At 39.3% G+C, this 70,238-nt stretch overlaps 4 protein-coding genes across 6 annotated transcripts; 2 read left to right on the plus strand and 2 right to left on the minus strand.

The window, feature by feature from the left end:
• The first annotated feature begins 11 nt into the window (after positions 1 to 11).
• Positions 12 to 10,061, plus strand: LOC144513666 (CKLF-like MARVEL transmembrane domain-containing protein 3). 2 transcript variants are annotated; one of them, XM_078244842.1, is made up of 6 exons: positions 2,186 to 2,277; positions 3,325 to 3,443; positions 6,566 to 6,721; positions 6,860 to 6,955; positions 7,119 to 7,239; positions 8,892 to 10,061. In XM_078244842.1, exons 2-6 carry the CDS (start codon positions 3,327 to 3,329, stop codon positions 8,918 to 8,920), a joined length of 519 nt encoding a protein of 172 aa, XP_078100968.1. In that variant the 5' UTR covers positions 2,186 to 2,277; positions 3,325 to 3,326; the 3' UTR covers positions 8,921 to 10,061. The 2 variants fall into 2 exon arrangements, with proteins under 2 accessions (XP_078100969.1, XP_078100968.1); XM_078244843.1 differs by lacking the exons at positions 3,325 to 3,443; positions 6,566 to 6,721; positions 6,860 to 6,955; positions 7,119 to 7,239; positions 8,892 to 10,061 and adding exons at positions 12 to 1,458; positions 1,930 to 2,085; positions 2,681 to 3,058 and having other exon boundaries at positions 2,182 to 2,277.
• Positions 10,062 to 10,876: 815 nt separating this feature from the next.
• On the minus strand, positions 10,877 to 32,572 carry cmtm4 (CKLF-like MARVEL transmembrane domain containing 4). The gene is made up of 4 exons (XM_078244841.1): positions 31,620 to 32,572; positions 24,454 to 24,630; positions 13,874 to 13,972; positions 10,877 to 13,286 (listed from the first exon to the last, which is right to left on the minus strand). Exons 1-4 carry the CDS (start codon positions 31,803 to 31,805, stop codon positions 13,122 to 13,124), a joined length of 627 nt encoding a protein of 208 aa, XP_078100967.1. The 5' UTR covers positions 31,806 to 32,572; the 3' UTR covers positions 10,877 to 13,121.
• A 4,020-nt stretch (positions 32,573 to 36,592) lies between these two features.
• dync1li2 (dynein, cytoplasmic 1, light intermediate chain 2) lies at positions 36,593 to 48,764 on the minus strand. Of its 2 annotated transcripts, none has more exons than XM_078244834.1 (13): positions 48,628 to 48,764; positions 47,524 to 47,597; positions 46,882 to 46,998; positions 46,555 to 46,785; positions 42,323 to 42,486; positions 41,220 to 41,313; positions 40,892 to 41,027; positions 40,568 to 40,679; positions 40,402 to 40,461; positions 39,144 to 39,188; positions 38,874 to 38,991; positions 37,938 to 38,075; positions 36,593 to 37,184 (listed from the first exon to the last, which is right to left on the minus strand). In XM_078244834.1, exons 1-13 carry the CDS (start codon positions 48,711 to 48,713, stop codon positions 37,072 to 37,074), a joined length of 1,488 nt encoding a protein of 495 aa, XP_078100960.1. In that variant the 5' UTR covers positions 48,714 to 48,764; the 3' UTR covers positions 36,593 to 37,071. The 2 variants fall into 2 exon arrangements, with proteins under 2 accessions (XP_078100960.1, XP_078100961.1); XM_078244835.1 differs by having other exon boundaries at positions 37,074 to 37,179.
• Positions 48,765 to 53,378: 4,614 nt separating this feature from the next.
• On the plus strand, positions 53,379 to 58,162 carry LOC144513662 (uncharacterized). Its single transcript, XM_078244838.1, has 2 exons — positions 53,379 to 53,570; positions 55,746 to 58,162. The coding sequence occupies exon 2, from the start codon at positions 55,754 to 55,756 to the stop codon at positions 57,848 to 57,850; it is 2,097 nt and encodes a 698-aa protein (XP_078100964.1). The 5' UTR covers positions 53,379 to 53,570; positions 55,746 to 55,753; the 3' UTR covers positions 57,851 to 58,162.
• Positions 58,163 to 70,238: the final 12,076 nt, after the last annotated feature.

Below are 70,238 nucleotides of genomic sequence, written 5' to 3' on the forward strand. Positions count from 1 at the left end.
GCCATGATATGTCTCTCTCATGGGTGGGCTAAGATGTGTGTGCCAGATTCCAGATCGGCCCATCTGAGCTTTCATTTTCTCAAAGGCGGATCCGTTCACTTTATTGGTTATCTACATAAAGTGAAATTTTCATGCCATGGGACCTTTAAGATATTTTTCTGACTAAAGTTCATACTGGAAAGAATTGTGCAGTGTGAAACCTAGTCTGTAATATCCCCACTCAATGATGAACTGATGGTTTTATAAATAAATTCTGCTAAATATGATACAATTACATGAACTAGCAATACATAACACTTTAACTAATGTATCCCTACATTATTGTTCCAATAAGTTAACCTTGTCTTGTGCTAAATCTTAAACATAGTGGGACAATATGTATTTAATGACACAGGATACATGTTAGTGCTAAGCTTGGATAAGAATCATAAAGAACACAGGACAGTAAACTGTGGCCACCTCATAGCCCAATACCCTTATGTCACAGGACAGGACATAGAACAGTAATACATCTTCCTGTAAATAACTAATATCTCTGATAACATCATATTCTTGTGCATACTGTTATGGCCGCTCTCTGTTACAGAATTGGGCCCCTGCAGGCTGTGAGAAGTTAGGAAAGTGTCTCAAAGTGCCCAAGTCTGAGCCCTGGAAGTGTGACTGGCCACACTGAGACGATGAGGAAGCAAAACCTGAAGATGTGCCTTTCTACAGAACAACAGACAGACAACCCTATTATTTAAAAGGATATGTTTCTGATTTCTTTGTAAAATGGTTGATGTACAATGTTAAAGAGAAGGTCATGGGGTAAACCAAGGGAATAATGTTGATATAACAACATTACATTGATTATGCAAATAGCTCTTTACAGCTGTGATTTTAATGAGCCAACACAAGTTCTACCTGTTCTGAAAAAACGCTGCATTAAGAGCCACTGGTTTACGTCAGGACTCCTTAATGTGGAGCAGATAGGGAAATGTATTTATTTTTTAATCTAAGGTAATAAATAATGTGATATCATGCTGGATTATTGGATTAATACTGTATCCTTTTTACGTGCATACTGCAAAACGTGGGTTTTAATAAAAAATATTTGTATTACTTTGTATCATAACTATTTTTGGGACTGTTAACCAAACTGTTTCTATTCAGTTGGACAGATTACTGGCAGGCCCTGACAGAGCACACATTACATAGTGTTAAGTCATGTTTAGCTTTTTCAGTAGTAGTGCCAAATAGCTGCTGGTGTGAAAATATTGCGCATATTCTTACTAACAGTCATTTCCTAAACAGTACAGCTGAAAGGAAATCGCTTGTTTCAGGAAACAGACAGAGTGAGCTGTCTTTCGCAAATGAACTCGTACCATCATGTCAGAGGACCATAATAGAACAACAACCATGGAGGTGGACACTGCTTTTATCAAATCCAAGAGGGGGATCCTGAAAGTAGCAGAGCTGGTGAGACAATCTGCACATCACCAAAAGTCTGAACATTTTTTAGCAATAGAAGTACTTAAAGAGCAAGGATGTGTCCTGTACGTATAACAAAGGGTGTAACCCTTTAGAAGAGGCAATAACAGTCACAAAGTTGCATATCACAAATTTGCTTCATATGTTAGTTAATGTAGAACTAGTTTGTTGATAGAAGTGACCCAGATTAACAAACCAAGAACATTTTAGAGGCTGAAAGAGCAACAGGATCAGTTTGCATTAAGAAATGTGATGTGAAAACATTAGCGGAGACTCAGTTCCTTTTTCTACATAAACTGCGATGTGCAACATGTTGTATGAAGGATGGCAATGAGTGAATCAGAAGAACTGATGTGCTGGTCTCTGCCCAAAGTTTAAATGCACAAGGTTTTAGAATTAGAATGTTCTATTCTTGCATTAACTATGTTTCTGTCTGTTGTATCTCTTTCTCTGCTTTAGGTGACTCTGTTTGTGGCATTTGTATGTTTCGCTGTAGCAGCCACACCAAAGTACATTGCAGCCACAGTGTTGGAGTTTCTGATCACTTCCCTCCTGTTGGTGCTGTACATGTTCAAAATCAACAAGAGGCTGACTTTCTTCTTTTGGCCTCTCATTGTGGGTGATGTTTTACAGCACATGCATGTTTTAGCCAATACTATACATGTGCATTTTTTAAAGTTTGTAAGTTCTCTGTTCTTTTCTTCACTTCAGGATGTTTTTAATTCAGTGTTTGCAGCGGTCTATTTTATTGTCTTGAGCCTGGTGGCATTGACTACATACACTGTCACAGGCACACTGGTTGGAGGGGTGAGACACATTTCTTTTTCTTTAATCTATAATGGCAATCTCAGTTATGTGGGCCCATGTTCATATGTGGATTTTAGTTTAACCCTATACTGTGCTTTAGCTCAACAATATGAAGTGTGAAGATTTAGCTTCTCTTTCTCTATCCTTTTTTTTCTCTCTCTCTCACTCACTCACTCACTCACTCACTCACACACACACACACACACACACACACACCTACCCTAACCACAACCACAAGTGCCTAACCCTAACCCTAACCCTAACCTTCACCACTGGCCCAAAAACCAACTTTTCCCCAATTGCACACATACATAGTCCTCAATTAACTGATCTTTAATCTGACCCTGGATGTGTTGACATGTATAGTGATGCATTTATTTTGAAACCTGCTCTTCATTTGCAGATAGTTGGTTTAATGTCAACTGGGCTGCTGTGTGTGGACAGCTACATGCTTTTCAAAAACATCACATTCAACAATCGAAGAAGTGAAACCCAGGATCAAGACAACCAATGACTAAATCAATTACATGAAATGAATACAGTATACTGTATGAGCATTAACAGGTTCAAATCCATACCACTGATTCATTTCCTTTAAATGTATTGTTAGGCTGTACTCTACAATAATTCAGAGTTCCAGTGTTCAGCATATTTTAGATTCCAACTGTATTCAAATTGGTGCTGCGACTTATTTTTGAAAGATGTTTTTTGATATTTTAAATTGACAGAAATCTAATGTACACAACAAATATCAATAAAGATTTTTTTCTTTGCCTTGTGACATCATGAGTTGGATCGGTCTTTCCACTGAGTGGCTCAGGATTGTGTTGTATGCAGCTGGGGGGCATCGCATTTCACATCTGGAGAAAGCAGATGTTGCGCTTTTGGGAAGCTCGCGCTGCGTTTCCGCGTTGTCATTGTTTCCGTTTCCACCTCCGAGAAGCCTCACGCCTCCACATATCTCTTTTTGTTTTGCCTTGAATCCGTTACGTGGTAGTTTGAGCTATCTGAAGTTTGAGAAGAGTTGACATCTTTTTTTTTCTCCAGCCATGGGGGACATCGAGGCTCCCAACTCGAATCGGCCGCACCAGAATGTCCTCCTTTCTGTTCTTCCGAGCAAAGAGTTCGCCTCCTCAAGGAAAGGAATGCTGCTTATTGCCGAAGTGGTAAGAAACGACCAGAGGTATCACTTCTGAAACAAATAAAACTCTTACTGTAACATTGTTTTCGTCAAATGCGTACAAAAGTCAAAGTGCGCTGCGTTTTTGATACTTTTACTTTCCAGTGTTCTAACAGTTATGGCAGCTGTAGGCAGCAATGTGCAGCTTTAATGCACATTTAGAAATAACTCTTTAACTGTTGAATATGGGTCAGTCAGTTTCCGTCACAAGGTTTCCATCTGTAAAGGGAGGAGCAGTGAGGATTTATAGAAACTAGCCTACTATGAGGTAAACATCTGAAACTTGGAGTAAACATTTTTCGGGATTATGGACACACTGCACAAAGACCACTCTAACCATTTTGTTCATTGCAAAGAGTCATCTGTGCTGTCATGTGATCAAGCTAAATAACGGTCTGAGCTTCTTTCAGTCTCCCAATAATCAATTTAATCAGCCAATGTTAAAGTTTGTAGAGGAGTAGTTACTTTTTTATTGACTGTTCAAGTGGATTTTAACAAAGCAGGACCTGAACAACTGTGTGTGTGTGTGTGTGTGTGTGTGTGTGTGTGTGTGTGTGTGTGTGTGTGGTGTGGTCTGTGTGTGGGGTGTGCATGTCTGTGAGGTGGGGGGAGCAGTATCATGCATCTTTTACAGGAAGGGTCTTCTTGCAGTATATATCTGCTATATAAACCCTCACATTTGTGTCATGTGAAAAAGCAGTCTTCTTCCTCACAGTCACATCCTTCACTCTGTTGCCATAACATGTTGCCTGGAGCACAGTCCTGATTGTGTGTGAATGTAGAGCTCAGCAGCCCCCTACACACACGCACACACACACACACACAATACAACCTCTTTACAGCTACTCAACAATGTGACTGTGATCTTCACCCCGAGGCTAAAATGCTTCTGCATAATTAAACTAAAAAGCCCATTGGCCTCTATTGACACTAGACAGCAGAAGTGTGTCCTGCTTTGTGCATGTAGGTGAGAGTGCACCTCTGGTTTAAACTTGGTATTAAGTGGTAAGACAGGGGTACACTGTGCAGGGTGTCGGACCAAACCTCTGCAATGTATTACTAAGTTACTAAGTATTATTAAGTTATGGTTTGTATGGTTGAACTTCCTCCATCTTTGACATTTAAAGGGTCAGTTTAAATACAAAATGAGGAAACAAGTCTTGCTTATTTACCTATTATAGTATCTAGCCATGCAAATTTTGGGTTGAGTATGGTAAAGTCTGACGGTTGACAAATGTCTCATGTCTCATGGCAGTGTTCAATGAGCCCACAGTCACTGAACTCAACAGTCTGTAAGATAGAGTGAACGCAGCCCGTAGCTTTTCCATTCATGGGAGTATTAGTCAGACACAGATCCTGCTGAGCATGCATTATTATACACAGTGTGTGGTAGAGCACTGTGTATCAGTCTCAGCCAGCAACAGGCCCTATAAGGAACATGAAATCACAGGGTGTAAACTGTGCTAGAAAAAAAAGATTTTTGTAGCGTTTGAAATATTTTCTAAATGCAAACAAGCTGTTAATAAAGGGTACATGGTGTGATAAATGTGTGCAAAGTGTGCCTCCTCTCTAGGTGGTATAGAATGATTGGATTGTAAGAATTCTTAACTCAGTATGTATTGTGTTTGTGGCCTCAGGATTTGTGATGTTTTCAAAGTTTAAAAGCCCACAGAGATGCTCAGTAGATTCATCACACACCCTTTGGGCAATGCTTTGAAAATATGCTCTCTCCAGTCTGAACCCACTTCAAAATACAGTGTATCTTTACTACAGAGTTTGCAAAACAAACAATTAGGCATTTAACCGATTAGTCATTCGATAGACAATTACCAACTATTTTAACACTTAATCGTTTAATTATCATCAATTATTAAGGAAAAATGCCATACAATCTGTATAGCTTTCTCATTGTGCGGGTTTGCTGCTTTTCTCTGCTATGTCATAAAATAAATAGAATATCTCTGGCTGATGGTCGGACTAAACAAGATATTTGAAGATGTCACCTTGGTGGGGGAAGTTGTAATGGATGATTTGCACTATATTTACTATTTTTATCGACCAAACGATTAATCGACTAACAAAAGAACAAACAAAAAATGTGTTGGTTGCAGCCCTAGAGCAGTCTCACTCTCCAGACATGAAACAACATGAGAACTAATTTAGCTTTCTGATGTGGTGTGTGATTTTGTAGACTATGCAAGCTGATCCTGTCCTGTTGTTCAGTGCAACATTATCATCCCAACATCCCAGACTTTATTCTCCAAAAGCAAACATGCCTGAGGATCTATTGAGGAACTCGTAGGAGAGCTTCTATAATTAACCTGGAGCTGTTTTATGTCCTATTACAGAGACATGTTAAAGATCCCTGACAGGATGCTGCTCAGTAGCAGCATTTGTACAGCAGCTGCAGCAGTTTGGGTTCAGTCAGGGGGAGTTCTTAACCTCAGGCCAGTGCACTGTAAGATGACTGACTGAGACAAAGACAAGATGGCCGGGCCTGTCTGAGATTACAGTGTCTGGACATGCTTTCATTTGTACTGATATAACCTGTCCGGCACTTCTAATGGAGAGCGTCAAACACACGGCAGGCTCATGTACTTGCAGTGTAACTATACTTGGTGCAAACACAGTGCGCATTAACGGCCTCTTTCATTTTAACAGCTTTGTATTTGTGGGTGCACTTGCACAAGCATGTTTGTGTGTGTGAGAAAGAACGAGAGGGATTCAGTGTAACAGTGTACAGGCCTGTGTGAATAAACATTGTCATTTAACTAGCTGTATCTCCTTACAGGAAGTGGGCCCAATGCTGTAATTCACACAGATTTACAGCTTCGGAACAGTGCAACTTTATCTCAAAGGGAGAAGATCAAAGAAGATTCAGTTTCATTTTATTTATCAGTTGGGTTTAAAATGTGAATTTGCCTTTGGGTTCAAGCAGCTCACTTATAAATAGATAATACATACATACATGCATTCAAGACAGGAGAAACTGATATGTGCTTGTTCAATGTCTTAGTTTACCTTTTGCTCGAGGATTCAGTCTTAAACTTTTCATTGATCTAAACATGTCACTTGTTTTTCTCTCTCTATTTTTAATCGTCTCTTTAGGCACTGTCCTTTATATCATTTGTGTGTTTCGCGGCATCCACAGCAGCAGCCTTTGTGACAGTTCCCCTGCTGGAGTTCCTGGCGGCTCTCTTCTTGTTGTTCGCTTACTCCACCAAATTCAATGAGAGGTTTAAAGGCTTCCTCTGGCCTCTTATGGTGAGAGCAATTGTAAAACTCTACAGTGGCATGCTGTTGTACTCGAGAGTGTTCCAGTGCTAAAAGTAGAGAATAGTGCAGTAATACAAAGTTTCATCAAGGTTTTTCCCTCTGAATCATCCTTCTTTTCTCTCAAAGGATTTCATGAGATGTGTGACCGCCTCCATTATCTTCTTCATCATCTCAATAATTGCAGTGTCCAAATATGTGGACAGTTCCTCTAAGGCTGCTGGGGTAAAGTCGACGTTTGCTATCTACTATCTCATCATAGCCTACACCACCATTATTTATGCATCACAAGTACATGCAGCACACTTCACCTTTGTCCAATAATCTCAGTTCATATTTCACCTGTAGTTTTTCACTGTGTTGATATCAAATGTCTTTCTTTTCACAGATATTTGGGTTCATTGCCACCATCGTTTTCGCTTTAGACTTTTACCTAATTTTTAATGAGCTGGCCACTTTCCTGAAGCAAGGTGGAGGGGAGTCCCATGAGGAGCCATCAAGACAGCAAGGTAATACCCCAAATGAAAATCTGATATAAGACCATATATAACATATATGTATATTACTGTAAATAAAATATGATGTATGTTTTTATATATGGACTTTATTTATTAAAACATATGGCTATACATTACATACATACTTTATATAGCCATGTACGATATGATTTACTACATGGTCCAGTTTGTTTTGCACATGGAATGCACATACCAGAAAATTCTATATTTTTGGGATATTTGTATTCTTTTATTTTAACTTTTAACATTGCCATTGCCCAGATTGACAGATTTTTTTACTAGTTATTTAAGGAACAATATTTCAAAACCTCATATATGAGCCTTTTTGTTATTAAACTATAGTATATAAGTATTATTGGTAAAAGTATGTTGGACGTGGAACTGGAAACGTCATTTTTAGATATATGTATATATGATTTTTTTTATTGTACATGCCAATATTGTAAGAGTCCTCTGCTATTTTCTGGGATTAAAGTGTTGGTTCGTCCAAATTGCAAAAAAAACCACCTTTTTTTATTTACCTCTAGCTGTATGTAGCCTTGAGATAGTTTTGGTTTTGTTGCCCATGTTTAGAAATATCTGTGTCTGAGATGGGATTCCATTTCCGTTTCTAAAAATCCAAAAAACACAGTACCTTTTATTGCAAACAGAAGTGCACAACTTACAGCATACATAGACAAACCGCTTAAATATTATAGAAACCGCTGTTATGCATGCTACGTTTTGCCTTTTTCACTTTGATTTTAAGATAGATAGATAAATAGACAGATAGATAGATAGATAGATAGATAGATAGATAGATAGATAGATACTTTATTAATCCCCAGGGGGAAATTTACAGTTTGCACTGTTTGTACACAATTTATCTCTGGGCAGTTTCTTTATTTTTTAATTATTTTCTGTGCTATTAGATGTCACAAATGAGATACGTTGACCTCTTTTACATTGCGGTGGTGGCACAAGTTTCAGAGAAGAATATTTTAAGACCTTAGTGAATAAAACTGAAACTATCTGCACTATTTGATACCGCTAGAGGGAAGTGAGTATGCTTTATGTGATGTGGGTGAACCAACACTTTGAACAACAAAGATTTACTGAATGTGTCAAAGTTTGCACTTTGTGTAGTTTCAAAGAAAAATAGATACAGAGATCGATAGATAATGCCATTTGCACAGGTACAGTTGTAACTCTTAGTAAAGAAATACAATAGAAAAATATAATGAAAATATAAAAGCTATATAAATATATATTAAAATATATATAAAGTATAAGAACAATATGAAGACAAAACAGCTGTAAGATAAAGTCAAAATTGTACATAAAAACTACTTGTGAATATGGATATTATTAATATTATTGATCCTGAGTTTTTTCCCGTTGCTATTTCACACAGAAAACATAATATTACACTGGAAACATACCTTGTACCTTATAAAATAGACCCCATAAACGTTTTCTGCGATATCATGACTCAACCTCAAATACTTTAATCCATCATACCATCCTCCCATTGTTTCAAAGATGGAAATGTCTTAAAGTACTCCATTTTATTCAATTACTTGTTACTTTCTCGCATGAAAGTCAGTACGCTTGCCAAAGTCTGACTTATTTATGTATATTCATTTACTTATTTTGTTTTCTAGATGAGTTTTCAGACTCTGATTCGGACTGAGACCACAGACCAGCACCACCATGGGATCTTTACCAGCTGACATGTTTGATCATATAAAACAAACCTTTGCAGGAGAAATTTCCACTGCTGAGCTATCATCTGCAAAGATGCACACGTGTTTTATTATGTCACAAGGTTACATGAATACTATGTACAGTATAAATCACATCAAGGTTGCATTATTGGTTGGTTAAATACGTGCATTCATTGGTAGTTGGGGGACTTTCTCGCTACAGTCTCCTAGAGCCAAAAGGAGGGGGGACCAGACCCTGTTCACTTCTTCTGTTGAGCATCCAAGGGTAGAAATGTATTTCACACATCAATCATGTCAAGACATTCAGGAAACAAGTCTAAACAGATGTGTCAAATATGTTTAAATTACAAGTGTTTTTAAAATAATGCTTTCATGCTCAAACTCATATCCAGTGTCTTAGATGATTTGGGGAAAATATAAATGCCAACCTGATACTTAAATAATTATAAAGCTGTGAAATTGTTCTTAAAAGCTGTTTGTACGATCTACATGTGGGAGCATGTCTCTAAATCTGAAATAATGACTAATATTGACATTTTGGGCATGACCCTATTTACAGACATATTCAACTACAACACTAAATTAATGTCATTAGTGAATAAATGTTTAGGAGTACTAATAATGAAGTATGTAAGTGCATCATCTTCATCATCATTTATAATGTTACAGTATTACTAAAATAACTCATGTACAGTATACAGAAGAACAGATTGGTTGCAGGTTGGCTGGTTACAACCTCTGTCCAATTGTCTAAACTCTACAAGAGTGTATTTTTATAATTTGAGGATAATGTTTGTTTATCTGCCTTTAAATTTGACTTTTGGGTCAACAGAGTTCCTGTGGCGTTCTGTAGTGCGTGACATCTTCTGGGTCATTACATAGTTTTTATGTCCCAAAATGTTAAAGTAGTTAAACATTTTCAAACATGTTCAATTAACCCCAAATTCGAGACTCTCCTCTTATGTGTCAGTTTGTCTGCTGTAAGTGCTTCTTACAACCTGTGTTTGAATAACAGTGCATTGAAGCCACCAAATGCATTATTATTTTGTTAAATGCTAGATATTCTATATGTGAATCTTTTTGTGTGTATTGAAAAGCATCCATGCTTATTGGTTGTGCATTCACTTGTTTTTGCATGTATGTTTGAGTCTTCAGTTCTTCCACTGCCACTACTGAAGAACTAGATGCACTAGAACGCCACAGTGACTGTTATTTGTATTTACACTGCACTACTAAGTGTTACAACAGCACTGTGAATTGAAAATGGATGACTCAACGGCTGTTCAGAGCAATTGGCATATTAATAGTTAAGAAAAAGAAAATACTACCAAAGTTGCAATTACATCCAATAATTATTCACCGTTGTGCTTTTTATGGGAGAGTTTTGATAGTTTGTTACTTCTGTTGGTTCATCTACTGTATATTAAGATTTAGTTTAAATGTTGCCCAGGCAGGAATATGCAAAAGTCGTCGTAAAATTGAGAAGTAGCTCCCAATGCCAGCTGAGCGCTTTATGTGCACACATCTGCCAGGGAAGGAATTCTTTAGTTTATCTGCAAAATTCAACATCACCAAATCTGGAGATGCATGGTTTTCACTGGACAGCTACAAAACTCACCTATACCCCTTCGCCAAACAAAATTTTTAAAAATAATCCTCTGATCAAGATGAACACAGCACCGTTTTATAAATGAGGGCCTCTTGCTGAACTATTGCTGGTAATATATCAAGTTTGTTTTTCACTGTTTCGTGCAAAACAAAATGTTTGAATAAAAAAGAGCTAATTTCAATAATGTCCAAATCACTTTATTTAAATTGTCACTATAAACTGATGTGAAGCCTTTGGGGGATTTAAATACAGAACAGCTAAGTACAGCTCCATGCTGTTCAAGACAGCGCACAGAATCAAAAGGAAACAGAAGAACATCTCACCTTTAATTTCATACAAACGGTCACTGTTTAAAGCACCATCTGGAAACTAGTGGAAAGCATTTCTTCTCTTCCCCATGAATAGAGTAGTTCATAACATAATGTAGCAAAAAGTTGTATATAGAGCACTGCAGCTTGATAGTTTTTGACAGATATGATGGTCAATTTATATTATCAAATAGCATAATGCACTTGCATGATTGTGTTGTAAAGTTTGCTGTACAAATGTTTATGTCAACATTTTTACATCATACTCAGAAACAAATCCATCAATGTAAGAAAAAAGGTAGGATAACAAATATGATTGTCTGTTCATAATAGTACTTCGGTCACCAAACCAGGAGAAATAGCAGTTGTACATGATATAAGTTATTAAAAACATGAGAAAAGCCTGATCAATCAAGCTTTCTGTATAGTGTGAAAACCTTTAGGGCTGTTTAAGAAGCCATAGTTTTTATTTATTTTTTCATTTCAACCCACATTCAAACACATTCATGGCCCATTACTGTAGTTATCTGGCTGTACAGTCCTCTGAAGGAATATATTTTAGATGACGACCAGGAGATGGAGCAATAGAGTCAGATAGTCAGTTAGACCATGCACAAACTCACCCAAATCTAATATACATAAAGGTCTTAAACAACATAGAAAACATACACGTGTAACTGTAGTGTAAATTCAATACATTAGAGCAATGTAAGACACCAACAATTAAGTTGACATTTCTTCCTTCATCATAAAAAGCAAATATAATGTGATTTTAAGCTTAAGCCTAGTTACACTGTCAGAACAGAAAAAACATTGAAGGAATGACAAATCTGTTTTGCACTATGTATGCATGAGCCTTATAACAGATGCAATGTGGAATGATAGCGATTTCAAAATACATGAAGTGTGATAATATACTGTAGATACATATGCAGACATTTTAATGCAACCAAATAGAGTGAAAGCTGTGACAATAATGCTGAAAGTGCCATATTTCCATCCCACCACCTTCAGTTGACTCTTCCTTTTTTAAATAAATGTTATCAGTTCATTTCCATTCTTTATGATAGTCCTATCATGTCTAATAATTAGGAAGGCCTTAAGAAATACAACATTCAACCGAGGCACCCTGTGATTTTATTTCAAATGCTTTTTTTTTAAGAATCAAAGATGAAAGGAGTGTGTCAATACCTGAGATAGTCTATGGGCTAAAGGGCATCTACTGAGGTTTATTTCATAATTAATCTCACTGATGTACCGTCAACCTGAAGCCTTGGATACAGTATGTGCAAAGGTAACAATATACCAATTACGATCATCGCATGATACAACCTTCTCCTGTCTCACAGTGTTTATCTAACAGACCTCGAAATTAAAGTCTTAGGAATGCTAGTGTGAATATCTTTTGAATAGTTTATACACAACTTGGGATAGAAAAGACATTTTTACATTGGTCTCATTATTGTGGCAAACCCACTGGATGCATTTGTGTTGCAAAGAAGATCTTTTAGCACTAATTTCAAAATGTTGACCTTTTGTTGTGCTGCCTGTCTTCATTGCAGTTGATGAAGAACGACACTGTACTGCTACTGTATAACTGTTGGCAGCAGGGAGCTTAATAGCGGCGAAAGGGGAAACAAACATGTCAGCATGTGGAATCTTTAGATTCAAATATCTCATGTAAGTTTTGCTCACAGGTCACATTTATTACCACAGATTTCACAGACAGCGGCGTGAAATAAGCAAACTGTACAAACCTTCTGTAACTCAACTTCATTCACAGTGAAAAACAAAACTTTCTTAAAAAAAAAAAAAAAAAAAAAAAAAAAGTCAACACCTACGCCAGAGCAGGAGTTAGTGCACAGTTGGCGTAAGGTCAGCCTTTTTTTTGGCTCTTTGTGGAAGTCATCATTCATACTGACTTAGAAAGGTACATGGGTGAAAGGTTTTACAGAGAATACCTTCAATTGTGACTGGAGCTCTTCACTTTAGAGTCTTCATGTGTCTCTGTAGCCAGGATGCCTGATAAACAAAGCCACAGAGCTCATCTGTGGCTATGAAATTAACATTTATTCAGTGGCTGGGCGGGCAGAAAGCACAGCTGAGGTGAGGAGAAGTCAAAAGCATGTGGTGAGCTTGAGATGGCCCTTGCACTCAAGACTTGAATAAAATACTGTTCTGAGGGCAGAGTCCATCTCAGTCAGCTGCCGGTAGTGTGGCTTTCCTTTCAGTCTGATTCTATGCCAGCACTCATCCAAGTTCAGGTCTTGCCTCCATTTCTCCACGAGATGCCGTGCGTGCTCGCATGTACTCGCTGGTCTGAGCCGCCCCCTGACACCCATTGCCACGGCGCCACCTCCGTACCGCCAGGAAGGTGTTAACTCCATACACACCTGTCACCAGGAAGCCAAAGATCTGCATACAAGTGGAAACACAAACAGGAAGTATAATAACAATGTCTGAATTGGAATGGGAAACAAAGGACTAAACGCTTGCACAGCAACCCAGCTCCTGAAATAAATGTGTCAATGCAATCCTGATTTAGGCACGAAAATCTGTACAGACTAATATTAGACTTAAAAGCTTACATGTTTTAAGGTGCATGGATAGACACACACATATAAATTATTGTCATTGCTCCACACACACACACGGTCTAGTGTTAAAACGTGCATTAAGGTTTGGCAGCGTTCTGCTCTCTAATCAGACAGCATGTGACTCAGATCAGATAGCAACTAGAGCAGCAGCAGCAGCAGTCAAATAATTCAGGGATCTGGTTAGAACCAGGAACAGCTCCTCAGTCTCCTCTGCACACCCACACGTATGAGATAAAAAGTAAGGTACCTAAATGAGACCTTTGCTGAGGTTTTAGCCGACACTATTAAAACGAATCAGTATAGTTCTGCCTTGATAGGGAAACTTGATGACTGATAGAGGTTTGTAAAGATGCCATGTTTTGTATCTGTATATCTGGGCAAAGGATGATGGTTCTGACTACTCACCACTGCTGCTATTTCAGCTCCAGTGTTGTGGTTGATGCAGGCCAACACAAGAGACGACAAGAAGAAGAAGAAGGTGCTGGCAGCCGTGTTAACCAGGTCCTACAGGGAAGGCACAAAAATGTTTGGTTAGTTTGTTCGTTAGTTTTGTTAGTTCTTAACCCTTTTAAAGCACCAACGTAGGTAGTTAATACAATGAATAAGGATAAGTACCTCATACAACCCCACTTTAAAATATCTGAACTATCCCTTTAACACTTTAATTGAATGCACCTAAAGCACTCAAAGTGATAATCTAACAGCTGCCTCCTGCATTTTACATTTCAATCATTTTCAAGACATTTTTTTCTCACAGCAGGTGATGTTTGTTACCCCTAAAGCACATCATTGAAAGTATAAAAGCAATCATGAAATCTGGAATGTATTACAAAATAAATGCTGCGCATAAGTGCAGAGGAGCTGCATCTATGCAGATACCAATGCTACAGATAAAAACATTTGAAGCCATTTTTACACAATTTTAACCCATTTAGTTCTAGGTAGGACATCCTGGATGATGTTGTACCATGTTGAACAAACAAAGATTTAGCTCACACTCTTATAACCAGACAGACTGCAAACTGGCCCTTCACTACGGCTTTAAAACTGCAGGCGGGCAAAGAAGCCTACAGCCCATACTAGCCACCTTGCACCTCGTATTACACACAAACACACATAACTCACTCCATCCCCCATGATTTCACCCATGAGAAGGAGAATGAAAGAGACACTTCCCTTTGATGTTTTTCTCGCCCGTTTTCAGCAGTATAGGCAGTTAGGGAAGGGCTTATAATGAAGTGCTCAGCCTGACTTCGGCACGGCCCTCGTGATCAGATGCGTGATTGGGATCATGGCAGACGGTGGTCTCTCATATGACACACAACGCTCATACAATGGTGATGTCACAAACACTAAAACAGACACACTCGTACATACAAGTCAGTGCGCACACATAACAGGCGAAGCAGCCACTGATCCTGGGGTTAATCAGTATGGAACCAAAACACCTCATGCTAACTGGCACAGTCAATGTACGTACACCTGTTATAACTCTTCCCTTTGAACAAAATCATAACCCCACCCACTACACACACTCAGATGCACACACTACATACATTGCTCACAATACACTAACACACACTCCCATCTCACCCAACTGGTTAAACACGAAATGCTGCCTATTCCCATCCCAGTATCCCTTTTATCATGGTGCAGAAAAGCTACCCAAAGCTTCCCAAATTCCACGTTTGAACCAGGCTGGCACTCTGTAAAACCTTAAATAACACAAGCACAGACTGCACCAAACCACTGGCTCTCTGGCTTATAATTGGATAGTGTCATTGTTTTACAATATTCTCTCCATCTAGAGCACTGAACCAAACTAGTATGCTTTAGAAATATATATATATATATATATATATATATATATATATATATATATATATATATATATATATATATATATATATATATATTATATTAGTTGAGTTTAAAGTTTTTCCCAAGGAAAGTCCCAAAGGACTGAGCTACTGCTGCCCCCCCCCTCAAAAAAAAAATGTTCCTCCCCGTCGGGCAATCAAACTAGAGATACTGTCAACTATACTAACGAAAAGAGATGTAATGTGCTTGTAGCAAGCAGTTACATAATATCCTCAGTTAACATAAACCAATAACAAATATACCAAAAAAACATGTCTGTGCCTCTGTAAACAGGGCTCTGCATCACTAATGTCATCTTTTTGATAGAAACTTCTCTTACAGAAGAGACCAGAATCAGGACTGTATATTGGGTTTGTGCACAAAAGGGGGTGCTTGTTTAGGGTTAATCATATTTTAACACATACTGTATGCTGTTCTATGTTTCTGTTGTGCTCTCATGATAGAAGCTAGAAATGCTTATTGGACTGCAACTATGGAAACCCTAGAAGATGCAGCAGAACACTAATTCTGAAATATATTCTCTTAACAGTCTAAGCAAGTCCCACAGAGCCAGAAAGCTTCATGCAAAAATACAACTACCCACACCTTTCACATCTAAACCTGATTCATTTTGAAAGCCAAACAGAGATAGTACGGAAGTATTTCATGTCTTTTGTCTGCCTGGGTGGCAAATTTCAGCTGTCAAACCAAGAAAGCTTTTATTGGATCCAGCTGGTAGGTAAAGTAAATACAACATGAGCAAAGTGGTCTCTGGTCTGAACTGATGATAGATTAATGACTATAGCTAATAATAACCCCAAACCTCAGCTGTGTGATCCGATTCAGCAGAGAGATGTAGATCATTGCCAGCAGAATAACAGAGAAACAAGGCTGGATTGAAACCAATCAGGAATCTCAAGCCTTTGCTTGTAATATTATTCTGTACACAGTGGTCCTAAATGGATGCTTTGATACTGGGGTGTGTGTGTAGTAGGGGTGTAAACAAACACAAATACATTATTTGAATAAGAACAAATAATGCTTTTTGAACAGATACAAAACCAACATGTATTAACTGTGATGAGATAATGTCTGTCCCCAGAACAAAACAACCAGAATATACTGGGTACACTGGCAGTATTTAAACCGTTGCTCTCCTTTTAAAAAGAGAATAACAACACTAGTATCCATCTCTCCCTCTCCCTCCCCTTGAGGCTGTGAATGGTCCTCCCTCTGTGTGTCCTCAGGGTCACCCCATTTCTGTCCCACCACCCCTCAGCATGGCCGACAGTTATTTGGCTGTGCAAATTAGGTAATCAATGCACCGATTGGTCTGCCTGTATCTGTCTCTCTAGCCGGTTGTGCAAAGCCAGCTCGTTCACACAGACTAAAACCATGAAGTTCAACATAATAACTAAAGTCACCTAGTGGCTTTACAACAGGATCCCAAGACTGCATTCATTTCCGTGTTTAAGGGGCGGGAAAGGGAGTCAGGACCTGTGTGTTTCCCCCTCTGTGCTGCCAAAGTCATCATAGAGGGTGAATTAGAGGAGATGGGATCACATAGCATATAATTGTACGAACAAAACCCTCCTGAGACTCTCGACCACATTATAGAACAACTTACTCCACAAAGGAGGAATGGCAGTCCATGGTTTAGAGTTTGGAAACAGGGGAAGGCAGGAGACGGGTTAACAGTTGGTTAACACTCTAAAATGCTTACTCATAGTAAAAATCCCAGGGGCTTAATGTGACTGGAGCAGCTTTGAACTTGATAGACGTAAACAGCGAGGGGTACAGTCTACAACTGTGGAGTGGAACACAGCATCATGTGCTTGTTGGCTACAACAGTTTGGAGTCAGGGCAGTGACTGTGAAATCAATCTGTAAGTCTTTCTGTGCTACAGTTTACTGAACAAAAGTGAATAGTAGAGGGTTTTTGTGTTGTAAACACAGAATTTGTTGTCCTCCAAATACAATTATTTCTTTACAAAACACGGAAGACTCAATATATTTGTATATAACAGCATGTTTATAGCAATAACGAGTCAAACTGCAGCCCAACTTCTTTAAAGAACAACCTTCTCTGTCTAATGGCAACCCACAACCAACCAAACTTACTTCTCCACATGCTTGTGCACACAAATAATACAAGTTAATTACATATTTCTAAACTACTAATCACCTGAGAGGAAAAAAAATGGTGTAAATGCTGATTCAGCAGCATTCACAGTATAGACCTTTTTCACGGCAGACATGTTGACAGGTGTATTCAAAACCATTAATGATGGCTGCATTCCACTTAGGAGAGGCCCTGGGGTCTCATTTATAAAACTGTGCGTAGGATCCTTACTATAAGTGTACGTATGCCCAAAAGCCCAAAATGGCGTACGCCAAAAAAAAGTCAGCTTTATAAAACCGTGTGTAAGCACACCTGTAAGCAATGTTCCCTTTACAAATCACAGATTACCTACAAGTGTGCGTACGTGAATCAGCCTCTTATTCCGCCCTGTACACGCCCATTTTTAAACCATAAGTAGTCAATGCAAAGCACCTCGTGAATGCTGATCAGTATATGAATGACACTGGCAGTTGTTACACCGAATCATGATGACTGGCAGAGAAAAAGCAAAAAACTTCTCAGACGTTCAGGAATTGCTGCAAATTGAGTTATAATTTCGGCCTGTTCTTGCACAGTGTATGGAACCCTGATTTATAGACTACATATATTAATAATACGTCCAAAACGGCAGGCATTACGGCACTCGGGGACAGCTTCGAGTAGACGTATATGATAAGATTTAACATAACTATATATTATATCCAAACAAGCCTTAGTGATAAAGTTGAAGATTATATATAATATTTATTTAAAAAAAAAAAAAAACACTTAGCTGTCTGACATTTCCCTCTGGAAACAGCCGGTTTCCCCCAGAGTGGCGAGTACCTGTATTTGGACCGGGATGGCACGGTTCCGGTGCGTTGCCCTCTCTACTGGACCAAATTCAGTACATAGATCCAAGAACTCATCTTTAGAAAATCTAAATCGGCATATTAGCCAGTCATCATCATGGTCCCTGAAGTCTCTTTCTCTCCTGATTCTTCCATTAGCGTAGTCCTCCTGCAGTGCCGTCATGCAGCATTACGCACGGGTTCACCACAGTATTTGTTTACAACAATTTGGGATTGTTAACAACTTGCCAACACAGCATCAACTAGTGGTATCCCCCCCAACCGAGATACAATTTGAAGCCGAAAGAAAGTGTAATAGGCAAACACACTTTTCTTTACGCAGGTTTTGTCACAAACAGTATTAAAGTGCCCATATTATGAAAAAAACACTTTTTCTGGGATTTGGGGTGTTCTTTTGTGTCTCTGGTGCTTCCACACGCATACAAACTTTGAAAAAAATCCATCCATGCTGTTTTGAGTGAGATACAGTTTCTGAATGTGTCCTGCCTTCAGTCTCCGGGTGAGCTGTTGTGACGTCACAAGCCGAAACGAGCTGGCTAATTGCAACCGTTAGCTCGCTAATGCTAACGCTAGCATGCTACCTCATTCTCAATAGCAAAGCACTGCTACAACACACACAAGTTCACCATAATCTGCAAAAGAACTACTTACATGTGCGCCCTCATTTAGAAGTCTCCCAGCTAATTCCTGCCTTGTAACTGACCAAAGTTGGAGAAACAGCCTCTCTTTTACTGTCTATGGAGCTAGCTAGCTGACATGATCTACATCTGAGCTACTGCACATGTGCGAGTGCAATCAAAGATAGTACAGAAGAAGCAGAAGAAAAGAGGTCTCACTCTGTAGCTAAAACAGAGACCAGGTGAACAGAGGATCTGCAGCAGTGAGAGAGAGCTGTGCATTACAACAAAAATATGGTGTTTTTTGAAAATTAAACCATATAAACCTATTCTGGTACAACCTTAAAATACAATTATGAACCTGAAAAGGAGCATAATATGGGCACTTTAAAGTTCGGCCTGATAACGAGGACATTAAGGGTAACGATTTTGACTTATGCTATGCTGCTACAACTACTAGTTACACGAAACACGTCTTCTTTCTGCCCCCCGGTTGCGTGCGCAAGCATTGATGACTTGCCGAGAAATCCATGTACCGTATTTTCCGGACTATAAGTCGCTCCGGAGTATAAATCGTATCAGTCAAAAAAATGCGTCATGAAAAGGAAAAAAACATATATAAGTCGCACTGGACTATAAGTCGCATTTATTTAGAAATTTATTTCACAAAATCCAAGACCAAGAACAGACATTTAATCTGGAAAGGCAAGTTATTAAACTACACAATAGCACACAGAACAAGGGGCTGAATACGGTAGGTGTCCGCTATGTTAACGTAACATAACTGCACTGTTGACGAGCCTCTCCCAGCAGCACGTTGTTCAAGCACCCATCTGTGGACTCCTTCCTCCAGCTCTGACCATCTGGATTTCAGCGCGCGACTAGCTTTCTTTGTTTTCTTCATTGCAGTAAGACTAACCTTTTCGCCAGTCCTTCACAAGTTTCTCACTCACTCCAAACTTTCGTTCTGCTGCTCGATTACCGTTTTCGGCTGCGTATTTTACTACCTGCAGTCGCCTGCAGTTTCTTTTCTTTCTCAGTTGTCTTTGGGAGCAGCATATAGTTGTCACAAGCCTAGAGCGCCTCTCGCGGCTGTAGATGGTAATGTTTTCAGCATGAAATAACATTTAAAAACATGTTAAATTTTATATATTTTGATATATAAGTCGCACCTGACTAAGTCACAGGACCAGCCAAAGTATGAAAAAAAGTGCGACTTATAGTAGACAGCTCAGGGTGATAGAAGAACTCTTAGACTGAAAATTGTGTGTTCAAACCTTATGTGTTGCAGTGAGTTTTGAGGTCAAAAACTTTTTACAACATACAATACTATGACTTTTTCAACATACTATACTATGACTTAATGACATTTTCTATGAATTACTATACTAAATATCACTGAGTCTTAAGTGAAAGTCAAATAGCAAACACACCACGGTAATGTGTGTCGGGTCAGATAGCTCAGGGTGATAAGAGAATGCTTAGAAGACTGAAGGTTGTTTGTTCAAACGTTATGTGTTGCAGTGAGTTTTAAGGTCCAACATACAAAGTGAAAAAGATAAATATGCTCAAAACATAAACCTGTGTGTCAGGTTAGATAGCTCAGAGTGATATGAGAATGTCTGGAAAACACAAGGTTGTGTGTTCATACTGATGATGTTTTTCAAAATACTTTACTATGACTTTTTTTCCGACATTTTCGACATACTACACTATGATTTTTAATAACTTTTTCGACAAACTATACTATGACTTTTTCGATATACTAACCTATAACTTTTTTCAACATTCCAGACTTTTCTTTGACTTTTGACATACAGTACTTTGACTTTTTTCGATATACTATACTATGAATTTTTTCAACACACTATACTATGACTTTTTCGACATACTATACTATGACTTCCAATGACTCAGGGTGATAGGAGAATGCTTAGAAGACTAAAGGTTGTGTTATGTGTTGCAGTGAGTTTTGAGGTCAAAGTGAAAAAGACTAATATGACCAAAACATAAACCTGTGTGTCAGGTCAGATAGCTCAGGGTGTTAAGATAAATGGAAAGTTGCGTGTTAATATTCATGATGTTTTTCGAAATACTATGACTTTTAATGACTTTTTTTCGATATACTATAACTTTTTTCAATATGCTATACTATGACTTTTTATTAGGGCTGTCAAACGATTAATTATTTTTAATCGCGATTAATCGCTGAATTTCTATAGTTAATCGTGATTAATCACATATTTTATCACATGATTAAAATTCTATTATTTTGCATTTCAGAACAGTTTTTAAGTACATATTAACAATCGAAAGCAATTTTTACCAGTGTATTATGATTGGGAATCAAATGAATGCAAAGAAAGTTACTTTATGAACTTGATTTTAAGATTTGTAATTATTTATTTACTGTAAACAAAAGAAAATGTGTGAATCTGTCATTATTGCACAATTCCTCCAAGTACCTAACTAAAAAACTAAAAATCCCTATCTTTACCAGAGTCAATATAGTGTTTAGTAACTCCTAAATAATGTTGATTACTCACTGACGTCCGGTGCTCACCGGTTAATGAGCAGCTCATTTCTGCACAAGTCCGTGTTAACACAGCCCATCTCCACTCTTACCCGGCGACAGAGAAACAGGCTGGATAGTCCGGTACACTGTTGTTTCCACAACAACAAAAACACAGCAGTCTCTGAACTCGCATTGGGAGTTTCGTTGAAGTTGGATGTAGTCCAGTTTTTGTCTAATGAGCGGACACTTGCAAGCAGGATTGATGGAACAGGTGGCCGGCTAGCGTTAGCTTTCCACCTAGCTAGGTTATACTCCAGCCCCCGTTCGCGTTTCACCGCTGAGGATGTCCCCCTGTGATCGCCTGCTCCGGCCGCTGCCCGCTACGGCCGCTGCCCGCTACGGCCGCTGCAGCTGTTCGCTCCGGCCGCCGCAGCTGCTGCTGCTCGTGCCGGCCACCGCTGCTGCCCGCTCCGGCCACCGCTGCTGCCCGCTGGTCAAACTAACCTGTACGGCGGGCCACAGCAACCTCTTATTTCCGAACATTCATCTCTCCCCCGCCCCCCGAGGGCCGGTGGTCTAGCATCACGTTAACTGTACTACTATGCTTAGCTCCGTAGGTGGTAGCTCAAGCTTGACGTGCTTCAGTGATATTTTAATTCGGCTTTACACAATGTGCATATGGCTTTAGACTTGTCTTGACTTGTCCTGACTTGGCTGTCAGGGAGTTTTCGAAGAAAAAAAAAGCGTCATCATGCCTGCAGCCTACAGCAGCAGGATGTGTTACGAGGAAGGTGCAGCTTGATGATAAGTAACGGTGCTGCAAAGGGTCAAAATAGTAGCCTGTTAGGCACGACGCAAAGCCGAGTGAAGTGTAAAATAAATTAATAAATGCCGGCATGCGTTTAAAAAAAATGAAGTGCATCGCGTCGGTCCTTAATTGCAATTAACGCATTAACGCTGACAGCCCTACTTTTTATGACTTGTTTTTGACATACTATGACTTTTTTGATATACTATCACTTTTTTCGACATACTATGAAAAAAGTATGTAATACTATGAAATAATTGTATAGTATATCAAATAAGTCATACTATGACTTCTTTTCAACATACTAGATTTTTCAACATACTATACTACGACTTTTTTCGACATACTATACTGACTTTTTTCGACATACACATATTTCAGCAAGAAAATTAATTTAAACAGTACAGTGTTCTACATCTTTTGGCATTATTGAACTTTAAAATTTTAGTTTAGTTTAGTGTTAGCTTTTCAAAAAACCTTTAAATATTCCACATCTTTTTTAACATGAGTGGTGTTATTCAACTTTTCAATGAAATTCATACTAATCAAAACCATTCCCACTTTTCCAACTTTTCTCACTACTTCTTCTTATGAAGTTAGCAATCCAGTTTAGCTTCAGCAATTTAGCTTTTTAGCATTCACGCGCATTTTCTGCAGGAAATGCATTTTCTAATTAACTTGTCAGAGCTGACATTAAAAATTCCAGTGAGGCTCAGGAGAAAATGAACAGACTGTCTAAGAAAAAGAACAAACAGTAGGATTTTAGATTATATGGACTGCCACTCCGAGACTGTAAAAAGCTTTCATTTGGTGTTGTTCTGCCAAAAATAGAAGCCAAAGGCACTCCCTTTATTCATGTAAGAGGTGGACTACTGTACCAGTGATGCCATAAAGCAATCTGATAGCTATGGGATGGATTTGGACATTAACATCAACTGCTTTACTATGATATGTAGGCTGTGTGGCCTCTGGAAATACAGTTTAAGACTCTTGTTTTTCCCCTCCCCTCTATAAAGGATACTTGGCTGCAACTCAGAACACACCAATGTGTGTATGTAGGCAAATGCATATCCTGGTGGAAGTTTCAGTTACCTGGTATAATGAGCTTGTGCTAAGCCTGATAATAAATACATGGCTATACACTGACGATAAGCAGTCAATATACAGGTGGATCAGATTTGCTCTGATACACAATGCAGGGTATATAGTTTAATATTGCCATGACAATTATGTAAATCAAGAACAAAACATCAATTTAATCTTTTAACAGAGTATCAAGACTAAAGGTCTACAGTCATGCTAGCGGCTGTACTCATAGGCTCAGTGGTACTTTGAGCTAAATGCTAACCTCAGCATGTTAACATGCTTACACTGCCACCGCTAACATGTTAAAGCTGCAGGTATAATGTTTACTATGTTTACCATCGTAGTTTAACATATAAGCATGCTAACATTTGCATAGTAATTTGCTATTAAAAGATGAAGCATGTTGCTAGATTTATATGTGAGCCAAGGTGATAATCTGTTAGATAGCCTCTCTGACAACATGTGATTAGAATCCCCTTGTCAATAGTCTTGTTGCTGTAACCAAATGCTTCCACACACCGTTTTTGCAAATGTATTGTTGTCATAGTCCAACCTGTTGTGTTATGTACAGTTCAGACACAAGGACTCTAATGATCCAAGCTTAAAGCTATAGTGCGTAGTAATGACAACAAAACTGTAACAAACACACACACACAGTTGCTAGTAGCCTAGGAGGACACGGAGGATTTAAAAAACATGATGGAGAGGTAATTATCTTCACTCGAGTTTCTGCGCGGGAAAGTCAACAGACGCCACAATCTTCTGAACATAGCCATACTGAGAAATACAGAGAGAGTTGTGTGGAGCTGATAGTCTTAATTAGCTTTGTAGCAACTCATTTGGCAATGGCTTGAATGTAACGGACATTCATTAATATCAAAAAGTTACGCACTAAAGCTTTAAACTTCCCAGCCTTGCAATCTCTTCAAAGTTCAAGAGTGAACTTTGGTAGCTTGGCTTTGGTAGCCCCAGCAGTTGTGTAAACCAACACTGTGTCAAACAATGTCACCCGCTGCCATTTTGTCTCAAACTCTTGTCACAACCCTTGTCAAGAACCTATTGTTCTTAACCGAGTCAAATATATCATGTGTCTGGTCCTATGGCACATTGCATCTGCCTGTACCTACCGTGAGACTCCAGTTGACATGGGGCACCTTGGTGTGCAGGTTGAGGCTGAAGATAAAGAGGAGGACTCCGGTCACCACGAAGGCACTGCAACTGACAAACTCGAAGAAGTACACCCCCCCACAGGGAGAACACATCATGATGGTCTCAATGCAGATGAATCCAATAAGTGATAGGACCTGAAGTAAAGAACAGTAGAAGGACATATTGAGTGTACTGTATATTTGTAATGTATGTCTTAATGATATCAATCAAACTCTTACACAATTACTCTACATGTTTGATTTGTATGACTGGAGTAGTAGACTAGCATGGACTAGTCTACAAAAATAAAAATATTTACTGTCATATTTTCTTCAATGTGTAATATAAAAATCCCAAAATAAATGTTTACTGAAATACTGCTCTTAAGCATAAAAGAGCATGTAGGTCAAGCCATTTCTGTAACTTTATGCGAGTGTTAGTGCTGAAATTCCAAGCTTTCCAGATGATGAAGTGATTGTCCTATGAATAGACCAGAGGCCATGAGCCCATCTCAAGAGTCCCAGTCCTGGCAGCCTGTGAAGATGCCTCCCTCCAGCCAACATCCATCAACAAACCACAGTATGGGAAGAATTCTGCTATTAAGGTGTTCCTCTTGCCATCTAGACCTCAACAAAACCACACACAGATTACCGATTGGCTCAGAGTGGTCCAAGAACCAGAGACATAACAGAACCAGGAGAATGCCCTGAAGCAGCCGAATTCAAACCAGTTCAGACCAGATCTACTTGGTCTACCAGAGCGAGGCAGTTTTGACATTTTGTATTAAATCTTGATACAATATATTATATAATGATGAGTTTAAGTTGAGGGATGAATGGAGGTTAAACTGTAACACAAAAGTCCACGGCAACGTTTTGAGCTTTTCCAAATGACACCCACTCTGGGCCATTATTCACTAAGCTTTTTACCTTATTGTATCAGTCTTTGTATGTACTTGTGCATGGAAGGACAGTTTTATTGTCAACTAAGGCATGCCTTGTATATTATATGTGTTGAACTCTACTATACACTTAAGATACAACAGCACTGAGATAATGCATTACAATAGTGTTTGATTACATGGATTTATAAATGTTCATGCAAACTGCACGGGCCAGTTTTGCATGAGCAGATGCAACTTTACACAGGTGTGAAGGCTTTCTTTTCCTTTTCTTTTTCCTTTATTTGCAAAAGGTACCTAGACGTTGCATGACATTTCTATTATTATATAATTTAATGTAAAGTAAATCTAAAGTGTCATGGCTGATTTAGAAACTGCCACAACACATGACACATGCTTTCTTTAAAGACATAACAGTTTATGTTAAGCTCACCAACTCAGTTACAACACTAACAGTGCAGGAAAGACTTTGACAACAGTAGAAGGCAGTGTAAAGTTTTCATTAAACTGCAGTAGTCGTTTCCTTAATGTACAGATGACTGAAGTGCTGCTTCATTAGCTGCTTCTTCTCTATAAGCAGGACACTGAATATCTCACCGCTCTAGGTTGCTTTGATGACTTTTGCTAGTCTCAAAGAGAAATTTGGGGTTGTTTTTATTTTTGACATATTAGTTTGGATAAATAAGAATCCCTGGCTGCAGCAAGGGCAAGTTTATATAATGCAAAGTTATTATTCCAGGCAACCTCACGCTTAAATGAGCACCATTTACACTCAAGTTTATGGCAAGTGGGCCCTAAGACACACAAATCATCGTTGGGTGCCAACCTCTTTGAAATCTGCTTCCTCTGTCATCAAGGCAACAAAGTCAAGGGAATTGTACAGGCATGAGTTTAGGGATGTGGTCAGATTATCTAAATAATTTGGGCAGTGAGAGAAATACAAACATTAGCAACCAAACATTATATAACCAAAATGGTCAGATAACACAGAAGGGAAGAAGAAAACTGATAATTAAGAAACATCAAGGCCATTGACTAAAACTATGCAATGTACCAACTGTTTATAACCAAATGTATCAATAGAACACCTAATTCCATAAATCTCTGTACCATTTATACATGACATAATGTGTTGTAATGCATACCCACATGGAGCCTCTGATGACTCATCTTTAAATCCTTACAAACATTTTGCCACCACAACAAATGACTTGACAAAAATAGATGGATACAGTCAAACAAGCATAAACACGAAGGCACACATATCATTGGCGTGCAAAGCTGTGTTCTGAGCTGAGGAGATGAAATAAGAGCTTTCACCTACTGTTTGTATTTGTGCATGCGCGTGCGTGTGTGTGTGCATGTGCCTAGTATGGAGACTGGTCATAAAGCTCAATGTTCATCTTACTAAAATGGGTATATTTGCTCATTTATATTTTGCCCGTTTTTTGGTGTGCCTATTTGGAATAACATTTGCAAGAAGCTGAATTTCACCAGCTATACAGCAAAACTTTTTCCAGAGATAGGACATTTATTCCCTTTTTGCAGAAAAGTCTCTCTAAAGCAGTTTCATCTATTTTGACTCAAAAGTGGCCATATAAAAAAGCTTCAAAGTTAAAGGCTTTTTTAAAAATACAAACACTGCGGTTGTTTGTGAAACCCAATATAGATTTTCTTTTCTTTTTTAGCCATCACAGCTCGTTGCCTCTTATTGCTTTGACACTGCTGAACAAATGCATTTTAGAACAACCCCAAACAGTCTCATTAGCAGAAGACCCCTCCTTCTCTCCCTGAGCTCTCAGCAGCTCAGTTGTCAGCCCTATTCATCCAGTTTAATGAGCAGAGTCTACTGTTTCTGACAAGCAGTGTTGTGTGATGAGTGCCATTGGTGAACTGTCAGTGGAGAACTCTCCTGTTTGTGACAGACTCTTTGTGCAGTCTTCCAAATGTCAGGCTCTTGCCTCACAAGAAAAACCTAAAGATCTACATATAGTAATGCATGGACACAATATGTCCAGCAGTCACATTGCCGATAAAAACGACAAAAGAGAACGCAAATTCACCATTATTAAGACAAAGTTTTCATATTTTGTGCAGCTGCTAAAGCCTCATTCAAGCATGTAGTTGGATAGCAATCCATGTGTGACAGTAACACAACCACAAAAAGGTTACACCCAAACAGTGGAGCGCTGCATGGGCCGAGGGCTGATGTCATGTCTCTTGAAGAGAGCATATTGCTTTCCCCGAGTCTTTGTGTAGCAGGTGTCAGGCAGCCACAGGGGAGGAGGCGAGGGATAACAAAGCACTATACTGGATAATCTTGTAAGTAATGATTTTATGTCAACCTTCACCCCTACACAACCTGTTCAATGTGCATGCATAAGTGCACCATCATGCACATCAACTCTCTTTCTCTTCTCTCTCTCACATGCACACACATCCTTATCTTTGGGATTATGCACATTATTAGTTGCCTTTAAAAGGCCTCTTAAACTCAGATCCCCTTCTTATACACCATCTGTTCTGTGCAAAAAACTAATGGGGGAGAAAAGAGGCCTTGCTGGGAAGACTATGCAACACTGTATGCTGCACTCCAAGTGCTATGGGACCTCATGCACAAAGAAATTACCCAAAATGTTGAATATGCCTCAGCAGCAGCCCACAGTCATGCATGTGATGGAAAATGTAGCCTGAATGCAGGTTATATTTCACCCCAGAGGATAAAGTGTGTGTTGGTGCGTGTAGGCAACGCCATGCATGTTTCCCCACATGCATGCACAACGTTCTTGTTGTCTTTATGTCTCCCTTCAAGCTCCGAATAAGTAATGTTTCAACCAGAAGAAAATTGAGCATATGGTGTCCCCTTTAGAACAGGAAGTGTTCGCTGACATTTGGGAGCATCTGGTAACTTCATTACACAACATCCACAGACTGAAAAAACACCTTACCATAATATTTAATTACCACTTGTTAGAATAGGGAAACGTGGGTTCACATTCCATCATGAGTGAACTGTAAGGCCTATTCATCGTGAAGTCATGAAGCTTGTTGGGAAACAAAAAGGGGCTTGATTGGTGTACTGTCAGGTGCTACAAGATATCATGTTCCTGTAGAGGGGCATGAGCTGAATTTCAGTTGGTCTTTGTTGACCCAGTCACAGCAGAGTGACAAAGACAAACCTGCCGTCAGTATGGACACACCTTGCTCAGGTTACATCCTACTGGGGGTTGTTCCTGATCAGTTGAAGCCTGTCTATCCATTCATCCAAGGTATGACAAGTTTGCCTGCTCTATAAGAGCCTGTGCAAATGCATTTTAGTGCTCCGGTGTGAAACAACTACACAGCTCTATTCTACTTAGCACCTTGGTCTGCGCATAGGGAAACAAAGAATTTCTCAGTAATCATGGATCAGTGCAAATGTCAGAAATGTCTTTCTTAGTGCAAGGCCTGAATGTAATATAATATAAAATAAACTTTTTCTTGGCAAAGTCTGAAGGAAATATGGACATTGCCAGAGGGGGTATATGAGGCATAGGGGCCCACTAACTTTTGAGTGATGATATGCAAAACTGACATCACCACAAAAGCTTTACATTCAACCTTGTATTTTATACAGCAGAACTTATTCCTCAATGTGTGCAAAAAGATGATTTTTAAAGAAGCATGCGGTGCAATGCAGCATGTATTGTACTGTACCAGTCCATTTTGCATGGATGCTAATCATTACTCCATATAACTTATTTATGTACAAAGATGATCCATTAACACATGACTACTGCCCTTTCAGCAACTTTCAGAGCAACTTTCTGTAAACACAGTATATGAATAAATAACAGACACAACACCTCCTTCGCAGTGTTTCCAGATTAGGCAAAACCGGTCCTGTACATGTACAGTACATCACATGCAGTCAGCTTTGCATTGTCATCAATCAGTTCTCGAAGGTCATCACACAGCCTCAGCTGGCAAAGAGCTAAACGATTAGGGGACAGAAGAGTAAAAATGCAAGCCAGTTAAGCTATTAACGTTTGGCAGACAGCCTTGTAGGCCTCTTCTAAGGTACTGAATGTAAACTTGAATGACTTTCAATGGTCCTGTCCTTGTAGGTGAAGGAGATATGACTAGGTCTATTTGGGAAGTCAGTATCAGCACTGAACAAACCATTCAAGTACATAGAAAGTGTAAACACAATATATTAGTATTAGGAACTAAAGTAATGCTTGTATTTACCTTAGCTGTTATATTACTGCATTTACATTCGTATCAGTGCCTTTGTAATATTGTGTGCAGGTTTTTTTATTTACCATATAAGTTGGCATTGGTGGTAAATGTTTTGAGACCAAGGCTCACTTGTAGACCTAGTGATTGAACTTAAACAAAATACTTTTCGGCATCTAAAGTGTCGTCAGATTTAGCCTCACTGTATTTTATCCAGGAAAAGTTTTTGTATGGCTGCTTGTGTTTCGACTTTACATCTAAGAACTTTGGCTTTTCTTTTGTGAAATAAAAAAAAGGGATTTTTTGATTGTTTTAATGCAAAGTATCAAACATGTTTTGTATCAGTACTGAAATTCTGGTTTTGAAATGATAGCCAGCCCTACTTGTGCACCCATATCACTATGGTGTTGCATGAGAGGAATCCCTACTATTCAGATATTTAAATTATATTGTAATCACATTAGAACCATAAAGCCAATATCTCTCTCTCTACACACACATATATAAAAAATATTTATGTGAGTTTTACTGTATTGCATTTATTTATCAGTGGGCAGCCTTCTGCAGCTAAAGCAATGTTCAAGAAAAACAAAGATAAAAATTCTGTTTGTGTAGCCATTGAGCAGCCAAGTCAAAGAAAATATTCTATCATTTGCTGTGAAACAGATGAAGATTTTTTTTTTTTTTTTTTCAAGTTACTGTCCACTCCAAACCTCTCCCACGCTGATGACAGATGGCTTCCTATCCTAACTCCCACGTACACCAAGGTAAACATCACAGGTGTGTGCAACAGCACAGGCTGTCTGTGTGCTTCTCTAAGACATGTGGGACACAGACACCCACAAGCTGAAATTTGTTTTCAAACTTTTTCTAGAGCAAAAACAAAAACAAAAGTTTCAAAAGTGAAGCACAGAAGCCAGAGCTCTGCAATCTTCTCTTCGAACAGTTTGGACTGCTAGCTTGCTTGTGCTATCCACAAACATTGTTAGTTATAATTGCTAGCTTCCTAAACTCCATGGTTTTTCCTGTTGTGGACACACTACATCATGTGCATGAGTATGCAGGCCTGTGTGGTTTTTTTGGCACCAAAAGAAGAGAAATGGTTGTGGCTCGATAGATATTTCCTCCTCTGGTGAATTGTCAGAGCCCTCATTTTGCTTGGTACCTATGTCCCAGTTCAGACATCTGGTTTAGGTGTATTTATTTAAAATAACAGTAAAACATTTGTTTTTTTTTTTCCAGTAACCACTACATTCTGTCAAAGAAATAATGATGTGGGTTTTTTTTTTTTCCTAAGAGCAATTCAGGAACTAATCAAATACACAGGCATCACTGTGTGCATTGGTGAGTAGGCCCACAGTTGGTAGACACATTTGAGGACTTTGAGAGTAGTAGGGGAATAGCAGCAATCATTCACACATTGGGAAGGTCATTTTCTACCTGCTTGCAAACATGCAAAACAAGTTATGAAGCCCCTACAGAAATACTAGCTTATCACAAGATACATAAAATATCACAAAACACAAAATAAGATCACTATAAAAAGGCACTGTTGGGGACAACATTGAATTACTGTACTGTTTTGTTGGAGCCAATGTGCATCCTTCAAAATAAGAGTCTACTGGAAATACACATTCAGCCTACATGTTTTGCAATAAGGTGTACAAAGCATTACTAAATTAAGAAATGGGATCCTTAGCAACCTCACCCCTGTACCTTCACGTTTCAAGGGGTAAACCTGACTGTTCACTATTTTAGGGATGAGGTGCAGGGTAAACCAGGACCTGTAGAGCCACATCTATTTGAATTAACATTATGGGTTTACCACTTCAGGGAGTAAACGGTAAGGTACTAATGCTCAGAATACAGTAGTTTCAAAATTCAACGGTGTTGCTTTAAAGAAGAATAGTAGCCTACTTTCCCTGAAGGTATAGTTATGCTGTGCTATGCCATGTGTTAGTGGTTGCTCAGACGTTATCCACCAATTTCTGAACATTGCAATGTATGTTCAATGCTCAAACTTACCACTTCAACCGCCTTTAAAATCCCAAAGTATGACTTAAGGTACTCCATGTCGCACCTAATCCCCCCCAAAACGTTCCTTGAATGGACGGGCTCGGTGGTGGGTTGATACGGACTGCTGGCCCCGGAGATCATGGAAGTGTTGGAGGCCTCGCCGTCAAAGCCCTCTGCCTCCTCGGTGGTCCTCATGATGATTGTCGGGAGAAGCTGGACTCTGGACTAACACTGTTAAGACATATAAACCCAAGCTGACAAACCGCCTGGATCCACCTCACGGGCGCAGGTTATGCTTCAGAAAGCACACTTTGTTCCATGCAGGCTGGAAGTGGATGGAGAAAACAAACCAGACTGTCCACTTTTTACAGCCACCCCACGGGGAAACAGCCGCGGAGGGTGCTCTTTATCATTGCGCGCAGGAAGATCAGGCTGGGATCCGTTTAATGTAACCCTGCGCAGTTTCGTCCTGGTTGCAATGTTGCGTCTCTCTAAGCACTTCTAACTATGTTAGGCGGGTCACTTGTTCGAATCCCAGGGTCACTTCACCATGGACGATTCTGGTTAACGTTAAAGCAGCGCCGGAAAAAAAAAATGCCTACCCGGCTGTGTTACTCTTCTCTGCGGCTGAAAAATATCCACCCATTATGGCCCAGAAGAACCGAGAGAGAACATTATTGTTTCCTATTGTAAACTTTTAGGCTAGTCTCTACAGCAGCCCGCAGTGAGGCTGCCTGGACGCCGCTTTTACTCGCTATGGATGCGAGGCAAGCTTGTCTCCGCCCCTCTGAAAACTGCACATTCTTGTGTAGGCTCTGCGCCCGTTTTAAGTATTCCCAAACAGCCTGCAAAGCGAATCCTGCCGGAACCACGGCGACAGGACCGGGCTCTGCTGCATTTTCTGCCTCTTCTACTGGTCCTTTCTCATCGTCGGTATGCCTCTGCAGCCTGCAAGTTAGCCTACCTCCAGTCAGGCCTGATGGCATTGTTTCTATTTTCTCTAGATGATTACAGTATTGCAGTATAAGTTTATACAGTACTTTATCTTCCGGGGTAGCATATCACTATAATAATCATAAGAGTTTTTGCTGTATATTCTTTAAAAGTCAGTCTAACACAAAACCTTGAATATCAAAATATAAAAAATAAATAGCCTACATGTAACGGCTTTGCTACAGCTATTTCTCCAAATTGATTAATATAGGCGTGACAGCAAAATATTCTGGATTTTTTTTTATCAGACATCAGGTCAAGTAAACTTTCAGAATTCGGGGATAGGCCTAATTTTCTCCAAATTAAATAAACTGTGCTTCCCTGTACCTAACTGCCCTCTTATGGTAGGTAGTGGTATTAAAAAGGTGTATAGGTGATTGCACAGGGTAGATATGCTGCAAAAGTCTATCTGGTCCTTAAATATTGCATTCAAACAGTAATTATCCTTTAATGTAGTGTTGCCGTTCTCTGGTCAGTATTTTCAGTTCGGGAGAGTTCAATTCTTAAAGTGCCCATGCATCAACAAGGAATAAGGACTCTGCTCAAATGTGCAGAGTCACCCACAATGCCTCAGCCAATAAAATGTGGAGTGTTGCAAACTGCTATGGCTTGAACAAGGCGACTTTGGAGTAGTAGGATGGATAGAGGCAATTAAACAAGAATGACAAAAAAAAACTAAACAAGTTCAGTTGAATACATTATGATTTGAGATAATCTGTTTAGGATTTAAATTAGAAATAGTATGACATTTAACATTAATAATGTGATTCTGATGGAATACATTAGGACTGTAGTACTTTCATATTTGAGGAGTCCAAATGAAAAGGGAGGCTTCTTCTGTCTATCGGCACATTTGTTACAACTACAATTTAAATATCTATTTCAAATCTTTTAATCTTTAGTGATGCCTGTAATCTGTAATTGTTTTACTGCTTTTGTTACAGATGTGTCATTTAAAAAAAAAAAAAAATCTATTTTTGATTGAGCAATCAGCCATTAATTAGCAATGTCACTCTTTTATATTGTTTTGTGTTTTAGTGTGGTGGTAGAGTTAGGGGTTGTGGAGCTGTTAAAGTTAATACATCAAACAAATCAATACACATAGTAAAAATAGACGCAAGAATGTGAAAGTCAACCAAAGTTTGGATTCTTGGTTTTATTGAAGCCAGGGGTCTGATAAACATTTTCCTTATCTTTGTCGGCGTAAGAAGCGAGAATCCACATTGCAGCTTAAAGGCTACAGAATTGTGTTAAAGTCATACAATCAACTTCTGAATTAATTCAGGACACACAAATGCAGCCAGCCATGTGCTTACAATGTCTTGATATCCTGAATACAAAAGGACTGGAAGCAGAAGCTCAAAGTCTCATATAGATGTAGACAATATAGTCAATAGTGGTTGAAGGCAATTCAGTTAGGATGTGAAGAGGCAGTTGCTTTCAACTGACGTTTGATTACAAAAGTTACAACTGTTCATTATTCAATCTTGGGAGCAACATCCAACATTTACAAAAAGCGAATGCAACTTTGAAAACAAGCAGCATGAGAGCACTTCATTCCACTCAGCTAAATGCCAAATTTAACAATTGTGACCATGTTTGATGAAGAAATATCAGTGTGGTGGTCCGTCAGATTAGGGTGGCGTTTCAAAATTCTTTTAAACAGAAAGTGTCTATGGGCAAAGCCATATTTGACAACACAAACAAAACGTGCCTAATTAGGATGTAAACATAAACAAGGGGAAGTTTCATGGGCAAAAAGGTCAAACCTGAAAATGAATGGACATTTATTTGGTTTATCTACTTCAAGACGTCCCAAAAAAACATCCCTAGCAAAAGGTGTAATGACGTGTAGAGGATTGATTTAATTTACAATATCACCAGCAGAAAGTGGTTATTCCATAGTTAACCACCAGGGGCACCTTCCATAACTTAAGCAGCAAATGCAGATAAATAATGCAGTTTTACTGTTGAGATTAACTTCTAGGTTCATTACTAAATCTTCTAACAAAGGCAAGGCAAAAAGAAAAAAAAATATGCATTCTGTATCGGTAACTGTAGCAACAGGGAATTGATACAAGTGTCCAAGGAAAAGTGCTTATTTCAACATGTGGCGATACTACTGGCTGTTCTTAAATTGTGCTTCATCCACTTCGGCAACAGACCCTCAGGTGCACATTCCACCCAGTCACAAAAAAAGGAAAAGATAAGGAGAACTGAAAAGATCTTCATTTTGATCTAAAGTAAATCCAGAACAGTTGTGTAGCATCATTTTGATAACAAATCAAAGCATGCATAACGTAGACTGTACACCATTATGGTCTTGTGGTTATTCCCTTACAGAGCAAATTTAAAGTTAAACCCTAATTGCATTAAATGTGTAGACCAATTTAGAGAATTTACCATTATCAACTGTACATATGTATGGTATTTTTCTTCCTTTGAATCATAAAACCCCAGAAATGGTTGAGTGGAGTAAGGCATTTCTACCATTAGGGTGTTATTCACAACAAAGAGTTCATAGGAAGGTCTGAAGTTTGGAATGCGAGGGCTCCATGCAAGAGTGGGACACAACATGACCACTGGTTAATCTTATGGATGATTCTCAACTATAAAAGCAGAAAAGAGTGACTAATATGCATCTTTGGTTCCATATCCCAATTCACTCCAGTTGTCCTTTTTTGCTATTAAATAGCTAATAGCTGCTCTTGTCACACCTGTCATTACTTCTGTGAAAGCTACTGATGTACACTATCCATAAGATTAAGTAGGGCCTTGCATACAGACTTAATGATAATGTACACTTAATTTTGATTAAATTATGGTGTCATGAAACCATAATTATTATTACAGATTTGATATGGTACAGTTTAATGGTTTTAATTTATATAAAAAAGAAGAAGAAAAAAAGATAACTTACATAACACAATTAAGCAACCCCTTAAGGACACACAAATTAATTAGGAGCATTCCTGTAAAGGCAGGGTGCCCAGTGTGAAACTGTTAGCTGTACATTGAAGGCAAAGGCTTATTTTAAATGGGCACTGAAAGAGACTGAACAAAAAGACCTGACAGGACAAACAGGTTTTACTACAGGGCTGTGTTTCTACAGCTACTTCATGTAGAAACTGGGAATGTTTGAACCGACATGTGAAGTACAGTGTGAATAAAACATGTGAAATCAAAAAAAGGACAGTGCTGTGAAACACAATATCTCATTTTGTTCAAACCACAGCAAATCATTGTGTGTCTTTTGGCTGCAAAGTGAGTGGTTTCCACCACAGTAAGTGTTCTTCTGGGGGGACCCAAAAGTATCATCATGTGGTTTCCTCTTATATCAGCAGCCTAGTTTGAAGGAAGGCATTCAATCTATTGCTCTATTAAACACCATTAACTAGGCCACAGAAATGTTATTTCTCAAAAATAACAGACCACAGGCTTGTTGTACATTAACAAAAATGTAAAAGCAAAATAAATTATATGGATGATAAGAAATGGACAAAAACCTTTTAACCGATGGTGCTACAGTGCATTTCCTCTTATGTAGACAAGCACCTCTACTATGACACAAACGGCTAACTGTGCGAGGCACTTAGGAGTTATAGTAGGAAAGATGCTGCCCAACCCCATCCCCAAATATACACACCTGTAGTTAAAGAAGCAGTTCCATTGCAACCTTTAAGCCTATCAATTCCCAACCAACTTCATCTATTCTAAGAAGCTATTTTCAGAATTTGGACAGAATTGCATTTTATACTAAATCAAAGTTAACCTGAATAGATTTGTTTTAGTATTTATATTTACAGAATCATTTGAGATGAAAAGGGCAAATGATATGATATCAGCTTTCGGGACGTATTAGTGTCATGACGTCAGTGGCTATTTAACATGTTATGTGATTACAGATGAATGTTTCCTTTAACCGATAAATGGGGCACAAAATAAAATAAAAAGAAGCTTTGTATAAATACATCAGTATCATATCTAACTTTACATACTACATATGTTTGCAAGTATTTTAATTACGCTTTTCAATGAATATATTTAAGGTTTAAATACCTTTCCAATCGCAACCAAATTCCTTCCACAAGATAAGCTGAACCAGAGTGTGTTTTACCCCAGAAACTGGGGGGCCTGCAGCCCAGCGCATCAGGCTGGCTGACAGGGAGTGTGCACACATTTCCATAATCTGACATCCCTCACAAAATAACATTTACAGTGGAGGAGAGGACAGAAATAAAGCCAAGCCTTCAGCACTCCTTTATCATCTCATTAACACCCCAATCTCTCTTACCATCTCACCAGAACACCAAAATATCTGATAGCATCTGAAACTCATTTTGGTGAAACCACTGTGTGTGCTGACTGATATTGACATTGGGAATTTGGTCAATTTTTTTACGCTCACATGTACATGTATATTTCCAGAGTATTAACGCAGTGGACGGTGCAGCCGTTTTTGTTGCCTTCACGCTTCGTTTTCAGTCGGCGGCGGTATGTTGTTAGCTGAAACCATGGAGTCTTGTTTACGAGTCATCCGGTCCAACTCCGCCTGGACATCATTCAAACCCGGCTTCTGCCCTTGGAAAACACAGGAGACAAAGTCCAAAAGTAATCTCCTGTAGCTTCTGTCTGTGTGTATTCAGAAATAGCGGTTTTCTACAGCCAGCAAGCGGATGGAACAGGGTTGGATGTGGTTGCGGTCCCATGCTGGAGCTCGGCGGCTCGCTGCCACAGTTAACACACACATGCAAAACTAATCATCAGACAAGGGGAACATGCACTCATGCAGTATCCTTTCAGCTGGGTCTCAGAGAGATGTTAACGCTGCTCAGCGCTGGAACAAAAAGTACATGTCAGTGGTCCCAGACAGAGAGATGAGTTATGCAATGTTTCCATCCATTTTTCACTGGGTACATTCAGCCATTTCACATCTGACTTTGTTATATTTACCTGATATAACAAAGTAAAAAAAAGGCTGGAGCTGAACATAAGAACGGTTGACATGCAAAACAGCTGAGGTTACTCAAGCAAAATAAGAGGAAAATAAATTAGTTAGTAGAGCAAGAAAGCAGTGGGATATGACATGGAGTGAGTGACATTAGTTTCATGGTGGCACTTATGTTTGGAGATTTGGTGCATCTTGTCTCGACTTATGTGTGCATGGAGCCCATGCTCTGGGATAGATCTACATTCAAAGGATCCCGTGAACAATAACTGTGATTTATAACTGCTTCGAAAAAAGAAAACTGCTAACCTGTAAGGAAGAAGGGTTGAAAATAGAGAGGCTGTTGTCTAAGATCAAAGGTGAGAGCGCTAGATGAGAGATTGTACCTGTTTTCTTGGCGGACCCTTGCACTCCAGCTCCAACTGCTCCACTTCCTGGGCTCCCTGGGCTCCCTGGGGCTCCAGTCTTTTTACTCAACAGACTGTTGAAGAAGTTAGCCAGCACTCCCTCATTGGCAGCCCCCGCTGAAGGAGAAACATGACATGACTCCAGATTAGCAGTCTGGGATATCTTCAGTTACTTAAATATCTTTTGTTCCTGCCACATATAATCACCTTTTTGCTAAATAAGCCTACATCGTGTTCTTGTAAAGTCAATGACAAAAGCGCACAACCCTAAAACCACAGGTTTGTCTCAGAGGGCTTTACAATCTGTTCATCATATGACACTATTTTAGGATCCATGACTTGAATAAGGACAAACTCCACAAAATGTCTTTTATCAGGAAAATGTGTTTGATAAAGTTGCTATAAACACAGAACTTTCCTTTTTGAGATATGATTTGCTTTGATACAGAGTAAAATACAGAGTAATTTTAACTCCACTAACTACATCACAATTCAAAACAACAAATAGGCGAGGGGTCAACAGACCTCTATTAAATCCAGTTAAACCCACTCTAGTGGAATGCACTAGCCCCCCCCCCGACTGCACTTAAGGAAGGAGAAAAAGTCTGTATTTCTGCTTAGGGATGGCCAGCTCAGGAGTTGCGCAGGAATATGTTATGTGAATTATTTTTGGTTTTTACCTCTTGGGGGCAGTGTGTTCACATTACAAACGAAAGATCAAAAATGAATGAAAAGACTGCGATCAAAACTGTTTTATTGCGGGATCAAACATTGGTTTCAATAAATATGGATAATTAAAGAGAGAATAGAAAGGACTGTGCCAAGCCACTGTGACAAATTAGGGAGCTCTGGAGTGCAAAGGATGATTCTCAATAATCAGGTATGAAAATAAACAAGCATTCATAGAGCTCCTACCTTTCATGTTAGGGTCAGGCTTTTTGACAGCAGTCATTGGTGAGCCGCTGGTCACGTTGGGTTGGCCGGCGCGACCCGCGGGCCTGGGAGACCCTGAGGCTGTCCGTCCTGGAGACTCCTGCAACACAGAAACCAGGGCAAGACTGTGGTCAATAACAAATAGCTTGGTTGGTCTATCCAGGAGAAAAAAAGGATACATTGCAAAGAAAAAGGAAAACATAAATCCATTACAAAAGAGTCCACATTTGAGGACAGTGTTAAGACACTTACTGTTGCTCCTCTTGTTGGCGTGGCTGGCTGCTTTGCTAACAAAGACTAGAGGAAAAAAAAAAAAGGTACACGGTGAATGGCTTAATTCAGTGGTTTACAATTCCAACAATAGGTTCCTATGCACACTCAAATGGAAAGTATTGGGCAAAAATCTATTCATTTTCGATTTTCTAAAATTATAAATAATTCTAATTACAAACATACACTTACACCATTTATCTAATTTTGGAAAAAAATGCACAGTGTATGCAAGTTAAAAGAAGACTTCAGCTTCTGTACAGACTTTTATTTAGAAGTCCATAAATAGAGGGGCGGTCAGTGCAGATAAAAGTAAAGCGAATTTGGCAGAAAGAAACATCAACAAACACTGAATAATTCTCTAACTCGCAAAACTAAGGCATCAGTTGAGTGTTTTTTTATTTTTATTTTAAGATTGCCCTCCTACAAAATAGGAAGTGAAGGCAATGTTATTAGTCATGGGGAAGTTTCAGATGTCCACCAGCACATGAGTACTGTATACTCATTTGTTTAAAAAGGTGCAGTAGGTAAGAGTTATAAAACTAACGTTCTGTCATATTTGCTGAAACTGACCCTGTGTTCCAGTAGAACTACATGAAGCAGGTCATTAAAAAAATAAATCTGGCTCCTCTGGTACCACCTACAGCCTGTAGTGCGATTTGCAAAAATCCACCGCTCCCTGTTCAGATGTACCAATCAGGGCCGGGGGTGGGGGGCTGTCTAACTGCGTGTCAATCACTGCTCATGCACACGCATTCATTCTCCCTTGTGGGGGGAGGGGCTTAGGAGACCGTTTTGGGCTTTAGCGGAAAGGGGGGAGGGACTGAGAAGTTGTCGATGTTCATATTTTTGGGCTAAGTCCTGGATCTTCACAATCCTACCTACAGCACCTTTAATAGTGAAATGCCAGTTCAGAATCACCACTAACATCTAAAATAGGACTGGTTCTTGGGTCAGCTGTTCACTAAATTAGAGCCAAGTTTGTTTGTGTTTATTTTCTTTGAAATGTTTGTAACATGGATGTAAGATATCCTCCTTACAACTTCATTTTCTTATGCTACCAATAACACTCACACCATTACAACTTCCATATCATGTCATCCAGTTTGATCTGTGGATGTTTATTTTAATTTTCAAAGCTTGCCTTTAAAATCAACATATTGCATTTTCAGACACACTGTCAATCTCTGCGGCTAGTGACAAAAAAATCATGAAATATGCTAGAAAGACTGACACGTACCTGTTGCTTCATCAGGAATACCTGCTCATCCTCTGCATTTATCTCTTTGTCATGAACCAGCTGTGAAGAAGAGTGAAAGAGAAAGCATGTGGTTATTTAATTGGCACTTTGGGTTGTGATGTCGTCCTCTAAAGTTTACATTTTCTCAGTATTTGCATTGCCTTACCTTTCGTACTGGGGGCTTTGTGATAAAATCTTCAAATGGATCTTCGGGTCTGACTGTTGTTAAGTTTTCATGCAAAATCCCAATTTTCTTCTCATTATCCCATCCAGATGGACTGAAAGGAAGGAAGACTAATTACAGTTGGTGCAATGATGTAAAAACTGCTGTAGATCATTATGTAGAGTACTTCCTTGGAATAAAAATGAGAATTTGTTTTTAGTATGTCACTGACAACAAAAACAAAAGGAGAGATGGCAGTTGGCAACAATATTACCTAAATGTTTCAATTATGAAACATGATACACTAAATAAACTATCTTCGCTTACATGAACACTGCATCCTTCTCCACCACTAAAGCCGGTGTGGTGAACTGGAACTCGTACATCTTATGCACTAAATATTTGTAAAGCAGATCCAGGTTCTTCTCCTCTTTGACTGACGTGTAGATCAGGCCAGCTCCATCTGTTTAATTCTGTTAAGGCAGCAATTGTTGGGGTAATGACATGGATGGTGGATTAATGATTAATTGATTGATTAATTGATTATAATCAATAATATATCATGGGCCATATAAACAACATTTCTGCTTGAACAGTCAATGTTAGAAATGACCATTGTGACAGAACTACAAACAATTATTTATTAAAAGGATACACTGTAAGCAAAATTGCCTGATGTGGGACTGGATGAAATCAAAGTGCTCCTCTCTGTAGTCATGCTCCTTTTCTAGTACGCCAACTGCGTCACACTGAAGGATAAAACATTGAGGGATGGAAAGAGATTACATATATTTAACGACACAGACATTAAAAAGGTTACACTGCTCTTTGCATTTTAAGACTATGTTCTACAATGACAGTGTATTCTGTTGTGATTCTAGATTGTATTCCTAAAAAGTATGTCAATCCACACAGAGACGCAGGTGTGATGCACAAATCAATATGCCCCCCCCCCCAGGAATTTTATGTTCCAAGTATTGTTGTTTTTAAGCACAGAGTAAACAATTCACAATTTTCTAGTCACAGCTAGCATGTGAAGCTCTGCTGATGGCTGCACTGTGTTTCTCAGCAAGAGTCTTTGCCTGGGAGGGTAAAAGTATAATGGCAGCTTTTTATTGGAGGATACTGGCTCAAAGCATAACATCAAAAAGCATACATGAAAGTTCATAGGGTCTGAGTCCAAATGTGCTCATCATGGAGGCAATTAAAAAAAAAAAAAAAAACATCAGAGGAAAACAGCAGTGAGTACGGCTGTCAATGTGTTAAAGGAGGCTTTCTGTGCCTGTTTATTGCAGGCAACTCAGCCAAGTAGAGAGGGGTTCCTAAAGACTAGAAGGGCTGTGGCTGCAAAAGTAGAGCCGAGGGTGTAAGTAGAGTGTAGAGAAGCTATGGACCACAGCCGTAGGTGGCCGGAGTGAGCTTCTAGAAACCATTCAGCAACTAAGGAGAGAGCGGCAGGACATTACTTAGGGGGTGTACCAAGGGATCTTAAGATAAGTGTCCCTACACTTTTCTGTGGATACTGTTGAAGTACGAGAACTTTGAGGAACTGCTAAACCCTTGGACACACCCTAGTCTAAACAGAAGGCAAGTATAATTTCAAAAAACAAAAATGGTGGAGGCTGCATGTGTAATTTATGGGAAGTTGCACTTTTTAAGTAGTGAGAAAGGTTAACCAATTAAAGTACCTCTGAAAATCTTTGATAGATTGGTAAAACCACTTATAGAAAGACTTTTTGGGCTGTAGGAATTATTTACCTTCGTGCAAACTATTAGCACTGGAATGCCCAGGTTGTGTGTGAGTGTGTTGTCCCCAAGTGGTAACACAACGGCCTCGTCTTCCCCTGCTGTTGGGGCCCGTCTCTGTGGGGAGGATGGGGTGGCATCCTCCGGTTCTGTGTACTCTTGGAACGCTTTCACCACTAGTGGAAAGACAAAAGGGAGCAAAAACATAGGAAGACAGGCCATTAGTGAAAATAATAACAAGTTTTCAATGTCTTTATCTGCCAAACCCTTTCTCTTTCGTTAATAGACAAATGCTTTTTCACCTTGTTTTCCAGTTGACCCCTATTTTACAATAAATCGCAAAAAAAACATGTGTAGCTTCATAAGAAAATGTTCTGGCAAAGTGTGTATATTGAAAGAAGATCGCATCATGTAGTAGGCAAAAACAAAACATTTAACCAAGAGTGCCATGCACACTTAAGTAAACCTGCATCTCTGCTCCTCTTGTCAAATGTTTTCTTTACCCAACTGACATTCAATTAGTTTGCACTTTAGAATGTTCTCTCTCTCAGCATTATGACCCATACTAACATGCATTAAATAGCGGTGTAGCGATAAGATAACACAGAATGGCAGGATACAATGGACAAATTAGGTTTACAAAAAGTTGTAAATGCGTCAGACATTAGCAACAAATTTAGCAAATTTGCTGAGCCTTTCTTAACTTTGCTCTATGTTGTCTGTGATAAACACTCAACAACACTCAAAAAAACACAACATGAGCTGAAAAACCTTAAAGCTCCTTCTTGTGGCCTCCACTTAGTATCTCTGTAGCCCCAAAATGTCATTTTATTTTTTAAGGGTGCACATCATCTTTGGTGGAAGCTTTGGTGAAGTTACCGAACCAGTCACCTCTGCAACACCCTGATGCAGAACTATAAACCTGGTTTTGCAGCAGAGTTTTAGTCGTTGTGCGCAGCCTCAAACTATGTCTCTGAGATTAGGTGTGGGGGGGGATAGCAGGTCTGTCCGAACAACAACCCTCAACAATCTATCCAGCTACAAATCCACACTCTGTTCTTTAAGGGGACTTGAACCAGAGACCCTCCGGTACCCGACCCAACTCCCTACAGATTGAGCTACTGCCGCCACCACTAGGTGCTGTGTAGTTTAGTATCACTGGATGAAATTTCTACTGTTGCATGGTAGGCCTCGGGTGAAAGGTAGAAAAAGATAAATACATGGCATCCTTCACTTTACTGTTGTGCTGTCCCAGCTGTCCAGACATTTACCATACTGTGGTATGAGGTGGAGGTAGTAGTGGTGTGGGGGTTATATGCAGTAAAGCTTTGGCCTACTTCCTCAGGAGCTTTGGAAATGCAGCTGGGAAAAGCCAACAAAACCAGATTGACTTGTCACTTTTACTTTCAAACATGGGATTTAGTATATGCAGCAAAGGCTGGTGTTACAAGCAATCTAAATGGCACAGGATTAAACAAATCCAGTGCATTCGCACAAATAGATGGGATACGTACACTAGGAATTTAACATGCTAACTTTACGCCATCCAAAAGGATTCTAAATGAAAATCTGACCTTTTATCTCATGCTTAAGTTTATATACAGATGACAACAGATTTAAACTCAATTTGACAAAAAATTGAATGACTGCTAAAAAGAAGCCAGACTTTCATCTAATCCTTTCCAGTGCAGATACAATAAACTACAAAGGGGGTCTGATGGGCCTCAACATAGCACACAAGGAGTTTTAGAAAGAAAAAAAAACATAAAATAGGAGTAGCTATTAGAAAAAGAAAACATCACTCAAACATTATTTTCACTGCCGTCCATTCATTAGGGTGCCCTGTCTCCACCACAACGGTGTCTGAGGAAGTGGAGCAATGGATTATGCTAAAATAATGACTTGAGGTACTTGGAATGTTTTGATACTTTGTTTCTGCCATGAAAACTTCCATCTTTGTGAGATAAAACCTACAGGGGTGAGTATTTGATGCTAAAAGGGTATGATGGGTAAAGTATCACTTTAAAAACACAAAGTGAAAGAAACAAAGACAGACTTTGTACTCACAAACAAAGGTGGGGTCAAAATACATATGGTATCAAGGACTGCTCAGCCTTAAATAAATTAAATATACTGTACTTTAAGTACTGAAACAGTACCTAAAAGATGATTTTAAAAAGCATGTATATGACTGCATTAATAAGGAGATCCTTACAAAGTGTATTGATTTCATGAAATCATTATCAGTAAAGTTTAGCTACGAATAAAAAGTGTTGTTTCTGGCCAACTAAATGTCTAATAACCAAATTTAGTCTAACTGGCTATTATAAGACAAGCCCACATTTTAACAGTCTTAAACTGTTAACTAGTTAATGCTGTTGGCTCATGACTAAAACATTTTACAGCTGTCAGAATACTTGTTTCCTTTAATTAAAAAGTAAAAACAGACCGAGAGTGAAAACAAAATAAACAAGATGTTTGCCTACACAGCATTCCCAAATACTTATGCTACGCTACGCTAAAAGAAAAGTCCCTGTCTCGTCACTACCACAGAAGTCAGTCACGGAGTGAAATATTTCTCATTTCAACGTGTGGTCCAGGCAGCGATAGGTTGATCCTGTAATTAAACATGAGACGACTCCAGCAGCCAGCCTACTTCAGTTACAGCACAGCAGGACTCTGAACATCCGGCCCACTGACTGAATTCAGACCCACTCAGTTTATGTCCCTTCCTCTCCCTGACGTTGCTGTTGGAGGGGAGGGAACCATGATGCAAGACGCCTGCAAGACTCCCTGGACAAAAGCCACTCACACCCACTTCCAGTCTGTCTGTCTGTCTGTCTGTCACTCACACACACACACAAATATGTAATCTGACTGTCTCACCAATCTGCTATGGACATCACAACTCACATGCAAGATACTTTTTGTGGATGACATGCCACAGCTAAACTGGAAATCTGACCATGTCAGTGGGTGTGGTTAAAGGGTTTGGCGAAAGAGATCAAGTAGGAGGAACCCAAGAGAAATCTGACAAACAGATTGAAAGTTGAGCCTAAAATAATAATACCAAAGCAAAGTGTGAAGACTTTAAGAAAAAATACTTTTATGTTATAATGTATAAATTCCAGGCAGTATTTCCTTTTGTACTGCATTGTAACTATGCATATTTGATACAGCTACGTGAAGTTAAAGCAAGTTGAAAATGTGGACCTATTAGGAGTCATTATACCCACTTAAAAGGGTTTTAATTAAACTGTGTTTTAGTCATAACTTCTTATGACAGATTCCCTTTTTTAAGTTTACCAACAGAGTGTTACCACTTGTCACTGTATTAGCATGTTATATGTTGAGAACATTTTTATACCTGTTCTGTCAAATTCATCTGAAATCATTAAACAATTTGACTTCACTGTGATAAGTCATTTCAGTCTCAGAGAGCAGCAAGCAATCTTAGACAGACAATAACTTTCTGTAAAACCCAGCAGACTGAACTAACTTACACAAGCATTTCTCCAAACACAAAAGACCTGTTCATAAGCGAGAGATGATCAGTTCTAAAATTAACAGGAGAACAACATCTGAGTGCATCACACTCATTGATCTGCAGAACTCGCCTCCAGCCAGAACGCACAGCTGAGGATCATGGGCCTCTCTTGACGATGACCTAGAAACAGCCATGACAATGTGTAATGTTATACAGTGCTTGCCTCCATGCTAGGCAGCGACCAATCTCTTTTTTTTCCTTATAGCCAGTCAGCTATGAGGCTCTTATTATGCAAGACTCTCATTGCTTCTACCCTAGGATGCTTCAGGCACCTTTTCGGGAGTGCCTTTTCCTTTAATCCCTCTTCTGACATATACAGTTCAACTAAATGTATTCATGTCATATTTGCATTTATGTTTTAGATTTTTGCATGTCGAGACATAAAATCAACACCTTATATCTTAACCAACGGTCTGCTTTAACGTAACAAAAACCCGTTTGGATTTGGACACTAGTCGCTGCCATTCAAATATAATTCAATCTTCAGTCCTTTTATCTCCATGTTAGGTTGGCCATATGCTCCACCAAGGAACGGGCTACCTACATGATAAAAGATGTACATATTCTAAATTTGGGGTACTATTGGAAAGTAAAACAAAAAGCTAAACTTTCAAAATCAAAGCCTTGTTGATGTTTCATTTCAATACCATCCACAATGCAAGTCACATATAGGTAGATCAAGTCAAAGATTACTTACTCTTCTGCTCCATTTCTCTCATGTCCTCCGGAGGGATCTTGAGCTTGTCCACATGGTCACGTAGCACACTGGCCCACTTCTGCAGTGACTCCATAATGGTCCAGGGCCGTGACATATCTGCAACAAATACAGCTAGACAGTCAGGTAGTGACTGAGCTGAAACAGCAAACTTAAGTAGGCCTTTGTGGTATAGGTCTCCATCCAGGATCCACACATTACAGCGAGTTAGATCTGCAAAGGAAAAATAAAATACTAGTTTAATATTTTATTTTGTAAAGGCTACTGCTGTACAGCAACCACGAGTAAAGCTACAGCAGGTAAACTCACCATCTCTGTCCTCATCATGGACATTTAGGTACAGATACTCCAGTCCCCTCCCTCTCTTGTTGTGATCAGCTCCTTGAAGTTTGGACATAAGTGCAGTTTTTCCTGATCCATCCTCACCTGTAAGATATCTTATTCATTAGCTTGCATATAATATTATTCATTATACGTAGCAGTTATAATATTGTTTGACACATGATGTACTAAGAAATCATCACTTCAACTTCCAGCCTATACAAGAACCTAGACTTCACAATATTTCCACCTCAAATGTAATGACTACACTCGTGTTCCCATGACTGTCAGAGGCTGCAGTGTCTCACACAAATCTTTCTGGTCAATAGAAATAGGCTATTTCTCACATTTAGGAAGCCCAACCCAAATAAGTACGCCCCGGCCCCCCACCCAAGAAGACCTCTCTGTATTTTTTATGTTTATTATGCTCCATTTTAAGAGTGTGGGAAGAAACACAGCTGAAAGTGCAGGCTGTTTAGAAAGTCAGAAATGTTTTAATTTGCTATAATTAGCTTATGTGAGTTCAGTGCAGTTTGCGGGCCCTCCACTCCCTTCAGGGTTGACCGTCAAACACACACCAAACAGCGCAGAAACATAGACTTTCACACATGTAGAATAAGTAATACTTACCAAATATCAGGATATTTTTTCCTGATGGCAACTTTGAACTCGATCTAGTTGAAACTTCACTCAATATTGAGGTCCTACAAGAAACAACAAGACAGATATTGAGAATAACACAGAGATGACCTATAGCCGTTAGATTGACAGTCAAGTAGCACATTGACAGCTCCCTAATATAAAAACATATGTTGCTACCACATAACATAACCTAACTATTGTTACTGCACAGACAATCGCAAATGTGTTCATGTGTAGAAGGGGAGGTAATAACAAATAAATACAAATGGTGGGGCTAAAGGGACTCGGACAGAGAGGGTGGGTAGAAAAGTGAGTAGGCCAGTTTGAACAGGTGAGATTTGAGGTGGGATTTGAATGTTGTTATGCTGTCAGACTGTCAAATGTGTGGAGGCAGGGAGTTCCAGAGCCTGGGAGCAGTGCAGCTGAAAGCCCTTGCACCCATGTAACGTTCAAGAAGAGTATTCCACTCTTTCAGTTAGCCCAGTGATGTGTCCACGACAACACAAAGAAAAGCAGGAAATGATAAGTCATTTCCACTGACCGGTACGTTAACGTTAGATATAGCTAGCCAAGTAACTAACGTTAGGGAACTGAAACAATAAAACTTGACAAGTTGAAGCCTCATAACAGTTCGCCCTTATGATAAGCGGGGTTTTTTTCGGCATACTTGTTGTAACGTTATACGTTACTACATTAAGGAGCTAGCTAACGTTAGTATTTAGATGTTGCCTTGACATGAACTGTCAAAGCCCTGGACACTATGAATGGCTCTCTCAAACTTGCCTCGTCAATTCAACATAATACCTTGTATTAGTAAAACTCGCTAACATGGACAATCTTGGCTAACTAGCTACAATGTAACGTTAGCTAATCAGCAGTATCCCACTTTGCTGACGTTAGCTGAGCTGCTAACACAAGTAACGTTAGCACACTGACCGCCCAGCTTCGGTTAATGCTAATGTTACTGCTAGCCGGGCCGGTGTCTGGTTGTGAGCCCCTGTCAGTGACAAAGCAGAACCACAACGAGTGTGCTTTTTCTAAAAAAAAGGGCGCTGTCAGACATGAAGTCGTAAAAAGAATCACAGAACTTGCCAAAGGTTTTGTCCTTCTTCCTCTTCGTTGTTATTGTCGCCTGCCCCAGCTGCGCCCGGGAGCTGTTTCTCCAGAACGGGAGCCATCTTCTCTTTCTACAACCACAAAGGCAAGGCCCTGCTGCTGCTTGGGCACAACTAGCACCGCCCTCATCCGAGTAGTCAAGGGTACGTTGCATTCATTGACTGCTACGCCGCGCCGGAACCCTGGGTGCACCTCTGTATCTGTCGATCAGTAAAGTTGTTAAACAGTGATATTTATCGTCTTCATAATTATTCGAAGGTAAGTAAAACTGTATTCGTACAAAATGTGATAATAATGTATTAATAAAGATGATTTCACACAAGTAGACTATTCTGTGTGGCTTAAATCTTCAAACGTGGATTCAAGCCCTTCTGGACGCGTGCCAATACTGATGTCATAGCAGGGTTTTTTTTTCCAGCTGATGATGAGAATACAACCAGTGTACATTGGAATTCTGAAAAAAGGGAACTACTTTAACTCTCAAAACAATTACTCAATTAGGCTGAAAGCCAAGGATGTAATATTATACTATGAAAACAAAAAACAGACAGTACACAGGATTGTAAATTTAGCCTATTAATTCCACTAGAAAAATTTCACATCCACAAAGCTAAATTCTCAAAGTCTTGGCCGGCATTTCAACCAATTGAATTCAGGAAATATTTTGAGTCTATCTAAATTATAAATAACGTGAAATGTGTTAATATAGTTGATATGCTAAAGGATTTTTTTTAGAGTAATGTAATGGTATTGCCTACCTGTTTATTATTATTTATTGACATATATTTTTTTATTTTGACTACCGTTGTTTTTATTTATTTAATTATTCATTTTTCTTGATATATTACTGTAATAAATGTATCTTATGTCCTGATAATATAAGAATGTATCGCCTTATTGGGACAATTGGCTGGGCAGGGCTGTTTTGATATCGTCTATGAGTATAATGTCAGATTGTTTCAAGTTGTTTGTGTGAATTTATACAATAAAGTTAATGGAGAAAAAAAAAATAATGACGAGAATGCTGTGTGATAGCAAGAATTGACTTGTGTATTGCGTGCTCTAGTGTGGCTTTAAAGTCTGTCAATTTCAGCCAATTAATTAAGGTATCATTATGAGCTTTCTTAAAGCACATTTGTACTTTCTCTACTAGTCTTCACCACATGCAAGAAAAGGCAAGACAGTGGGCTTTGAGGGGGTCTCATGGCTGTCCAGCAGTCTTATAAACACATACCATGATGGTATCCATGGATACATTTGAACACAATGTCACTGATTCAAGAACTACTTTTGTCAAAGGATGTTGGTTTGTAAAATGACACTTTCATGGTGCCAAGAATAATAAGAAGAGTATCAAATTCAAACACAGTTTGAAATGTTTATTGTCCCAGTATGGCAGATTGTTAGATGGTTGATAACTTTTAGTCAAAAGGGTTGCAAGGACAAAAACTGAGTGTGCCAACCAGCTCAGCTCTAGTGCCACCATCAATCCAAAGGTTAAGTCCTATTTTAGAGTATAGCCTTAAGTCACCTCAGGCCTTTAACTCGGAACCTGGTCACGTTATCAATAAACAGCTTCTTCTACAGCATTCCTTGGATTAAGATGGGTCTAAGAAATATAAATTGAACCAATTAATTTGGAAGCCATCATAAATTGTGTCATAACTCAAGCCCAATCTTCACCAACCTTCAGCATCCCCAAATAAGGCTTTGTGGCATATCAATTTCCATTCATATTATTTCCCAAGGTCTCCTGTAGAGGGTGCTTTTCACGTGTCTCTGAAATTGAATGGGTAGAAATCATAACCAAACCATTTATTGCACCTCTCCTCCCTTTCCTGCAAAGGCTGGTATTTTACACATTTGAACTCTCATCATATTTATGAAGCATACCTATAACTTCACTTTAGTTTTGTTTTATGACATTTATTTTCTCTCTCTCTTGAATTGTGACAGATCAAATTATATAAAGAATTAAATGCAGAAATCTTTTATTTAACCATTGGAAGACTGAATCTTCTACTACCAGTGGAGTTGATGTGTTGGTGTTATCATATTTTGATTTTTAATGAACTTCTAGTGCACCTCGTGTTTTGCCTATAACCATGCTCTTGTTGCCACTGCTGACTTTTTTAGTTGGTGAACTACTATGCCTTTCAATGAATAAAGCCCAGACCATCGCAAAAGCACGCAACACAGTTATCAACTAACTTGTCTTGTAAAATGAATTAAAAAAAAGGGCTCTAATGAGGAGCACAATGACTTTCAACAACTTTCACCATTATATTTTATAGGTGTTGTTTTTGTGTTTGTTGCACCCTAGAAGTATGCTCAAAATCATCCATTTCAGGCCACACTTAGGCCATTTCATAAATGTTGATAGTTTTGGTGATAACAGTGTATACATGATCTCTATTGAATGACTTTAGGAAATTGGCTGTAAGTTCTGAAGTAAAAATCAAATTTAAAGCTCAAAAAATGTTTAGATGAAATCAATCAATTATTGTTGTTATTAACCTGTCCAAAGCCTCTACACAATCCCAGCAGTTTTTCACATTCCTGCACACACTGAGCTATTGGTTTGTATTGTGTTGTAGCATCCAACTCCTGTTTCTTTTTTTCTCTACTTCTTCAGTGTTTGGGGGGGGTGTTCCAAGGCCTCCACATATGTCTGTGAGTCCTCTGTCTATGTGGAGCAGTGTGGTTGGCTGGGATGGTGGTTATACTCTTGGGAATGCATTCCAGAGCTTTTGCATCATGTGAAACTCAGCCTTTGCTGCCCTCTTGTCACTATTTAGCTCTGCTGCCAGCAGGGAAAACAAACTAGGTGGCTCATATTTTCTTGTTTTCTTTAACAGATAGAAACTAGTGGCATCTGGAAAGCTGATAAAATAAGATAGCAGAGTGCTATATGCTATAAAGACCTAGGTCTAGCAAGATCAACTAAATAACAGACATTTGCTTATTTCTATAGTACTGTCACTTTCAATTTTGTTTGTCTTACACTCTTGTCTGATTTTTTGTTTGTGGTGACGTACGCTGTATGAATCAGGAATATTTAATGTGCATAACAGAGAGTCATACACAATTTTAATGGCTATCTCACAAATGCTCAATGTAACAATGTATATTTAATTGTAATTTAATTGTAAAAATGTAATTTTTACATCTAAAATGTTTACTGTGTGTCATTATTATGCACAACAAGGTTTCATTGATGCTGTGTTGTGCCGAGCTCTTGTAACAGGAGAGGGAGCTATCTCCTCAATAATGGTTGTTTGGTATTAATTCTATAAAACATGAGTGATACATTTATTTCATTTTTTTCTGAGTTTAAGATCTGTTGTGTTAAATGAACGCATATAATAACATAAAACATAATTCAAAAAATATATTTTTAAATGTATATTTGTTATATGCACTGAGACACATTTCTTGCATTAATGCCACCTGCGTTTATACTATACTGGTATGTCAAGTAGCCACTATTCTTTAAAATGTCCTTACAAATCACCCTTGACTAGGCCTAAACCAGGACTAAAAATTGGCTGCTTTCCTAAGCACTTTTCTGATTAAATACCAGGTTGGTGAGCTTTGAGTGATGTAATCAGATCGTCAGTCCCATTGCTATGTGATTGGTAATGCCTTTTTTTCCCAGTTTCACTGAGAGAAACCGTTAAGAAAAACGTGTTTGTGTGAACTGTCGGCGAAAGAGCCAATCTCATCTTTTTTTCAAGACTCTCCCAGTGGCAACAAGTGGACTGCTGCAGTAAGAGATATGAGCTAGGCTTCATACAACATAAAGATTAAGTCTTCAACTTGATATAGTTAATATATACTATACCTGATAGTGATCAATGGTTATCAGATACCTCAATGTAGCAGTGTGTCAGTGGCATACTGTGGGTCAAATTGTTGAAGTAGACAATCTGTTCACCTGGCAGAGTCAGTTGTTGAATTTCATTAAGTCTCACCCTGGACCAACCTTGTCCCATTAACACATGGAAGGCAAATAGCAAAGAAGCCCAATGCATCAGAACACTTTGCAACGGAGTGAACGTTTGTCCTCTTTATATCCCTAACAAGAACAGCAATCTTATTTTCATTTACTGTAAAGCCAGTCATGGGGTTGCACATAAATAACAGCCTGTTCCTGTATATATTTATGATGTCACAGGATTAAGACATTGATACTAACATTGATGCCCATATATCAACAGTTTACCACAGCTCAAGAATAATTCACATTTTGTATCATTCCATTTAGCCTACTTTTAAACCCCAAAATTGCTTTGTAATTTACATATTTTAAACGTGGTATGTTCTTTTCATGATGGACTATGTATGCAAGTAGGGATGAGCATGCATGTAACAACAGAAGAAGAAAAACATCAAGGAGCACTGTGTGTGTGTGTGTGTGTGTGTGTGTGTGTGTGTGTGTGTGTGTGTGTGTGTGTTTGCTGCACAAGTGGTTTTACTGACATAATGCCTCCTATTTATATTAATACTCCTGCGAACTGAGGACTGTGGCATTATTCTTTGGCAAAGCAAAAGCAGAGGAGAAATGGACATTTTACAAAGTGAAATTAGTGGCAGTCCGCTCATAATAATCACATGTGTAAATGTCTGCAGATGTATTTACACAACTGAGAAATAGTCCATGTACTGAAGAGGGTGTGTGCGGGAGAGGAGGGGTTAAAGATTGGGAGGGTATAGATTGCAGACAGAGCAGTAGTGGGGTAGGCTGGATTGTGATAGCGACAGATGTCTAGAAAACTGTGAGGGGGCAACACAGTCCCACACTGCACCTCGGAGAGCAGGGCGGAATCTGCAGCTGTCACTCCAAAGGTTTATCTCCATTATCACATCGAGCCGGAGCCTGGAAAAGAAGCCTAAGTGATCACTCTCTAGAAATACAGGTCGGTCTCATCTAAGCATTGTTTTATTTGTTTAATGTTTTATTTTTCAGTTGCAACGTGTGTAGGATATATGTTCTGTGGGTTAAAAGAAAGAAAAGAAGTGAGGTAGAAAGAAAGATGCCTATGAGGAGCTGCAGCTTAACCATTGTTCTCGCTCTCTGCCTTTCTCCTATTATGGAAATGTGTACATTTCAAGGCTGACACAATAAAGGCAGGATTTATTCTCTCCCGTCCCCAGTGGTCGAATTTGATTCCGTGCGTCTTCTCAGGCAGCAGCGCTGGGTTTCTTTTTTTTCTTTCTTTTTTTCTTTTTAAGTAGGCCAGGCTGTTAAAAAAAACTTGTGGGATAAAGAAAAGCACAAAAAAAAGTTATGAAGTTGTGGTGCTTATTAGGTATTAACGCGTTATTGTGATGGATTTCGTTTTCTTTTTGCATGTCTCTGTGAGTACGACATTTTCAAATGCTTGTGAACAAAACGGGCAGAGCAGCTGAGAGAAGCAGCGGTGGGCGGGTTGAAATGGGGGATGGAGACCCCTTTACAGCCTTTATCAATCAAGTATTCGTGGCCAGTGTAGGCTATAGTGTAATTCCCCTGTATAGTAGCCCATATCCTACACTATTGTACAGATTTGCTCAGTGTTTGTTGCCTATTTAGCCTAATCCATTACTTCTGTCAGTTAGATCTGCTGGTGAGGAATCCCCATCCTTTGTTACCGGTCGGCACATGCATGCTGCCCTACCGTTGTGTCTTCTTTATCTTTCTAAATGTAAACCTTTGTGTCTACTGTACATTTGATTTTCGTATTTACTCGAAAATTGGCTTGAAATAATGTCCACAATGATTCGATCTCAAAATAGCTTGCCAGGGTTTCCCTCAAACTGTTCATTTTTGCTTTGTCTGATGAAGGCCGGAGACACCAGATGATTTGGCGAAAAATAGGCAAATAAGAAATCAATCACATAAAAATTGCAATAATAATAAATTTCAAAAATAATTCATAATGAATAATTTTTACCACCGGGCTGCTCATTTTACTGTAAATTGTGTAACGGATGTGCAGTTTATATCCCATTATGGTGTATGGCGCATTCTGTCTTGATTGCTCCATTGCAGCACTATGGACAGTTCCCAGATTGGTCGTACCCTTATTCTGCCCTGCATGGTAAAAGTCCCACTTGTGCTATTAATTAATGGTATTTGATAGAAAAAAGCATCCATCAAACCAAAATAGGCTAATCAAATTATCAGACTGTTGCATTTAAAATTAATGTAATTATAAACATGTAATTTCTATTCTAAATAACCATATGGTGCTTTGTCATATTCAAACAGGTTGATTTTCTCCGGGTCAGCTAAAACACAATCAGTAAGATAAAGTTGAACTTCCAGTTCTCTATTCTGATAGGAAGTTACATTCTGTTGCAATCACAAACTCTTCCTTAACAGCCACAACAGTGTTCCCCATTAACATGTTTGCTCTTTTCATAGAATGTGTCAGTTTTGTGTTTACACTAATCTGCAGTTCACACGGAAAATCCACTTATAATTAATTCATATCTTGTAAGTGAATGTAACGGCAGGCTCTGAATTGCAATTCTGAACTAAAGTTTGTAGCTTGTCATGCTGAAAGAAGAATAGTTGTGCATCTACATCATAGTTGTGCATTTCAGAGTTGTGGGCTCATTTGGCACTGAGCCTGACCCAACATTCCTGAAAGGGTAGAGAGTCTGTGGAATTGTCTGATCTCAGCAAGGTTCCCATGCATTTACATTTGTTTTCTAGCCAAACTATGTTTGGCAAAGAGCAGTTTCCAATTTAACTTTAGTTTTAGTTCACTTCTAGACAAAAGACTTCTCTCCATTCTCCTTTCTGACACAACACAGTTTTACATTTGAAGAAACCGAGTCGAACCGAAAGTCGAACCCAAGCTGCATTTTAGAACGTATGACAAAATACATTATTAGTGTTCACATTTGGTGTATACATTTTAAATACCTAAAATAAGTAGCCTACCTCAGTAAAGTAGGATCACCTTTGTGCTTGGGTGGCATATTTGTAGCACTGTTGCCTCACAACATGAAGATCCTGCATTTGAACCCAGCCAGCTGGGTCCTTTTGGAACAATGTTTTAGCTCTCATATTAAACTACACCTTCATCTACTTATTTCTATAGGAGACACCATGGGAGGCAAACTGAGCAAGAAGAGGAAGGGATATGATGTGAGCGATCCCAAAGAGACAAAGGATGAGACCACAGCGACGGCTGCTGGTGCAGATGAGTCTGCTAAAGTGGAGGCTGGATCCCCACCCACAGAAGCTGCTGTGACAGCTGAGACAGGCAATGTGGTAAATGAAGCTGATGGGTCAGCTGCGGCAGCGGTAACTGAAGCAGTAGTAAAAGCTCCAGAGGAGCCCAAATCCGCACCTCCAGAGGAACCAGATCCTGCTGCTCCAGAAGAGGCAGCTCCAGTAGAGGAACCAGCTTTAGCAGCAGAGAAGGCAGCTCCAGTAGCACAAGAACCAGCTGCAGCAGTAAAGGAACTAGCTCCAGTAGAGGAACCAGCTTTAGCAGCAGAGAAGGCAGCTCCAGTAGCACAAGAACCAGCTGCAGCAGTAAAGGAACTAGCTCCAGTAGAGGAACCAGCTGTAGCAGCAGAGAAGGCATCTCCAGTAGCACAAGAACCAGCTGCAGCAGTAAAGGAACTAGCTCCAGTAGAGGAACCAGCTGTAGCAGCAGAGAAGGCATCTCCAGTAGCACAAGAACCAGCTGCAGCAGTAAAGGAACCACCTCCAGTGGAGGAACCAGCTGCAGCAGTAGAAGAACCAGCTGCAGCAGTAGAGGAACCAGCTCCAGTAGCTCAAGAACCAGCTGTAGCAGCAGAGAATGTAGCTCCAGTCGCTCAAGAACCAGCTGCAGACGTACAAGAACCAGCTGCAGCAGTAGAAGAACCAGCTGCAGCAGTAGAGAATGTAGCTCCAGTCGCTCAAGAACCAGCTGCAGACGTACAAGAGCCAGCTGTAGCAATAGAAAAACCAGCTGCAGCAGTAGAAGAACCAGTTGCAACTGTAGAAGAACCAGCTGCAGCTGTAGAAGAACCAGCTGCAGCTGTAGAAGAACCAGCTCCAGCAGCAGTGGAGTCAGACCCAGTAGTAGAGGAGCAAGCTCCAGTAGAGCTTCCAGAGGCTAAAGCAGCAGCAGAGGAACCTTCTGCTCTGGCATCAGAAGAACCTATGCTAAGTGAGGTTAAGTCTACAGCTGCACCTGAAGAGCCCCCTGTAGAAGAACCTGCTGCAGCTGTAGAATCTGTGCCAGAGGTTGTTCCCATCAGCGCAGAGGAAGCATCCAAGGACCAAGTGCCAGAGCCCATCCCAGAGACTGTTTCTGAGCCAGAAGCCACTGTGGAGGAGACAGTGGTTCTTGCTGCTGTCCCTGGACCCGAGCCATTGGCTGAGCCAGCTGCAGAGCCAGTGCTGGAGCAAGCCCCAGAACCAGAACAAACCCCCAAGCCAGAGCAAGCAGCAGAGCTTGAAGCAGAGCCAGAGAAAGCACCAGAGCCAGAGTCAGTGGAAGCACCCGAGCCACAACCTGAACCAGAGCAAGCACCAGAGCCAAAACCAGAGCAAACACTAGAGCCAGAGCCTAAGGAAATGGCTGATGCAGTGGAATCTGCAGCAGACAAACCAGTAGAAGAAGTTGAGCCTGAACCAATTGTAGCCACACCTGACATTACTGAACTTGAAACTGCGAAAGCAGAAGCACCTAAGTTGTTGGAGACCGCAGCAGAGGATGTCCCCACTGAACCTCAGCCTGTAGAAGAGGAATCTGTTGCAGCAAAAGCCTACAGCACTGAGGCGACAATTGAGCCAGAAGCACCAGAATCTGTCCCTGAGATTGTCATCTCAGAGTCTGTCTCTGCCAGTGAAATTACTGCTGAGTCTGAAGAGGCAGCTGAAGCTTCTGTGGAAGAGGTGCCTTGCCCAGAGCCTGAGGTAGAAAGCAAGATGGAAAATGGAGATATAGAGAGCCCTTCTGGTACAGAGGATGTGGCAGAAGTAGATGCACTTCCAACTGTAAATGGAGATTGCACAAATGCTGCTGCCATACAGACAGAGGAATGTGTTAATGGTAATGAAAAGCCAGAGGAGGTGCCAATCAAGGAGCAGAGTGACTTTGAACTAAAAAAGGAGCTGAACCTGAGCGAGGATGTCCAGGAAGTTCCCGATGCAGTCCCCGAAATGCCAGATGGTCTCAGCACTGAGGTCACCCAAGCAGTCTGAAAAGGAAGCCATCTTTAAAAATCAATGTGAATTCAGATTAAACCTCCGAGGGTGCGAGAAAGCTATCAAGGTATCACAAACACAGCTAGGCTTTCTGGAATGCTGTAACACCGCAATGTCTATAGTGGTAACTCAGGCAAAATTATGTTTTCCTTTGAGTAACCAAAAATGAAATGCAACTACTTGGATAGAGAGAGAGAGAGACAGACAGACAGAGAGAGAGAGGGAGAGAGAGAGAGAGAGAGAGAGAGAGAGAGAGAGAGAGAGAGAGAGAGAGAGGGAGAGGGAGAGATCGAATTGCAGAGAGAAGACTTAACTTTGGAATTGAAGGATGAGTGCAGACAGACAGTGAAACTGGACAGCAGGGCAAAAATACTGGACAGTAAATGTAAATGAATGTAAATGAATGGAATGAATAAATCTGTGTGTGAGCCCGATAATTATTACAAAGTGGTTTATTGGAACAGCATTCATTATTAGTATATTATCTGATTTGGAATGTCATATAGCCTTTCTATTCCTATATGCAGAGACATGGCATAAATGTTTTGGCCTTTTATAATAATAGTACCTGTGAGGATTGTTCATTTTAAATTGATTGTTCGGAATAGAGAATAAAAAGAGATTGTTATAGCCTGCACTGATCTTCTTTTCTTTCCATGCATTCTCTCGGCATCAAGTGTGTTACAATTGTCTGAGGCACTGGGTTATTAGTAAGATTTAGTTTACTTTACTCTAAGCTTTGGATTTGTCTTTCTTATTAATGAATCAGTAAATCCTTGCTCCTTTCGAACCATCAAATCCAAGCAATACGTTTTTTTTGTTACTGTAGTTGCAAAAGAAGCAGAGCAACATTATTTAGGCTCTATTAAAACCACTTGTTGACATCCACTGCCACTACAGCTCATATTAGTAGTGGGTCAGAGTTTGACTGATCATAGATATCTACAGAGAGCAATGTCCTTTAGGTGACTGGCCACATTACACATGTTTTGGATAGTGGAACATGGCTGCCGGTTGTATGCATGGATGTATGCAGGCAGCTTGTCATGATTGCGCAAACAAAGGATTTCACCATACCCAGAGAAATCAGTCTAATCTCCCCCTTACCTCTTTCTCATTCACATCACCATGCCTACAGCTGAGGCCAAAGCAGCACACCCTGCCAACATTTCACAGATCCATACCGGCAAGGGGAACTAAATGGGGGAGGGGCAGGAATTCTTGCAGGAGGCAGAGAAAAGGAAGAGGGGGCAGGGGGGGGTTTGGGGGAGGGTGTTCTGGGATGAAAGCAAGTGCTATGATGCTGTACAGAGGACAATAAGATAGATAGATACTCTCTCTTCTGGTTACACACATTTTCAGACTATTTCACAGCTTGAAATTAGACAAGCAATAAGGATGAGTATAAGTTGATGGTAATTAGTTGGGATAAACATGTTTTGACACCTACCTGATGCCTTGTTGTAGAATGCTGCCACGCCTTCTGCTCACACTAATGTCAGAGACTAAAGGGTCTTTGTCATACAGGTGCTAATGCACATACATTAACAAGAGGGAGTAAAATGATATTTGTGTTTTCTGTGCATGTGTGTGTGTGTGTGTGTGTGTACATATATGGAGAGTAGACGAGGTGGATGTATGGGGTGGAGTCTGGGCCTTAGTGGAGTATGATCATCCAACCTTGAAATAACTACTGGGCCATGGGTCAGAATTTTAGAGATCTAATAGTGATAACAGTAAACTTCCATAGAAGTAGCTCCATAATGGGTTCATCCACATACCAGCTCTCTTCGGTTTCTTTAAAAAAATACTCCAGCACTGCACATTTATAAAAGGAATGTTGTGGAGAGGGTTTGGGGGCCGGGAGGATGAACTCGCTGGCATGTTTTCATCTCTCTTGCTGAACAGTTTTGCCAAAATGACTGACTTTGTATGCATATGGGTTGCTGCCATAGGTCGCTGGTTTGGAAACTATTTTATTGTAAAAAACAAAACAAACAACAACAACAACAACATCAGGTCTACAGAAAGATGATACCTGAAAGTGCAGTTCATGGTACTCTGCAAGAATATTTTCAAACAATGATGACAACACACAATACTACAGTAAGACTTTACACAAAATCATTTTTTGTAAGGGGCAAAGTGTTACACTAAAATACTGCAATTACTACTATTGGTGCACGCTTTTAAATGGTTTTAGTTTTAAATTGCTAATGGTTAAACTTACAGGCCTTCATTATTTATGAACTGCACTTCTAAAAAAAAGTCTGTTTGGCAGCGACATGATCTGCTAACCTTCAATGAACAATAGATATCCAGGGGTAGCAAGGTAAAAAGAGAGACCTTTCAAATGAAGCACACCACCAATGAGTGGTGGTAGTAGGAGTAATGGTAGAAACCAATTTTTCTTTTATTGCTACAGCTATTTATTCTTGCCAAAATGGACATCTATATAGTCGCTACTGAAGTCCTATTAAAGGCTCATCATTTCATACACTTCCCTGTTTCACTTTCCTTCACTTTCTTCCCCTTTTATGTGTGTGTTTGTCTGGGAGAACTTGTCTTTTGCATCTTGATTTAAACACTGCCTTAAAGTTGCATAGTTGTGAAAGGCCAGCTGCACTGCCTGGTTACCCCAACACTATGTGCTCTATATGCAAGCTCCTGCACAAAGCTCAGACTGTGTTCCAGCTTCTTTTTTCCCCGTGTGAAAACTAGCCTGCAGGCTTTAGCTTTCCGCAATTGATGCCTCTGAGAAGCAAAAGGAAAAAGAAAACGTGAACTAAATCCAAAGGCTATATTATGAGGAAATCCATGAGGTACTGACCTACTAGGTCAAGTTTTCAAGTTTGTTTGTTTTCTTCTTTTGGGCAGAGTGTCGAAGACACAGATCTAGAAATCACTGTTTTTAACAAACTCGTCCATATGCTATGCGTACAATTATTAATGTGTGTGTGCAGCAATGATAGGGGGAAGGGTGGAAGAGTAGACAAATGAACAAAATACAAATTTACACAATATCTTCAATTAATTAGATACAGCTATTGTTACTATTGATTATTTAAAGCTCATGAAAACTTGGTTTCCAATAAAGTATTTCTTAATTGCTGTGTCTGAAATCTCCATTGACTAGCCTATATATTGCAATATACAGTATTTTATTTGAGTACCAAAATCCAGAGTGCAGATAATGGTGCCCTCAAAATGAAACAGAAACAAAAATAAGTAGAGTCTTGGGCATGTACACTACTTTCTTCTAATCTCACAATGCTCTACCTTTCATAGATGCAGAAAATCTACACCTGTCAGCAATGACACAAAATTATGATGATTAATAAGTGTCCGAAATCTCAATTTACAGCTGGCTATTGAGTAAAATGTTAAGTGTCTGTTATAGGGAGTAGCGAACAAGTGATTAAAGGAATGAATGAAGGAGAGATAAAGCAACAATTTAATTTAAGGTTCATGACGAAAACACCCTTAGTTATTAAAAGAGAGTTATTATGAGACTCACAAACTCACTGCATTATCAGGACAGTTGACAGTGGCCTGGCAAGATAAGAAAAAACAACCCCACAGCTGTCATCAGATTTGGATTAAAAAATGTGTTAAATCCTGATTGACAGCCCACTTTAAAATTCAAATATCACTCATATGAAATAACCAAAACGGTTTTAACTTTGGCTGAAAATATTTTTGGTAATGTAAAACTCCATCGCTCATAAGAAGCTAATTGAGAAAATGTGTTTTCAGTATAAAGTGTTATGGTCCATATAGATCTGCTTGCACTGAACTGGCTCTACCACATGACAAACTTTCCTAATACAATATTTAACACGACTGTATTTACACACCTTTCCCTATATAGAGAGCTGTTATATTTAATGATTCCAATTCCCTGTGTGCTTCTGGGAAGGAATCTTTTAGTTTCCTCTTGATTATTACTGAGATAACAAGGAGGATGTGAGTGTGTAAGGGAAGAATGCTCAGACTTCTGAAATGCTTTGTGATATAATTGATACTCTTTCCCTCGTTCCAGATAGCTGAGGAGATAATAAGAGTCAGGTGGCCAAATTACAGCAACAGCTGATCGCTATTTATTATTCAAGCAAGAGGGTGTCAGAGCTCGAAGTACAGACAGGAAAACACACACAAGACACACATGACTGAACACAAACAACTCACTCTCCCCTTTTCACCCTCTCTCATCCCAGAGACACACACACACACACACACACACACACACACACACACACACACACACACACACACACACACACACACACGCACACACACTGATGTGAAATGGTTTTACTACAATAGCTGTGCAGCGACTTCCTCTCTTTCCATTTATGTTCTCTAAAACAGTCAGGACAAGATGCACTAATAATTGACATGCTGAAAGAGCAAGAGTGTTTTTTATGCATTAATCTCCTGGTTCAGACTGTGCCTACATAAGCAAACTATGATTTTTCAAATTTTCTGTCTGGTTAAAAGTTTCTTGCTTTTGGTGTCCGTTTTGCACATATTATCAGCCTTACTATCTCCTTTAGACCTGTACATCTGTTTAGCCTCTCTCTCTCTCTCTCTCTCTCTCTCTCTCTCTCTCTCTCTCTCTCTCTTTCTGGCTGTGGGCCACCTCCAAATCCATCCATCTGGATATGTGCACTAATGCTGTCATTTTATCAGGGTGGGCAAAAGGCTATTAGACAGAGCTCGGTGGTAGTAAGGATCAATATTGATCCATAGGGTTAGTCTAATGGACGCTGAGAGTAGCAGTGATTCCCCTTTGTCTGCTCAAAGATCCCATCGCCTTTGCCATCACCCTCAACTCCTCCCCCCCCACACACACACACAAACGGAAAGAAAGACGTTGCTTTATATTCTGTCTCACTCTGCTGATGCAGCTGCTGTGCTGAATGAGCACTTTACAGTTGCCCATTTTGTGTGTGTGTGTGTGTGTGAGGGGTAAATGTGAAGATAAACAAATGCCCTGTGGATTCTCAGCCATACCTATATGTATTTCTCCTTACCAAGCACTCCTGGCTATTGAAAGAAGAACAACCAGAAGATTCAGGGCCACATGAACGCAACTAGTAGTCAACTAAAGCTAGCACAAGAACCTGAGAAACCTCTGAAATCTATTTACTGTTATGTTTTGACATCACAAAATGAAGCAGGTAGCAGTGTGGATGTCATCTCAGTTTTCATTTTGGCTCAACACCTGCTTATATTTTTTGTGGCCGTTGTATCAGCAAGTATTCAATGTCACGCTGTTTGCTGGGTAGCACCAAAATGAAAGTTGAGACAGCATCCACAACCGCTACATTCATCATCTTTGGATTCCAGACACAATATTCTTTTTTTTACAGCAGACATTTTGACTTGTCATAGCAGGAATAGGGCACAGGTGTTACTAATGACATTAACCATGGACCAGTTTTATTCAAGTTTGCCAGTAATCCATGACAGTGTGACAGTAAGCCAGTGTGCACAGTATCTGGACCCTGGCTGTGTCATTCACCACTCCCTAAAAAATAAATACTCAGAAGTTTACTCTATTGTGAGCATTAAATTAAGATTTTGGACACGAATGAACCAGTGTCATCTAGCATCAACATTGACAGGTGCAGAGTCGCGGAGCATTATATCATGGGATTGTTAGCAGAAAGTTATAATAATAACTTTATTCATGTAGCACCTTACAAAACAAGTGATTTTACAGTAAAACCAAGTCAAGTCTGGAGGGAATAAAAGTATGGGTCAATATACTTTGATATAACTCTGAGTCAAAAATAACATCCAGGACATCCTTTTTTTCTTTTTAGAATTATTAGATAAGGCACCCTCACTAGACAAGTTAGTGTTATTTCCTACTTGGAATCAATCAACTGCAGGAATTTCTTGGACATCCAATTCCTAATGTCAGCAAGGCAGAACGTAAAAAAGGACACATCGGTGGTACCTGGCTTTGTCAGGGCATACAGTTATGTATCATCTGTCTCGCATATGATGTCTTGGTGTGATTTGCCACAGGGATAGCATGTACAGTATATAGTAAATAAAAGGGGATCCAGAATAGATCCTTGGGGGACCCCACAAAAGACATGCAAGGTTGACACACTTTTTTTTGTTCCATTGTGGGATTTTGTGAGAGCAAAACATATAAAGCATAAAATTCAACTAAAATAAAATGGCAGCCAGTAAAGATAATGCACTATATAGTAAATATGGGGTGATTTCAGACACAGACCCTGAAAGCTGCATGATGAAATTCAGCCATCATTAATGTTATTGTTTACACCTGTGCTTTTCCCACATGACACAATGTCCTCTGTGAAAAAGGCCTATACCCCCTTATTATATTAGTTCATACCCCTCTCTAAACCTACATTATTGTGAGCTTCAACAGCACTATACTTTATATTGTATTCTTAAAGTTACTTCCGGCATGTCACTAAATGCTTATTGTGTTAGCTCAACACCATAGAGTTATTGATACACACACGTACACACTTGTATACTCACCAAAACTGTAGTTATGTTCAGTCAAGACTTTATTTTTAATATCCAAAATAAAAAAATTAAGAGATACAATCTGTATGGCGTACGACATCCTCTATCCGCAGACCTTCAGTTCCGATTTTTCCAACTAAAGGGTTCCCAAAAACCCCAAAATTGTACTAATAAAAATCATGTGTTATGACTGCTCTTTTGAATCCTCACAAAAAAGAAACAATCAATCTACAAAGTTGTACACTGAACACACACCTGCTATCTCAGCTTAGTCAATGAAAGAGAGGTTGCTTACGTGAGCGCATAAGCACAGTGTGTGTTTTAGATTAGACATGGAAACTCATTCTGTGTGCAGTCACCTTGATCAAGCCTCCGGGCCCTGTAAAGGAACTTTACTTTCTCAAGGAAACATGCAGTGAGAAGTTCATTCCTCTCTTTGACTTCTTTAGCCTCCTAGGTTTTTCTTGACTCAAGCACTTAGCACTTGTCATTTCATTTTAACTAAGGAGCAAACCAAACATTGACAGAACAGAGCACATTGTACTTACTTAAAATGTTCAACTTTTCTTACCTGAAGATTAATGGGGACCATTCAGAAAGTTGGCCAAAACATTTGGAGCGGTGTTATGTAAATGGTAAAGTTTATCAAAAAAGTTCCGTTTTAGAGGAGAAACAAAAAGACTAACTGCTTCTCTGTGAACCAATGGAGCACAAATAAGGGAAGGCAGAATTCCTTTATTATCTTACAACAAAAACAATCAGAATGATAATCAATAGATGGTGATAAGAAATAGGTGTCGTTGGCTTTTAGCAGGAGCTGGACCTACAGGAAACATGTCATATCACAGAACCTACTTTTTATCAAAAAAATAAGACAGAAAGCACTTTTGACTGTTCTATTTTTATATAAAATAAATGTACTAATACATTGTTTGTGCCCTTGTAATACAATTTGTGCTGTAAATTGTTTCAGCCCCAGCCACCATGGCTGCAGAGGAGTGTCCATTGGGGAGAGATGACCTTCACTGTGCCTCTGGTGACAGAGCTAAATCAAAGCTGCTGCTTGTTTAAGACAGCCACTGTACACTGGCTGCATGGCCCCTGGTGAATTATTTATACATGAAATTAAATGACCTCTGGCACTTTGAAGACAGCAGGGATAGGGCAAGGACAAGACAGACAGACTAAAAGGTAGGGGGTGGGCAGAGACAAAGAAGGAGTTTAGTGTATGTTTGATGTCTTTACAGGAATGTTTGAAAGTCAAAACTTAGTTTTAGGTAAAGGATAAAGTAAGAGACTGGGTCAGGCATGTAGTTTTGATGGTTGATATAAGGATCAGGGGTGAGGGGAATGCAGTGTGTCAATGAGGGTCTTCAAAAAAAAGTACATACCTGTGTGTGTCTGCTTGAAAGAGGCAGTAGCCTACTGATATTACTGAGTTAGTTCAGTAAAGAGTAAGGTGACAGGTCAGGGCAATGAATGACCGTGTAGGTGTTTACGTCTCATACTACTAGTCAGTATTGCAATTGTTGTTATTTCACCTTGGCCATGACCTTCCCCTAACCATGTGGGACAGTGAAGTTGTTTGAACTATACTGTAATTTCTATTCACAAATATTTTAGGAATAATTGGGGCTACATACATAGGTGACCTAGGGGTACAATAACCGTACTAAAAGGCACTAAAATGTATTAAATATAAGGGTTCTGCTTGGTACAGCAAAAGAAAACATACAGATATCATTACATTTACCCACATTTTTTCAGATGAAAAATAGTTGTATATGAATGTAATTACAATGCACTGTGATGGGCTGGAGCGGATCTGTCTTTGCAGCTACATGTTGGTATCAGCATTGACTGCCACTGTGTGGATTTAAAACTGATAAGGGCATTGACAGGCAGCAGAAAAAAATTCTCCAATACCTGCAAACCTTGTCAATGACTGACCGCTCGGCAGAGCAGCTGGCTCATCAGCTATATGTTTGAACTGGTTTGATGGCAAGCTGAATGTGAACCTTCCCGTCTAGCTGGTGTTACCTGGTAGATTCTACTCTAACTAAACTTGACACTGGAATGTGTCACTCCTGTTTGGTACCAAATTGATACCGTGAGATTGTCCATTCAGTCATTATGGGAAGTTTTACAAGTAAAGGGTTTGGCAGGTCAAATTATGTTGAAGACAACAAGCACTAAACACAGCAGGAAGCCAACCACATACAACCCACTTCATGTTATACTCTATTAGACACTGATGATTGTTCTGTGGCAGGTAGATGAGAAAAGTGCTTTTCTTAGCAGCCATCTAGAAATAGCAGCTTAAAGCATCTGTCACCTACAGTCCAGCTGCAGCAGGCACATGGGCAGCAGTCACAGACATACATGAACATACCAGAGGGCCTTGGATTATGGTTACATTTTTAAGACTGTTATAAAATGATGTGGTTTTGTCTGATTTATTTGACTCATTTTCTCCACACATCCCAAAGTCAGGCCACCCTGGTCTTTAGCTGTACTAACTAAAGGCAAAATAAATTAATAACAGCTGACACAACTGCACAACAGAGTGTTTTACCATAATGGTGGAGAAGCACAAGCACTGAATACAAACCGGAGAGAAGAGCTCCAGAAATGCATTCCAGAAAAGTTAGAGGTTAATTGGCAAACAAAATGTATGACTCAATATCTCTCAATCTGAATTCATGCATGTCCTAATAAACCCAATTATTGTTTTACATCAGCCGTAGAGCGTTTTTTGTGTTCCTTTTGTCATGGCCTGTCAACATTTGTTTAACTGTGGAAGACTCTAAAGTGTTGTGACAGATCGTCATCCCAGCTTTCACGTCCAAGTTATGTCAACAGAGAGGGACAGGAGAAATGGAGAGAGAGAAAGTGGGATTTTTTTCTATTCCAATTAGAAACAAATAAGCATTTACAATTTCGGGGGGGGTAATTACATGTTTTACCACCATTACCATAGACAAGAACATTGCAGACATTTTTGTAGAACACAATGATCATTTGTAAAATAACACTAGCTCCTCTATCCAGCAAGGCTCCATATTAGTTATACCACGTTAATACCATGTGATTTCCCACAGATGAGCCATTATATATATACACACACATATATATATATATTAGGGGTGGAACGGTACATGTATTTGTATTGAACCGAAACGGTACGGGCGTCACAGTTCGGTGCATGAATTTACACAGAGAATACACGGTATAAAAATAAATAAAACCTGCGTGCAAATTAATTAATGTAATGTGGAACTAATGTAATGCGGAACTACGGTTAGATACGCGGGTTCTTTAGGGACACCTAATCTGTAGCCCTGCCTTAGCTCTGAAGCTGATTGGCGCGCTGCCTATGTATTTAGCGATCTCTGCCTATGTATGCAGTTTTAATAAGTCAGAGATAGCAGCACTAAAGGGTCTTATACACTAGACACAGCCCAGCTGGCGCGTGCAAATGTGACGTCATGGGATCGCCGTGACTATTTATACCCGCGCTGGTGCTCACGACACTAGTTGCAGTCTTCTCCTGAACAGAGGTGGCACTAATGAGCAAAGGCTAAAGACGTTGCTCTTTCTACAGACTAGAAGAAGAAGAAAAAGGTAAACAACGGCAGAACTGGCTGCAGCATTGCCGTTAATGCTTTGATTTGATTCGATGACCTACTTCGTCGGATCAAGCCTTTCATTCACCATAAAAGAACTCATCTTAACCCAGTAAGTTTACCAGAGAGACTTGCAGTCACTGAGAGTCCTGGCATCCGGTTGTCGGCGAACCCGTTCAGGCCTCCCGCGCGCCGCTGAAAAAAAAAGAGCCGTGCGCGACCTCTGCTCGCGCGCCATAAATCGGGCGCACCAGCAGGATATTACGTCATTTTGACGTCACGATGGCGCGCGCCACCTTGGATGCGTCTAGTGTAAAACACGCTTAAGGACGAGTATGGTGAGTGGTGGCGACCCACAAGAGTTAGAGGACCAGTCAGTTACAGTAGTACAGGCAAGAGAGTGGTGGATAAGACTGCTGTTAGATTAGTGGTACTTTTCCTATGGGGTGCCGAATGTAAAAGTTTGGTTACAATTTTTTAGCTGATACATTTTCAACATTTAGCTCACTTTCCTCACATTTAGCGCATTTTCCTCATATTTGAGACAGAAATTATATATATATATATAAATGTTATATCTAAATCTAAATGTTAAATATATATCTAAATGTTAAATGTTAAATCTAAATGTTATATCTAAATCTAAATGTTAAATTTATATCTAAATGTTATATCTAAATCTAAATGTTAAATTTATATCTAAATGTTAAATGTTAAATCTAAATATTATATCTAAATCTAAATCTTAAATATATATCTAAATATTATATCTAAATCTAAATCTTAAATATATATCTAAATGTTAAATATTAAATCTAAATGTTATATCTAAATGTGTAAGCCAAGTGTAAGCTAAATATTTGAAAATATTCAAATCCCCAGGAAACCACGCCCTGCAGTGGCTTCAAATCACGCTGCACTGCAATTTTCAGTCAACACCTGTTGGTGCAGTAATACTGACTACAGTGGGCTGTTCGACTAATATTACTGGATTAAAACATTTCGGTCAGTATTTTGTATTATTGACTAATATCTAGAAATGTCTTAATATTTCAATGTGTACTATAATGCCTTTGTTTTGTTTGACTCATATCTCCTTGTGTGTTTAACGTTAGTTTTACTCACCCTTCACAAGCAATCTAGCTCACACACTGCAGCCGACATGTCATCTGAACAGGCCTACCGCAGCACTGTAACTAGCTAAGTTAGCTGGTCTCGCAATGCGAACTGAACAGCAGTAGGCCTGTCACACTATAGCCACATGTAAAGTAGTTTTCAATACTTTGGTTACATTACCGTATTTTATTAACCTGGATTATGTTTGCTATATTATTAACTGCGAGAGGAGCTATCTGTTGCTAACGTAATTTATCTCAAAAGCAAGAAAGCGTTAGCCTTACAGATATGACATAACTACAAGAGACCAGAGAGGTGTTGTGAACTGGGTCAAGTGTTGTCATGTTTGCTGTCTTACAATGAAACCATATCTTGGCAGTAACATTAGTTAGCTACTGCTTTTGACATAAATTAGCTAGCTACGTTGGGTTAACAACGGATAGCTACTTTGCAGAAACAATAAAAATATAGCCTTAAACAGAATTGAGTTAATAAAACACGATAACTAGCTATGTAACCAGTATTACAAACTTCTTACAAGTGGCTGGATTGTGACATTTTAGTTGTGTTCGGATGAATATGTTGGATGCATAGCTGGACTTTGTCCATGCTGGGCTAATGTTAGTGCTTGGGAAGGATGACGTTAGTCACACACGGAGATATGTAATTCAAACAAGCGGTATTGTGATTAACACAACTATTAAGAGCATGTCTATATGCTACCGGTCGGTCAATAATATAAAATACTGTAGATCAGTGCTTTCCAACCCTTCTGGTCTAGGGGTTCCCCACAGCCCTGTCATATAAACTCACATACCCGCCCTATCAATTCCCAATGTGTTCACACTTTATCATATTAAAGTGAATATTCTGACATTTTCATGCAATTGAACGTAAACATTTATGTTGGTTTGGTCAGAAATTCTACTAACTAGACCTTTTACTTGAAGTGTGTGGTTGTTTCAAGTCATCACTTTTAGCTAATCATTTCAACTGTTAGCTAAGTCGTAGGCCACTTTTAGCTATTTTTTTTTCTACCATTGATTACTTAAGCTATATGTTTTAACATATGTGTTGAGCTGTTTTAGCAGATATATTGTTTTAAATCAATCATAATTCAATTA

This window comes from Sander vitreus, unplaced genomic scaffold (assembly GCF_031162955.1).
Source record: "Sander vitreus isolate 19-12246 unplaced genomic scaffold, sanVit1 ctg311_0, whole genome shotgun sequence".
Taxonomy (NCBI): domain Eukaryota; kingdom Metazoa; phylum Chordata; class Actinopteri; order Perciformes; family Percidae; genus Sander; species Sander vitreus.

What these genes read in the sequence shown, in the direction of transcription:
- LOC144513666 (XM_078244842.1), top strand. Translation starts at nt 3,327, where the DNA reads ATGGGGGACATCGAGGCTCCCAACTCGAATCGGCCGCACCAGAATGTC. An exon ending in TGCTGCTTATTGCCGAAGTG is followed by an intron (nt 3,444 to 6,565) that starts GTAAGAAACGAC and finishes TCGTCTCTTTAG; the next exon opens with GCACTGTCCTTTATATCATT. An exon ending in GTTCCTCTAAGGCTGCTGGG is followed by an intron (nt 6,956 to 7,118) that starts GTAAAGTCGACG and finishes TTCTTTTCACAG; the next exon opens with ATATTTGGGTTCATTGCCAC.
- cmtm4 (XM_078244841.1), bottom strand. Translation starts at nt 31,805, where the DNA reads ATGAGGACCACCGAGGAGGCAGAGGGCTTTGACGGCGAGGCCTCCAAC. An exon ending in ATGTCAACTGGAGTCTCACG is followed by an intron (nt 13,973 to 24,453) that starts GTAGGTACAGGC and finishes CCTTCCCTGTAG; the next exon opens with GACCTGGTTAACACGGCTGC. An exon ending in GAGCTGAAATAGCAGCAGTG is followed by an intron (nt 13,287 to 13,873) that starts GTGAGTAGTCAG and finishes ACTTGTATGCAG; the next exon opens with ATCTTTGGCTTCCTGGTGAC.
- dync1li2 (XM_078244834.1), bottom strand. Translation starts at nt 48,713, where the DNA reads ATGGCTCCCGTTCTGGAGAAACAGCTCCCGGGCGCAGCTGGGGCAGGC. An exon ending in TGCTAATAGTTTGCACGAAG is followed by an intron (nt 41,314 to 42,322) that starts GTAAATAATTCC and finishes TTTATCCTTCAG; the next exon opens with TGTGACGCAGTTGGCGTACT. An exon ending in CAGGCAATTTTGCTTACAGT is followed by an intron (nt 41,028 to 41,219) that starts GTATCCTTTTAA and finishes AGAATTAAACAG; the next exon opens with ATGGAGCTGGCCTGATCTAC.
- LOC144513662 (XM_078244838.1), top strand. Translation starts at nt 55,754, where the DNA reads ATGGGAGGCAAACTGAGCAAGAAGAGGAAGGGATATGATGTGAGCGAT.